Genomic DNA, 71,624 nt, shown 5'->3' on the forward strand with positions numbered 1-71,624 from the left:
TGTCACAAACTGGTCATGGATGTAGAATTCCAATTAGTGTTGAACGTAAAAAGAAAAAATGATTTGTATGTCTGTGTGCATCCATAATATTCACTGATCATTTATCACTTCTTCCATTTTGATATTGAACCTTGTGTTTGCATGTCTCTCCGTTTGCACGTGTACCTGGCAGTGTTGAAGCTGGAGGGGAAGAATCAGAGACTAGAGAGGCAGATAACAGCTCCAACAGAAAGGGTACAGTGAGTAAACCTTCAGCACACATGCACCTGCTCGTAGGTCACCACACCTTATGTCTTTCTCAGTTCCTGGGTAATTAGTATAGAATATTTGTTAATATCAAAACTGCTTTTATCAAGAAAAGTGTGCCATTGGCAAAATAACCTACCAAACGAGAATAGGTAACCAAGATCTTGGTTCTCCAAGTCTTATTCCTCATTTATTGTTGATTCTTTTATCTGATCTCTTGTTCAATCATACCAATATCCCGCCATTTTTTTTACTTTTTACTTTTTCTGTTTTAGTCCTCTAGCAGAAATAGCCACAAATAATGTATCACCACCAAACTGAAAGGTTTTTAATAATGGAGAAATTCATTGTAAGTGTTCTAGCTCATGAATATGTGTAGAGTTACATTTCAATATGCATGTGGGTGATTAGAAAGCTACTGTAACTCTCAGGCTTCAGCAAAAGACCTTTTCCAAAATGGATTCTTAGCATTCTTGGACTTTTTGTTAAAAGTACCCTATTGAGTTTTCTTGTAAACGTTATGTTTACATTCAAACACATTATGTGTATCCTTGAGGCCTGACAGAAATGTTAAATGCATTTCCTTGAACCCGTCCGCAAACAAGTGTTGTGGTTGTGTAAGTAACCAGCAGACATACGGTAGAGCACCATTAGCAGTCACGTGGAGTTGTCTTTCTTGCCACCTGATGAAAATAATACCAACATTCACTCTCTTTTTAGCTAAGGTTTGGTCTCCGCTATCTCCTATCTGGCTCTTTACCTGCTAAATATTGATATATTGAAAGCATAATAAAACGTAATCAAGTGACATATATAACACACTACATAATATATTCTAAGTCACACTTTGAATGAAAAGTATGAATAGTATGTTAGTATGCGATTTCGAACACAGCCTTAGGTCGTGGTTGAGGTTACCTTGACTGACTAAAGACTCACGTGCCGAGCGAGTTTTTACTAAGCCGCTAATAAGTGACAAAATAAGTCAAGGTTGACTTTTGATGTCACACAGCACACAAACGGCAGTCTCCTTGGTGAAAGTCCTGTCTTTATTTGACCGATTAATATGTTCAGGGTTATATTTCCTCACCACACACTTTGTAGCTTTGACTGCCACAGGGTTGTCTCCCACGTCACTTTCTCGTTTTAAATCAATTTTGTGTCCGAGGGAACGTTAGCTAGCTAAAAGTGGCAACACACGTTGATGTGACTTCTTTTTTTTTTTTATCGTTATTCTTGAGCAAATTTAGATATAAAAATAACTAGCTTTGTATATTACCAAAATAAATAATTGTATTATTAATAAAACCGTTTGGCAGTACCTGCACAGCCCACTATATGGCGCTCTTAGGCCCACTGCTTGAGAATAGCTGCTTTCTGGGTTTTCACATACATGTAGTCATATGATCTATTGTTACAGATTTAAAAAAACTCATTCCCAGAGACCAAAAGGTGAGCAAGTCTACCGTCTGGCCAGGACAACATTTACCGTGTGCCCTCAGTCTAATGAATTCTATTCAAGATGCGACAGAAGTGAGGCTCATGAGGGTGGTCAGGCGTGTCACGCTCTCTTCTTCAAGGTGTCAACAAACAGCGCACAGCCAAGGAATGACAATTTGTATCATTTAATTATAGCACGCGTCTCTTGGCGCGGTTCATTTATTGTAATCTTGTTTATGCACCTTCACAATATAGTTTTTTTTAATTAGCTCAGATTGATTAAATTGCATTGATTCTGTATCCTTATTAAAACAAACCCCCCAGCGCTCTCCTTCCTTATTTTTCATAATTAATGGTACTGTGTGCCGCTTTGGAGGAGGCACCAGTGACAGTGTTACATATTTTGTAATCAATGGTTAGAATAATTTATTGCGGTGGTTGTCAAAGAGTAGCACATTGACAGGCATTTTATGAGTTTGTGGCGGTGTTGTGCCATGTGTGGCGAAAGATTCAGATATGTGAAAGTGCTGCTGACTTAAAACACCAGAAAATGAGAAATGAAGCTGAGCTCACATGTTTTGTTTTGTCCCAGTGTTCAGATCAAACTCACAGACGCCACCTCACCCGTCCACCCAGCACTGACCTTGGCTGTTCGGTCCGCAGCATCTGGGCACATATGCAGGCGTGCACGCATGCGTGCATACGTGTGCCTGCTAGTACAGAATCTCATTCCAAACCTATTGCTCGTTTTAATTTTGATTGATGACTCCGTTTATCTTTGGAATAACAATCCTCTGATACCACCCACCACCTCGTCGACACCCTCCGTTTCTCCACATCGTAGCCCCTGATTCCTCTCCCCATCACTCCCCCAGTACCAAAATGATATTAGAAACAAAATGAGATTTGAAATTTTGTGTTTGACAAGCAGCTTGATGAAAGGGATTCATAGCTGGGCTTGATCCATGAACATTTTATGCTAATCATACTGCTGGCCAAGCAATCTAGTTGGAAATTAATCAGGGGGCTGGATGGATAGAAGGAGAGAGGAGAGGAAGGTAGGTTGCTCCATAAACACCCTTCCCCCTCCTCACCCTCATTCCCTCTCTCCAGCTCTGAATCTCATCAGAAATAGCCATGGGGTGTTGTCTGTGTGATGGGGTAGGGAGAGAAATAGGGAGTTAGAAAATTACACTGCAGCTTAGCACTGATTGATGCAGTAATGTATGCAGCCATGCAGCGAGCTGCCGTATTATGGATTAGACCTCTCCCCTTCTCAAGCAGTCCCCTTCCGCATTGGAGAGGACACACACCACACACACATTTAGAATCAGATACACACACACCTCTTTAGCCATGTCTGTTCTCCTGTTATTATCATATTTATCCTGTGCAGCCTTTGGTAGTGCCTTTTCTGTATGTGTCATTTTCTTTATTTTGTGTGTGGTTAGGTGTGTATCTAAGTAGTGATTCACCAGACAGCCCCAGAGCGTGTGTTCTTTCCTCTGTCTCGTTACACCGTCTTCACACACACATATGCACTCTTCGTCTCTCTGTAGTTATTCTCTTTCCCTCTAAACCCTGGGAGTCATCATTATACTGACTCGCTAATGAAGCCATTATCAGATTTCACTCGTTTAAAACAACACAATTAGTACTGAGGCCTTAATGATGTTTGCAAGTTAAATGCAAAAGAATCGCTTTTTCTTCCCCATTTCTCCGTCTCATTTCCTCTCTCCTGGCTTGCTGCTCAGTTGGAATAAAGAGAGTAAATGAATCACTAAAGTGTTTCGTGGATGTGGGTGTGTTTGTGGGTGCATATTTCTCAGCCATGTTACAAGTCTGTGTGATTTATTATTTTTACCCCGAGAGACATCTGTTACACCATTCCTTATTTTTGTAATGCATCATCAGCCAGAGGAAAAACAATATTATCCAGTCTGGGATATTGTACTCTGGAGTCTAATAATCTAATATACACTAGAGCGGGTGTCATTAAAGTGCCAGTGGAGCTGTAGGGAGATGGTAGGTACACATCTGTCTGAATCCCCACCGGTGATCGCGCTCCATCCCACCACCTACCCCAACGTAAATACACACATACCAGAGAAAAACACAAATTTGCACACTCAGTCACAGAGCTAGTTCTGTTGCTGTTGGAGTGGTCTAGCCAGCCTGAGGCAGAGAGGAGAAAGGGACCAGGTGCTGAGCTCCAGGCATCAGAGGACAGTCCATGATAGGACACAGAGACAGGCTGAGGGCTAAGTGGACGATACATAAACCCATACAGACAACTGTGTGTGACTTTAACAAAAGTGTGTATCATGATATACCTTATTCAATCCATCTACTAATTAGAGAAGACCTCTGTGTGCTCCTCATATATGCAGGTTCTGGAGGCAGACAGGGACACATCAACATCCCACCAGGCTGGCCCAGCAGGACAGCGCTCCACCGACTCCACACAAAGACATGAATGATCGCAGGTCACAGGTCACTCCCACAGCAAGTTTCCTGAAAGTGCATGCACGCAAGTATGCTTTTTGTCCTCAAAGTATTAGAGTGTGTGAGGATCCACTGATGCGCCTGAATGCCCAGGTGGTGTTTCTGCAAGGCGAAAGGCAATTTACAATGCCAGCGATGAAGCTTTTTTTGCACACCTCACTAAAAGCATATTCTCCATTTGTTATCAAAATGACATACATCTCCTACTATCTATATGCTGTAAAATTGTATCTATGATGATCAATAATTTAACTTTTAGCTTTCCACTGTCAGTATGAGCATATTGAGAGAGAAAGATACATTAAATGAAACAGTAAAATGATCTAGTGCCATGTTCTTCCTGTATGCATGAAGCCTACTTAACAGAATGTGTTCTTTATGAGTTGTGCTGTTAAATGGACAGGTGGTTGGCTTGGGTGTGGTTTGAATGTTGTTAAAAAAATAAGCGTTGGGTGTTCTAAGAGCCAGTGTAGTGAAATGCAGACAGAGCTGAATAGCAGCTTTGTGTAATAGGTATAATGTTATTGTTGGAGTTTTTTGCGATGTTCCCTGTGTTGGTCCACACACTATTATTCTTGTCTGTCATTTTCAAAAAAACACTCTTTTACAGACGTTTATCGGAAAGACAACCTCAATAAATGCTTCTTCTGATTCTCATTAATCGAAGTCATAGCTGCCATACAGTGGGTAACATAGTGAGAAAGTGCTTGACAGTGAAAAGAGCAGAGGCCATCATGTCTGGCAATAGAGAATCCTTCAGAGTGAGAGAAATTCAGGGCGGAGATTTGGTGTTATAGAAAGGCCTTGGACTGCACGGTTTACTCAGAGAAAAGATGAATTGATATTTTGATCAGTGGCAAGCTGTATTGATGTATGCTCTTGGGTGTAAAGGTGTATGCGAGAGAGCGTGTGCATGTGTGTGTGTGCATGTGCGTGCATGCTTGAATGTGCACCTGCAGGATTTGCTGCGCATGCATATGCATGCATCTGAATGTCTCCACTGCGAGAGAGTGTGTGCATATACAAGAGCCTGTGGAGAGACAAAGAGGACAGATCATCTCAAAGCACTGATGGACTAAAGTGGAAAGTCCTGCTGAGCAAGAGATGTGTGCGTGTGATAAATAATGGGTGTTGGTGCCCAGTGGAGACCAGCAGCGGAGGTGGCTCAAGGTCTGATGGGGAGCTCCCCTCGTCTGTGATTGAAGTGTGGAGGTGCTGCTCCCTACACACTTACTTTCACAGTCATTTTCTACTCGGTCATAAGCACAGTAAACAGACACAACAAATCCCCAAGAGCTCAAGCCTGCTCATCCCACCCCAGCCTCCATTCCTGTAAGAATCCAAAGCATGTGAATGTCTGGATGTCACCCTCTTATGCCAGACCTCGATTAGCAATACAAAACCTCTTAATCACACGCACACATCTGCATGTCTCACACACACAGTCCTCCAGAGGGTTACACCACAGCACAGACAGTTAAGCAGTTGTGTCTTATATGAGTTACACACAATGGCCTATAAGTCCTTGATACATATTTATGTTCTTTGCTGCATTGTGTTCAACTATGTTATGAGCATCAAGAGTGCAGAAGGTCCAGTGTTTGGAGAGAGAGAGAGAGAGAGAGAGAGAGAGAGAGAGAGAGAGAGAGAATATAATCCTTTTGGTCAATAAGACAGTCCTGTACCCTTGCTACAGAATTTAATATAAAGTATCAGTACTTTTTTTTAAAGTTATGAAAATGATTGACGTTTTTCCATTTCTGGGTCAAGAGCCAAAAGTGTTTTTCTTTATAACTTAAAACCAGCCTCTACTTTAAATTCCGTTGGTACTACTAGCAAGAAGAAGGATAAGTTGTCAGAAGATTAGAGCATATTCTGAGAACAGGACCAAATGTGTTGATTAAGTTGCATCAAACTAATTGTGTCCGAGCGAAGGTTGAACATCACCAATTCAGAGCATGTGCTCCTAATGGTAATCAATGATATTAACTGAAAATATACCTGTTTCTACCAGAAAGAGGAGCAGAGGGAGGGTAAAGTGAAGATGCCGGGCAATTTGTGTAGATCCTGCTTCATCCACCAACTACTGAGTATGTGTCCAAGCAGTCAGGAGTTCCAACTGCTACAGTTTACAACCTGTTATTGAGTTCAGTCATTGTACTAGCCAATATAAAGAACAAAGAATGCATATACTTCATAACAAAACTATAAAAAATGATAATTATTTTTGATTACTTGAAAGCTGCATTATTATCCATGTTGGCTTCTTCTTCACTGCTTTTGTTGCGGCATTGAGATAGAATAGTGAGAGCAAAACAAATGTGATGAACTGAAAAAGGAAACATTGGCGTTTGAACAAGTAATCGCGCTGAGTAATAAAACGCAGGCGTCATTTCTTTTATTTTGATATTTTTTGCATTCTGATGTGTTATCTGATGAAAATCTTCAGATTTTTCCATCTGATGAAAATCTTCAGATTTTTCCTTCATGTCACTTTGAAGGAATTATTAGTTGTAAATTCACGTTATTAGTAAATCCCACTCTTCTTGACCCCTCCACCCCAAATTGGGGACAGAAAGTTAAAACAGAAAACGACTGACACTGGTACGTAGACTTTTATCATCATAAAATAACCAGGGACCTAAAATACCTCAGTGCCCAAGGAAGGAGGTGAATGCCCATCAGCTGGCAGGCCCTCGGCATGTAAAGTCCATACCCACAGCAGTGACTAATTGTTTGTTATGTCAGTGCTTGTCGTGCCCGTTTGCCTTTAATGGAGTGTAGTGTGGTGATCCATCAGGCTGTCGAGCAGGCCCCATGTCAGTTGAAGTGCTGTGTGTCGGTGGGGCGAGCGTGCCGTGCAAATGTGATTTACTGCCCTGCTTGTTGCACCGCGCTGTGCCTTGCCTCTTACCCACGCAATGCAGCCCCGCTCCTCCACCCGTCTCCCCTTTCCTCTTCTCTCTCCCCAGATTGATTACCAGCGCAACTGGCTCACGACACTCGCCATCTTCTGGCAACCTTTTAGTGCCGTTTTATAGATGGTTAGCGCACCTCATTTGGCTATTTATACATCTGTAAGTGGCCATGAAATATAGATTTGTCTTGATGGGTGTCAACATCGGCGCTGCGGAAGCAGAGTTCAGTGACACCTTGTTATTTTAATGGTGTGAGGTAGAGAGGCCCCACAGCAGGAGTCCTTTTCAAACATGGCTAAATTATACTGTTTTTATTTAAATTGAATGTTTACCCTCATATTATACTCAAAGCTAAACACCTTTTTCTTGCCGTGTTTGGTTTGTCCCGAGAGATGGAAATAAGGAAAGGAGTGATTGAGGATGGAACGGAACACCTTAACCCCTCTCAGACACAGGCACACATGCACAAACTCTAAACCACATATTCTATATGTGAATGTCGAGGGGGTTCAAAGTGAGAAGGATCCTTAACAGTAACATGATGTGTCATCAACACGCACGCACATATTTCACTCCGTTCACAGGCAAGGTCTCAGAGGTAATTAGGAGCTGGCACCCACTCAGTGCAATATGCTGGTTAATTGAATAGTTAACATATCAGAGGCAGGCATGTGCAGATTGAAGGTGACACCTGTCAGGAAGCCGTTCTCTCCCGACCCAGGACATTTCCCGCTCCGCCTGATACATACAGTATGTCATCTCTGTGAAAATACCAAATTAGAGGCCAGGCAGCCGAGTGCGTGCAGCGCAGCAGGTGTGGAGATAGCTTGGGGGTGGAGGAAGGCTGGCACTCCTCTGCTCTGTCCTTCAAGAGGATTTGTTAAGCTCCGGGCACCTATCCTTACTTCACCTCAGGCCATTTCCATGGGTATGTGACAGGACAGTGACAGGTGTGTGTGTGTGTGTGCAGGCTTCGGCGGGCTCTCCCTCAGTGTGCCCAAAGGCATCCAGAAGTTGAGTATGCATTGTGAAGAGGTGTGTCAACGCAGTAAAGGTGTCCAGACTCAACCAGCTCAAAGGCGGCTTTCTGACTGGTAGACTGGCATTTGCCAAAAAAATAAAAATTAAAAACGTTTTTCAAATGATACTTTTTATCTCCACAACTTGACTGACTGAGTGCTTGCATTCTTGTCTTTAGATGTCGCACCTTCAGGAGGGAGGGGATCGGCTGCAGGCGGAGGTCCTGTCAGGAGCCGCTGCAGTCAGCACGAGATAACAGCTCGAGACCAGAGGGTTACCAAACTGGAGCAAGACCAGAAGGCTGCTCAGAGCCAAACCACTGAAAGGAAGCAGGTACCAGCTGGGACATGCACCCATGTTACAGGTAGAAGCCGTACCCTATACATTCAACTCGAGAAACTCTCATACATACAATCACACACGATATACTCAGTATGTCTTCTCATATTCTCTTCAGCAGGGCAGAACAGTGATGGACTGCTGCAATGGGCAGAGATCGATCTGTAGGAAACCCAGGAAGCTCTGTGGAGAGAGGCTGTGAAGGAAGACTAAGACCACTGCAAAGACTTGGGTATGAGAAAGCAGTGCAGTTGGTCTCTCTACCTGACTGAGAAAGTACTGTCATACAGTTCTCAGCGGTTTGTGTGACAATTGCTGTAGTTTAAGACATAGTTCAAGACAGTGTATCTGTGGGTCCAGCGTATCACTTGTGGGGCACATCACACTCATCCCTTAGATACACCTCCACAGTCATTCTTCATGGTCAGATGGGGCTAAAATGTCTTGAGTCTTTAATAAAGTCTTTTAGAGGGAAGGTTCTCAGACAACTGCTCTACTGTCAGCTTCTTATCAGTCTCTCTGTTTTGTCTTTAAGAAGATGTCATTGAAATTACAAAATGAAGAAATGAAAAAGACATTGAAATGCAGACAGAATGATTGAAAGGGAATAAGTCTGGGAGAGAGGGATAAAGGAGGGGGAGTGACAGTGACAGGTCAGCTAGCCTGCAGTGCTGGCTTTAATATATTGCGTGAGACAGTCACCTGAGTACGTGATGTGGCAGCTGCCTCAGCCACTCACCTGCCCACTTACAAAACCCCACTCACACTAAACAGTCCACCATGCATATCAAGATAATATGTACATATCGATGCACATAGACACATGATCTGCAGAAAAGTAAATACAAAGAAAGTGAAGTTTCAGTTAGAGAAAAAAATGTGTAAAAAAAAAAAAAAAAAAAAAAAGGTACTTCAAAAAGTAACTGTACCTGGCAGGAGACTTTATAAAATATTTGCACACTTTAAAGTGTCACCCAGCAAAGTGGCACTGCAGAGACAAATGTGTCTTTAGGATGTATGTTTGTGTGAGAGTGCACATACATTTGTGTTTGTATACGTATGTTTCATTTTAGATGCCCAGGAAGAGGACTTTGTTGTCAGCAGGTGGGCACCAGCTGAGGTGGTGAAGACAGAGCATCTCCAGAGCAGTAACCACAAAACTACAGGTATGCTATATTCCCTTTAGTGAAATATTTGCATCTCTCAGAGCTGTTACCATATGAATTATCATGAGGAAATCATTTGACTGTTAGGGCTTTAAAAACATTGTTGTGCCCACAGACGCAACTACAGTGTGACTCTGTGTCCTGTTTCCGCTATCCCCTCACATCCCATTCCTCCCATTCCGCACCATCCATCTGGGCTGTGTGTGGGCCGGGCGCTCAATAAGCAGATCATTACAGGTCGGGGCCCTTGTGTGAAATCAGATGTTTAACTGGCCATCTGAAGTGGGACAGGAGCATCTTAACCAGCACCTTGCCAAAGGTCTCATGTTCACTCAGCCACTGGGGCTGCTGTGAGTACACCCGCCACCTGCCAATAGGCATTAGGGAGGATTTAGTAATTAAGTGATAGGCTGAGGACTAAATTGGGTGTTTGTGGGCTGGCGAGCCACCCCAAGGTCCCTACAGCCATGCAGATAGAGGATTCTAATTGCCAAGAATATTGATCAGCCTGGCGAGGGGGTGCACAGGGAATTCACTAGCCATCGATTAGCTGTTACTGCACCTCACTTGTCAATGGAAGAGGGAGGTGAGCATTGAAAAAGCTCCGGGCTTTTCCCACATTATCCCTCACCACCACCAGCTCCTGACACGCATGCACAGTCGGTATCAGTGACACAGCATGTTGTGATGAAAGCACTCTCTAACCTACCCTGTACCTCCTCCATATCTGTAAACCGACTCTATTCTCTTTTAGGCGGTCCAGAGGTGAAACTGGGAGCAGAAGAAGGGCTTTTCAGATGACTCACTACTACTGATAAAGTGCCACCTTCCACCCAGCCCCATCTTTCTCACCACTATGTGCTTTTTTTCTTTTCGCCTCCCTGAGTTTGTAAGCTCTAACCCGTGGCTGTGGTCCTAGAGCTTGCCTGCCATCTGATATTTAATTAGTGGCTTCACATGGCAGTTTGATCTCTCTCTCGCTCTCTCGCTCTCATTCCAACACTTATGGTCACCATCACAACAGCCTGCCGAACAATACAACACAATGTTGCATATTGCTTGCATCTGAAGTAGCTTCCAATCAGTGAGCAGGACTGTGTTTGACGTCTTGCTCAAAGGACACTTGTGAAGGAGAAATGTGGAAACAAACTACTAAGTAAGGCTACTTGCATGTCTGTTATTTGGATAAACAAAACATGGATTTCAAATGTTTTCTAGTTATGTTTTCTAGTTGACTCAGTTTACTTTGTCCCTGCCATCTTAGCTGGTGTTTCATATTCGGGCTGAAATTAATTGCACAAGCAGAAAAAAGGTTTGCTGCACAGCAGTCTCTATCCTGAGTCATTTAGAGCCTATTACGAAACATCAATATATAGATTGAAGCAAGTGTCTCAGTGTACTGCTCTGTAAACACATGGTCGTTCAGTTGTGCATGTTTTATCTGCTTGAATCTTATCAGGTTTAAATCTTTTCATCTTCAATTCACTTAATCCTGGCACTATCGGCTTTTGAGCCAAAGATTCCACTCCCTCTACCCTGATTTGTTCGGTTAATTCTTGACAACCTAACGAAAAATAACAAGGTAAATGACATAATGTTAATAATATATTTTTTGTTTTCCATTTAATACACATGTTTAAAGGTTCTGCATGCAAAGGTTAGATATGTTTGATTTGGTGGCTCCGAGCCATCCTTGTAATGTAAATGCTCACGGTTCTGCAAGCACAAATGGTGAAGCTTTTGGTCTGTGTGCCTTTAAGAGCTTTAAAAGCAAACTGAAGACTGCCTCGTGGACCATAAAACAATCCAGGCAGCAGAAACAACAAGAACATTTAATTGGAAGCAGATAGAGAGTGACTGGTAAGTTTTGACTCCGGTCACAGCCATGTCCACAGATAGTTCCAAAAATAATCTTAAACTTTAGCCTGTACCTCCAACTTTGCTGTTTTACTGGAATTATCAAGCTTGTGTTGACGCACCTTACTATGACAAAAAGTCATAATATGGTGCGTCATATAAAAGAGTCAGAGTATAGTATGACTGCTCTAAGGTTATGTTTTGTTTGTTTCATGTTATGAATTCACGTTTAGTGTTTTAGTTTGTTACTCACCTCTGCTCTCATTTCAGATCACTTCACTTCTGTTGTGTTTTCCCATCAGTTTTGAATGTCTGCCCCTCCAGATGAGTTTGAGTTGTACCTCGTTAGCCCTGCACTAACCAGACCTCCTTCTTACCCCTTCTCGCTTTCCCGGTCAGTCATTCACTACATATTTCAGCCCAGTTCCTTTTTTCTTTATTTTGTTTTAATTTCTTCGCTGCCACATGGAGTTTTGTTTGCTTGTAATCTGCCAGCTGTAGCTGCCTGCCTTTTTGGGAATTTGTAAGATTTTTTTTAAATTAAAGTATCTTCACTGAATCTGTCAGTCTTTGACTCTGCAGTTGGGTCCTACCTACTTGTGCTGTTTTCATCAGCTGTTACAATATTATACAAAGTCATAGATATGCGTATGCCATAAAAAAAATGTATAGTATTGTAAATCATCAAAAGTTGTAGTATAGTATGTCATAAAAAGTCATGATATGGTAAGTCGAAAAAGTGACAGTATGTCAAAAGAGTTATAGTAATGCATGCCAAAAGAAGTCATTGTATAGTGTGTCAAGAAAGTCTAGAAAGTCAAAGTATAGCATCTCAAGCAATCATGAAAAATTCAGAATTTAATATGTTGAAAGAAGTCATTAGAAAGTAATAGTGTAGTATGTTGAAAAAGGTACCCCAAAATAATCATGTAAAATGTAGAAAAAAAACACAAGATATGTTGTAAAATGTCATAGTATAATAAGTGGGGAAATTTCATTTAATATCGTTTAGTAGTCATATTAGTGGTTCCTTCTATATTTTTGGCGGGGCTAATCAATTAACCCATTGGCTAAGGTGTGCTAAGGTTTCTGGGTAACAGTGACCGGGGAGGATTGGCTCTGCTCAACCCGTGAGAGTGAGAGACACCGTAGACAGTCTTGGCTTTTTCTCTGAAAATCCATCGCCTATCATCTCCAGCCCTGTAATGTTTTCACTAACCCACCAATAACAGCAAAACGTGAAGAAGAATCATCTACTGATGCCGTCTAGGCTGGCCACTCGTGGGTAGTTCTCAGTCGGAGCTATCCGCTGTTGCTAACCGGAGGTATAACCGGAGGTATAGCCACACTGCCAGCCAGCCTTCTCTTTCAATAGCCCACTTTATGTTAGGTAATTAACTTGCCATAGACACGTCAGAAACCAAACTAAAAGCCAATCTGGCAAACTCTATTTTTGAGATTTGGCTGTGAATTACCTGCATTAACGTTAGCTAGTGGCATACGGGCATATTATTTGTAAACGGCGACACTTGGAGTTGTTTTCAGCTCATTAAAGAACCACATGTTATTAGTTTAGACCAGGGGTATTGAATCCAAATTCAGCGAGGTCCAGTTCGAGATAATTATTAGTGACCCCTGGTTTAGACTAACGTGTATTCAGTGTGTAATAGCATGTTAAAAAAAAGCCATAGAATAGCATGTCAAGAAAAGTCATAATATAGCATGTCGGAAAAAAGACATAATAGGATTTAAAAAATAGTAATTTAATGGAATGTCCAAAATAGTTTTATAATGGAATTTCCACAAAAACAGTCATATATTGGAATGTCAAATAAAAGTCATATAATAGCATGTCATAGATAATTATATTTAAAAAATTATACAATAATGAAAATGATATAATTGTGTAGCATGTCGCAAAAAGTCATTGTATAGTCTGTCGGAAGCAGTCTTAAAAATAAGTCACAGTCTGTCGGAAGGTGTTTTAAAAAAGAGAAGGTATAGAATATTAAAAAGTCAGTAAAAAAAATCATGACATAGCATGTTGAAAAAAGCCATAAAATAGCATGTCAAGAAAAGTCACAATATAGCATATCAAAAAGGTCATAACATTGCGCGCCATAAATAGTCATAATGTAGCGTGCCATAGATAATTATATGTCGAAAAAAATTGAAAAGATCAGTTTAGTATGTTAAAAAAAGTAATTGTAATGTCTCTCAAAAAAAGTCCTAGTATATTATGATGAAAGAATGACCTAAAAGTCATAACATAGTCATACTGTCACAGTCTCAGCCGTGACTCTGTTTCCCTGTGCTTACCTCCCCATGTCTATCTGTGACTTTGTGCAGTTGGCATCACACTCTTCTCTTGGCTCACTCCTGGCTTCCAGTCCTGATTACCCACATCTGCCTTCCATCAAGTTCATCACCATTCAGTTCATCAACTCCAGTTCTTCAGTCAGTCATCGCCAGATCGGTGTTGCAACCACAGTGGTAGATAGTCGCTCTTTAATGCTTTGTTTTCTGTAAAAAGAGCAAGTTTTTACAATAAATCCTTATTTAATTTCCACTTAGAGTCTGTGTCTGCTTTTGGGTCCACCTACACTTCTCATAACACATACTGTAGCATAGTATGTGGTAAAAAGTCATAGTGTTATAGTATAATATGTCGAATAAAGTCATATTGTAGTATGTTGCGAGAAGTCACAGTATAATGTGTTAAAAAAAGTAATTGTATATATAATATGTTGCAAAATTATTACAGTATGTAGAAAAACATTCATGGTACAGTAAGTTGTAAAAAGTCATAACAATATTAAAAGTCATGGTACATTAAGTCGAAAAGAGTCAGAAAAATGTAATTAAGTCATAGCATATATGTTGAAAAAGGGACATAGTATAGTATTTTGAAAAAAGTTGCATTATGGTGTTTGGCAAAAAGTCATAGTATAGTATGTCGAACAAAGTCATGAAAAAGTTAGAGTATAATGTGTCAAGAAAAAGTCGCAAAAAGTGAGTATTTTGTTTGTCATGTTTTTGGGACATTATGTCAAAATCATTACACTCTAAACCTTTTGCGAACAGTCGCGTTCACAAAGCCTTGCCTTATGAGGTTGATGGCAATGCTTTATTTACAATTCACCGACCTGTATGAAGCAGGTAAAGACAGAAACATTAAGGACACCGAGTGTCGGTGCGTATCGTTTGCGTGGCTGAGCGATCAACGGAAGCGGACGTTCAAACTATCTCAGGTGCGCCACATATTGGCGCCGTGTCATATGTTGACCATGTCATAAAGAAGTAATTCATAGAATTCATAGTTTAGTCTCATAAAAAGTCATAGCATAGTTTTTCATATAAAAAGTCATAGTATAGTAAGGAAACTATGTACACGTCAATACACATGTATGTTTTGTATTACTGAGGAGACAGCATTCTGGTTAGTGCTCATCTGTTGATATTTACGACATCCAGAGAAGCACCAGACTGTAAGATGAGCATCATGATTTGAATTCATGTTCCCATATGAGAGTCTCAACTGTGTGATGTCCAAGGTCATTTTGTCGTCTCTGAAGGGGGATTGTTTCCCCATGCTTGTCTTCTGATTGAAGCCGTGTTTATACGCCACTCAGAGTCACCCTCCAGCCATGCTCACAAATTGAATTAGTTTCAGTTTGAATTTGTGTTTCAAAACTAGTAATTATTTTTTAACCCCAGAGGACGCCAAGAGAAATGAGTCAGATCTTCACAAGTCATGAAATTTGACGATATATGAATTTACACCAACCAAAGGGATGCAAGCCTGAAGCACAGCAATTTACCAACCATTCATCTGTTAGCAAATTAAATCACACCACATATGACATCTTTTAGAAAGTTTGATAAATCTGATGAAAAAGTTTCTCTCTCAATTACCATCTGAAATTAATCTCCTTAATCCCAATTTGATCTCTTTCATGCATATAAGGGGTATCTTTCATCTGCCCACCTATGTGCTTTAAATCTCCTCCACAGAATTAGGATGGAACGTGACTGTAAAACTTAGTCCTACGTGAAACTCCAACACCCATGCAGCTCCATGAGATGGGGGAGCTGATTAGGGGAGATGAGGACAGAGGGGCGTAACTGACAGCCGCCCATTATCTCTCTCTCTGTAGCTGGTGGAGGACGGTAAGCAGTCTCCAGGAGTGTGTGACGGAGCTGCAGAGCAGAGGCATGTATGGTTCAGCTGCAGCGTTGCAAAGCAGAGCTGGAAAACAGAGTCAAGAGCCAAAAATGGAGCTTATTTCCACTACAAATGTTTATTGAAGTGGATTTTTTTTTTTGTTTCTTTTTTGATCTTTGATATCAAATTATACAACTACTTACCATTCTGCATTAAAGATGCCTGTGATGATGTGCAAGCACGCAGTGGTTCATTTTAAGGGGTCAACAGCCAGGACAGTTCAAAACTATTCCATCGGCTATTATCCGTTTCATATGCACTTTATTTTGCTCTGTACATTTTATATGACATGTAGGTGCATAGGCTCTGTAGTGTAGGACTACCAACTGTTACTCAACTCAACTTTAATTGTGTAGCACCTTTCATACAATTATGTAGCCGGAAGTACTCCTAAAAGCAACAATAACAATGAAATGTAAAAAAATAAATGAAAGTCTAAACAGAATAGATAAACACATGGCAAAATAAATAATGTAACAAACAAAGATCAATTTTCCAGGTGACAGAGGGAACAGCAGGAGAGGACTAAGCACCAAAACAAAGAGATGATCAGTCTAAAGGCCACTAGCAGAAAGTCACATGGTGAGTTACAGATTCAGAATATGCACTTTTTGTTGTCCAAATCTGCTCCCAGTATTCGAGCAGGTAGGACCATAGTTGATACAGATCAGGCCTAGTTACACACAAGCTCCCCCCTATTTAAGGAGCACTTTCACCAGCCAATGACCTTAAAGCTCTGAGCACCGCTATGATGTGAGAGCTCTATAGCTCTATATTCTGTTTGCTGCTGCCTTTAATTGAACCAGATTCAAGGATATTAATCAATTTCCTGTATTTCTGCATTTTATTACTGTATTTTATTTCTTTCACTGCTTTTTTTGTGTTTTAATGACTGTTTTTAATGTTTCAATTAATGTTCTTAATTGTTTTAAAATCTCCTTTACTTTTGCCTTATGTTTTGATGCTTTTAATGGTTTTATGTGAAGCAATTTAAATTGCCTTGTTGTTGAAATGTGCCATACAAATAAACTTGCCTCTCCTGGCCTCACCTGGCCTGGCCTGGCCTGGCCTCGCCTTGCCTATAGTAGGAAGGAAAATCAGTCTCATCTCCTTTCTTAACAGTTGGTATCAGTTTAAGATAGCCAGAGCAAAGAATGGGGCTCAATGCTGGCTCCTTCACCCCCCATTCTGGTCATTAGCGCCGACCTCACAGCCTTTTTCTCAGGGAGAGTCACAACCTCCGGAGGTCACAGTGTTTACTAATTCTACGCTACAGGCAAGATCAGATTATGTTGTCAAGAAAAGGGAAGACTTTTCTTTGCCCTCTCTCTGTATTACTAACGATGATTAGGTATATTTCCGCACTATTATGTTCTGATAATACCAGCTGGATAGTTTTTTTATTCTATTTTAGCCACTCACAGACCTCAATACTATAACCTCATGTATTAGTATTTTCTTGGTTATATATTTGTTTTGGTCTGGAGCTCCAGGTGTACACATTGTTACTTGCTCTTTGCTCTACTGTGCCATTCCTCTAATTGATGTGTGTGACTGTGCATGCATGATTGCACGCGTGTATTTCTCCGTATGTATGTATGTGTGTGTGTGTTTGTGTGTGTGTATGTATGTAAGTGTGTCTGTGTTTGTTTGTGTGTGTGTGGGTGTGTTTGTGCTAACTCTTAAGCCAAAAGCACATCTCTGGCTCATCTCTAAGGCCTGGCGTCAGCCTCCTTAAGTGCTGTCAATGTCACATGGTAACAGCAGTGCTGCAGTCTCTTAATTGGTTTAGAAAAAGCATCCTTGTCATTTTGCGGTCAGTAAACTCCGCTAGAGAAAATGAAGTCCAAGCTGCTGCCATCTCCTCAACCCCCACACAGACAGCCTAACAAAAAAAATAATGATTATGTGCCGTGTATATTTGTGCGTTCGCTGTCTGTTTTCACTTTTTGCTTTTAGAAATAATTGCTGTTGGTTGTGTGGCTGCATCAGAGGTAGGGCATTAATGATTCTCACTGGCGGCGAGAAAACACTGCTCTGCAATGCGGGAGGAGAGCAACTCATTTTCTAGAACTAAACGTGTGTGTATTTGTGCCTGAATGTGTTTGTGTTTGGTCCTTTATTTTTAGTAGTGTCCTCATTTTGTCGTGCAGTACATATGCAGCCTATAACAATTACGCTAGCAGTGAGTGCAGAAATGTGTGTATCTCTGAATGTCCTTAATACATGTGTGAGTGTGTGCTTGTGTGTGTGTGCAATGTATGAGCATGGCTGTCCTTTTGCACGGATTAGCTGGTGAATGCTGCGAGAGGATGATCAGACTGGGAGCACACCAGGGTTGCTCTGCGATCACACAGGGATTATGGGGGATGTGGAGCTGTAGTGCATTCCAGGGCCGCCTCCAGTTAGGCTCATCTCCGCCACGCTCCCCTCACACACACCACTTTAATTGCCTTTGCTTCTTTCATTACTTTTATTGCCTCTCCTCTGCATTGCGTGCTCCCTGGGCTTGTGGAAAGGTCACTGTGATGGTGTTGGTGTGCTCATAGCCTCCGTCTCCCTGACTAGCAGGAAATGGCTGTGGGGCTGACGCTGGTGGAATGAGGCACACAACAAGGTAGGAACTGACAGGCTGTTCTATCACAAAGTCTATTATTCATTTTTTCAAAACAAGTCGGTGAAGTAAGACTACACCAGAATTATATTTCAGAACGCCACCCAACGTGTCATAAGGTGGCCGCCTCAGTGGGAGAGATACAGATAATAGATCTTTACTAGCTATATGCAAACTATGATATTGAGTGGAATGCTAAGTTAGGCAAATGCATAATCCTTATTAAAAAATGGCTTTATCACCTGACAAAGTGTGGTGCTGGGCAGGCAGTGTTAATGGAATTGGCAATATCTTGGCACGGAAGCAGTGAAGAGGCGACGGCCTTTGGATGAGGGACATGTTTCTGCCTTATTGCATCCCCTGTGCACAAGAGGACTTAGTCGTGGTGGCAGCATCAGGTGACAGTTTGAATTGTGGTAAAATAAAGTTTCTCGTCCCTGCTAAATTAAAGTTACTCCTCCCAAAACATCTTCAAGATGTGCAACTTCCTATTAAAAAGAGATCCCAGTATGTTTAGTATATGTAGTACACAAGTGTTGGTGGTATTTAATCATATTCTCATCAAGAATTACATTCATTTTTAAAAGGCTCAGATTTTATTGTCCTAATATAAATACAGGTAGTGGTAGTATCTCTCCGGGATAGCTATGTTTTTAAGGTAGTCCAGGAGAAACAAAAACACATAGGCTACATAGGCCCCATCAGTCTAACATCGTAATTAGTCTTGTAAATGTCCTCTTGCTCCTTTTAGGCTTTATATTCCAAGCTTGAGTCTGTAAAAACAAAAGTACATTAGAGCAGCAGCTGTATGTTGTAGATATGGGATTTTTTATATATATAAATATTTTTTATATCTGTTCTTTACTCCCTATTTCTCTCTTCCTCCCACTCTGTCCCAGTCCAAGGTGGAGGTTTTGTGTTCGGTCATACGGCTCTTGTGTCCACAAGATGCTCTCCACTGTCAACCAGTTGCTCCTGAAACCTAAGTAAGGCCTTAATACACACCACATTACTGCTGATGTCTCTCGGCACTTGCACAATAATTGGTTTCTATCCCAACAAAAGCTAATACACATTTTATCATATCCCTACATTGCTGCAGGCAAGCAAATGAAAAACTGGCACTGAAAATAAAAGAGCAAAGCACGAATATCATCCATCTCTGCCAAAAAAGAGAAAGTGGACAGAGGAGAGTTATATTTATGTGCTTTACTCTCAAATACAACAGTAAGGTGAAATACGGTGCACTTTTTGTTTGCGTGTAGGTGCGTGTCTTTGTGTGTGTGTGTGTGTGTGTGTGTGTGTGTGTGTGTCTATGTAAAGGCACACATGAATCCATGTGCAGGAGGGTGAGAAGCTCAGCAAATTGAGGTCAGGAGACTTAAAGCTGAGCTTGATGAGAGGAGGATGGAAGAGGAGTAGATCCAGGTATGTAATAAAGTGATGAAGGCAAATCTAGAAAATATTGTTGTGCTTTGTCAAATCTTTACATTTGCCTTTATTTTAAATAAGCCATCACACAAACAGAAGCCTCAATGAAGCCTTGAGCATAAAATCAATATTTTGGCATTATTAACAAATCATTTGCAGTTGCTCTCCATCACTGATCAAATATTTCATGAACTATCTATTTTGACTATAATACTAATTGTTCTATGATAATGGCATTTTAATGTCTGTTCAAGATACCTTTCTGTTCTAGAAAACATGATCTTATATATTTCTTTGTAGGCTTTATGTGAAGTTTTCCATAAATTAATTGTCTGGAAAACAGCACCCACTATCCACCACTATTCATGCATTGTTATGGGTCTCTCCCATGTGTTTGTGGTGTTAATTACAGACAGAAAATATTTCAGTTAGCTTACATAAAACTGATTTACCGTATTAAAACAGAGTACTACACCTTTATATTTGTAAACTGTCCATTTACAGATACAATTTTAAAAAAAACATCCGTATTGGTGGTGTGGCTCCCTCCCTCTGCATCCTTTGACCAAGTTATCGAGTGCAACATGGTAGACTCTGACCTGAGCCAGTACATGGTTTAGTGACTTTGTCTTTGATCATTCTACTCTGTTAAACTATCATAGTCCTGGAAAAGACTCCACTTCTCCTCCAAAGGAGGCTGCAAATCTATACAAGTTCTGTGACTAGATGTTCTCTGCTTTTGCTCTGGCCGACTCCAGAGACCGTGTCACTGACAAAGCAGTGAGCTTTCAGACAGAACGGGAGTGTTTCTGGAGTGGCTCATCTGAAACACGGGTCAATACAAACACTCGCCAGCACATCACAGACAGTATCACTGAAAAGCAAAGCTGCTGCATAACTCCCAGGATTTTATCGGCTGTCATGTTGATTTAGCTTGTTCTGGGATTAGCGTAGGCCTCAGTGTGTTTGTGTGACTAATGGTCTGTGTTTTCTGGCTGTGAAATCAGCAGCCTGAGAGCCCCGAACAGCCTGCACATCAGTGTTTGAAGTCTGCCGCACCCCCCTGGGTTGTGCCTCTGGGTCCTGCTGTTAATGCAGCCGCAGCACATTTTGTCTCTCTATCTCACAGAGCAGAAGCTCTCCTTTACATACAACCATGTTTAGCACTCCTCTCCTCCAGCACCCAGGATGACCTCCACTGCAATCTGCTCCACTCTGGCTGGCTTGGGTCATCCCCACCTGTGTGGCCCAGCCCCGACTGATGGCAAAAGCTTGTTAACACATTTGTGCGATTAGCCGGGAAATGTTGAGGGTGGCAAAGGGAGTTGCCGATCAGTACATGGTACCGCAGAGGAACCTCCCTAGCAAACGTTTCACCCAACTGACCTGAGAATGTTCTCTCCTCTGACCAGGCAGACAGAAGTGTAAGCTGTCAATGTTCACCAAGACCACACAAGACACTTAACATGTCACTCAAGCATCACCATGGAAACTTCTAAAGTTTTTGTTTAATAAAATGTCTTTTTCTTGTGTGTTGCTTGAGAAAGGGTTATTTGTTGATGGAATAGTGTCCCACAGCGAAAGCCATCTCATTTTTCTCAGCAAATACCACCGTGCCTCAAAGTAAGCCAGATTTGTGTTACCTGGCATCTGCCTGCAACACATTCCTCTCTGATATCCTCTCAGATTGAAAGCAGGGAAAATAGGGCTGATTGAATGGATAAGTTTTGGTGGTGGAAGGACAGAGGCAGCGCGAGAGCAAGGGGGGAAAAGATGTGAACCCAATCTGCCATGTGTTGACTGTACTGATTAGGGGCTTGTGCTAGGAAGAGCCTCTCTATCCCCTCATTCCTTCTGTTTACTTTGAGCCCCACCACCCTTCTCAACACAGGCATCACTGCAACCAGAGGGCCCTCCTCACTCTTCTCTTCTTAGCTTAGCCATATCACCTGCATAACCGGAGGAACAAGTGCTCCTTTGTATGCCAAACTACTCCAACTGAAAAGATGACAGCTTAACAAGGGCTAGAAGACGTTTTGTGGAGTTTGTTAATCCATTAGGGAAAGTGGAATAAGCAGTGTGATTGCTAATAACAGGATATATGTGACATGTCTGAATATTTGCTGGATTTACGGTGTTCTGACAGCTCTTAGAGTGTGTATATTTGTAGAGACCAGTGGTTAGCTAATGCAAACTCAGCCCATTAAGGGCAGCAGGGTGACTGGAGCAACATCCAGCTAATGTTTTGGGACGTTGAAATGCCTGCAGGGAGCCAGAAGTACCGCGATGGGCTGAAAGCAAACCAGAGATCCAGGGAATAATAATAAATAGATAAATAAGAGGATGGAATGGCATGAGAGAAGCTAGGGAAATAGCACATCTATTCTCACGCAGCACGTTTGTTTATTTATGGCGTCTGAAGGCCTGGTCTGGATGCCGAGTGGGAGCTGGGGGACTACAAGTGCAGGCTTTCCCTCTCAGAGCTCAGCTCCCTAGCTTTCATTAAGTGTCATTACCAGTACTTTCAGAAAGCTGGCCAGGCTGAGACCTGACATCCCCTCTACAGATAGTTGGCCATGCATATGGATGGATTTCTGATCCCTCTTATCCACCACTGAGGAGGGGGAATTAGGCCAGTGAGAAGGAGAGCGGGGGGCTTAAAGGGTGCATCCATATCTGACTTAAATGCCAAACATGGAGCTATTACTTCAATTGAGGGACAGTGTTCATGCTTGGTTTGTTGTTGTTATATTTCACTCAGGTTATCAACATTGTGAGTGTTTCACTTGCAGATTTGCCTTTTTATGAACGGGTCATGCACACCCATGTCTATAAGATCAAATACATTTTACGCTCTTGTGAAGAATTGTGTTTTCATTTGGGCCACTTTTAAAACATATCCACAATGCCATTTTAACATGTGCATTTTTTTAGCGGCATGGTGTTCATTAGCAATTTGGTCTTCCTGTTGTGCTGTGGGAATGAAATATTCATTTTGTATGCTTTTCTGAGCAGAAGTTATCTAGATTCAGTGTAAATGGTACTTGGGATTAGATTTTCACAGCAGATTGCTGTTATTAAGGGGAAAAAGCCGACCCATTTGAGCAGTCATCTTCCTGGGAGGCAATCTATTTCTCTTTGACGCAGCAAGAGTGCTGGACGAGGCTCTTAATGCACTGAAGCAAAAGTGCTTCAGTCCGCAACCTTTCACGCCTTCAGCTCTCCTTTATGTGATTGAATAGTTAATAACTATGAGTCGCCTTTGAAAGCTCTGTGCCGTTGGTCCTTCTGAGGCACTTCTCTTCTTTTTGTCTGTTTGGCTGATGTACCTGCCCATTGTCCTGTCTGCCTGCACGTCTTGCTCCAGATGCCAAGTCGACTGATAGCCCACCTCTTCTCCACCAATCCCCTCTTACTTTTGTCTTTGTTTCTTGCCTGACTTGCCGCTTGTGTGTATCTGGCTGTATTAGTCTGTATATCAGAATTTTGAGGGCTTAGAGATCAGCTTTTTCATCTCTTACTTCCTCTTTCTCTTCCTATACACATTCACAAACAGACACACACACACACACACACACACACACACACACACACACACACACACACACACACACACACACACACACTCGCTCACACAGCTCATTAGCCCATCCCACGCTCACAGCTCTGGCAGAATGTGACCCTGTCTAATTGTGTACCATGCTCATTTGTTCTCCCTGCATGATGTGACGATTGCTTATTTATTCTCCTCAGGGCTCCCATCTCACATTAAAATAATTGACTCATTTCATTCACTGCACATTTTCAAGCTTTATTTGATAAGCTCATTTCCCTTGGCATTCATATACCTCCCTTTCCCATGCTTAAAAGTTATAATGTTGCAGAGGTGCATTATTATTCATCCTCTTGATTGTTTCTTTCGGCTAATTATCTGTGTTTGAAAATAATTTTGCATGTGTGATTCTGTTTATTCCGGTGGAATTGAGCAGCACAAAAGGGCAGACATTAACGATGCTGTTGGAATTGCTGAGGAGCCAATTGTGTACACAAAGCTGGCAGACGCGGTCAACGAGAAGCTTAAGAGGGATTGGGACACTGTGGAAGCTCGGCCAGAATAAACTGAGCAAATTTGCATTCTGTTATAATTTACATCTGGTTAGAGACCTGTTTTACAAATAAATAAGCCATCGATCATGTAATAAGGGGTGTTTTGACACAGAAAAGAGCATAACAAGTAATTGCCGATGGGGGATTTGGGTAGCATTGTTACGGCTGGATTTTAGCCCTTGTGATTTTGCCAGCTGACAGTAGATGTTTTCTCCCCCCAGCTACTGTATATATCGACCAGGCCTCAGTGACACAGCAGCTGCTCAGTGCACTGGTAGGTCAATTCAGACTGAGACTTGAGATAGTGACAGGCACAAAAAGTGTGTGTCAATGGCTAAAGTCACTAACGTCATACATATGAGGCGTCATCGGGCTGGGTACTGAAATACTGAAATAAGTATTAAATGTTGCTGGTTGACAACATTTAGTATTTGATAACTTTGTATTCTTTTGATTAGGGGAGCTCCAGAAATTTAGTATTGCACTTCCATAAAGTTGGAGGACTCAGCTGAGGCAAAGATATCCTCTGTCTTTTAGTCCCTAAGCTCCAAAAACACAAATTTGGGTGTGCCTTTGATAAGGTGGCCCCCACCTTTCCAATCCCAGGGACGGACATTTATCTATTAATGATAAGCACTTAGAAAGGAGGATAAACCTCAACAAGTTTTCAAAAATGTGTTTTACTGTACTTTTCACTCAAGTACTTGTGTGTAGTTGAGTGTATAGTACACTTTTTGTTATTTCGTTTCTTTGTTGAGCATGGAGTTTTGATTTAAAAGATATGTTTTTGTTATAAGTGCTTTGATGGCCAGATGTGGCTGTAATTATACTGTCAGATCGTGTACAATAAAGGTTAAAAAACTAAACTTGAACTAGTTGTAATTGAAAAGGTTTCTGCATCGTACATAATTAGAAACCTTATCTATGTAGGTGAAAACTGCTTTCGGAAATAATTAAATTACATTTTGTACCCAGATATCTTTCTGTTCATATGCCGTAAATCACATCAGAGCTTTGATTTCATTAGTTTTTAGCACATGTAAGTTGAATACAAGATGAGTTCAAATGAATTTTGATCTATTTTTTATGACTAAAGTTTCTGATTTCAACAAAAGAAAAGTAAAGCGCTTGATGTGTTTTGAGTCGCATACAGTAACTATTCCTAGAGCCACAGACCCCACAAGCCAGTGTAGCCAAATCTTAATGAACAGATAGACTAGAAATTGCGGTCAAATAAAAAAATAATAAAGGCATCTAAACCCTAACAAGTCCGCCTTTGTTCTTCCACTCCACCCACCACAAGTTGGCTGTGTGAAAGCAGGCATTGTTGCAGCTTTGAGGGCAGCTCTGAGAGTTCCATGCCCATCGGCCTTCAATCACATGGGATGTCTGAGTTTGACAGTATAAAGTCTTTCTTCTAGAACAAAATAAGACCCCTAAGCAATAGTGGATGAGCTGTTAGTAACCGTACAGTCCACAGGGAGGTAGACCAAGCATGGTAGTACAGTATACACAAAGTGTTGGTTAGGGATAAGACAATGGACCAGTAAAAACATTACTGCATGCTGCAAAAAATTTCTTGCATTTACCAACAGAAGTAAACTGTGGCTGTTTTGTTTGGTAAAATTCCATTTGACTTTATCCAGACCAAAAACAAAGTTCATGAAAACGGCAGTTTATGTTTAAAAAAATACTATTATCGATTTAAAGAAACAATATTTAAAGTATTCATTCTTCTCTCGCAGGCGTTATAGTAAATGATAAATGTTAGAGCAGTTAGAGCTCTCGTTGTTTTACTTTTTCTTGCAGCATCCTATCATTCCAAGCGTTTGGTTGTGCCCATTTCTTGTTTGGTTTGACTTTTCAGAAGGCGTCAGTGAGGATATTACGTGTGCTCACACAAAAAGTGGCTCTCCAGTCGCAGGGTCATAGTAGGTACGTTATTTACTCAGTGGCAGCATGTAAGGATTAATTCAAGCCTCACAGGAAGAAGACACCATCGGTTTCTGCCTTGGCCGGATCAATAGGCAACATTCTTTCCAGTATAGCAGTCAATACGCCACACTTAAGGTGTCTGAGGAAACTAAAGAACACCAATAATTGTTATTAATGCGTTGGATGTCCCCAAGCATTGCATTTAGAGGCAGTCCCTATCTAAAAGACACTCAGCCATCACATATCCTTCCAGGCTCTAGTGAACTGTGAATACTCAAGAATGCTAACACAAAAAATGATGACCAATATAAGATAATCATTTGTTTTCCAAGATGCCTGATATGCCTGTAGAGTTGACATTCGGGGGGATTCTTAGCTACGCTAATGGTGTGGCGATAGGTGTGGCATTGTCCGCTACAGGTCAAGAGTAAATTATCTTGGATGGATTAGCGTGACATTTTATACAGACATTCTTGATGACTGCTATTTAGACATTGGAGTAAATTGTGTTGATTGTGACTTATTATTTGCATTAAATGTGATTTAAAATGGTGGCACGTGTTTTTGTGTCCTTGACACACTGACATTTCCACAGCAAATAGAAATGTAATGAAAAGGTAAAAATGTTAATGATTGAGTTTGCTTTTGATTAAACAAAACAATGATTGTTTAATGACTCAGCATAATCTACAATACTAACTTGAATAGATTTTTAAAAGCTTTCCCATCAGTGTTTATTCAGTTTTAAAAGACCACAACTAACTGATTCTAATCTCTTTTCACAATTCTTCACAAGAATGTGAAGTCTGTTGCAGGGACACAACACACAAACAGGCTTTAGTGCACCAATTCATGCCATGCATTACACATTGTATACAAAGCCACTCTATCAACACACGCTGTTATCAAGTGAAGGACAGCCAACAACAAGCACACATGGCCTCCTGCTTCCATAATAAACCACATGTGGGTTCAGAACTGGTGAAGGAAAGGGACTACAGAAGGGTGTGTGTGTGTGTGTGTGTGTGTGTGTGTGTGTGTGTGTGTGTGTGTGTGTGTGTATGTGTGTGGGGGTGTAACATTCAAAATTCAATCAAGTGAAGGCCATCTCAAGCAGGGTAACAGGGAGTGGAGGGGAGGAAGGGGGGATGAGGGGAAACTCAGCTGAAGTTTCCACTGGGCCTGCTGTGCTCCTAATGCAGCCTTGGATGTAATTGGGTCCCAGAAGGCTGTTCATTATCGGGGGTGAGCGAGGCAACAAAACAGAAAGGGATGGAAAGAGAAAGAAAATGTCTCATTCTTTGCTCAGTGCCTCCGTCCGAGCACCATTATGGGACGAGAGTTAATTAAAAGAGCAGTTGATGCCTCTGTTTTTCTCATCAATCTCACTTCTGCTCTTATTAAGTTTGTAATGACAGCAGAGCTTGTCCCTGTCTGCCACCAGACGCACAACAAGGGGGAAGAATCAGAGGAAGGCAAGGGCGGGGCAGTTAATGTGAGGGACAGCTCATCTCAACAAATCTCACAGTGGTCAACAATGAACATCCCCACTAATCCCTCCATCAAATTACAGGGTGATGAAATGTAGTCGTCGCAGGAGAGCTGTACTGTATTTGGGGTGTAGTTGAAGTGCTAATTTAAGAGGCGTGGCTTTGCGCCCTAATCCCGTGGCTCCCATCTCCACCGCCTTGGAGGCCATTTTAATTCTCTCCATCATTACAGGGACAATCCCTGGAAAGCTTTGGTAAAGGTGACTGCTGACACTGTCATTCACAAGGACTATTTCAAAATGTCAGCCCGTAGCTGAGATTTGTCTCATTAAAGTTGGTGGAGTCCATTATATCCATTCCCTCCTCCGCCTGCCACACTCAATCAAGATGACTTGGAGAATTGAGGGAGTCGAGGGAACGCTCATAATCATGCTTATTTGCATGAGGGTTACAGTGAGACGGACTATCATTGACCAACAAGAAAGGAGAGAAACACTGCGAGTTGTTGCACACCACATTTGAAGAAATCATAGGCAGGCCAGCTTATTTTTTTTTTGTCTTTTCCCTCCAAATGCCAGCTAGTGAGAGCGGCTTCAGCTAAGAGACATCAAGAAATGTCAACCTTACCGTGATGAAGACACTGGAACACCATCCAAGCTTTTGTTCAACAGTCTTGTGACCTGGAGATTTACATACAGCTTCAATAAAGCCAAACACAAGATCCACCCACATATAGCCTGGCTCTTCATATAAAGCACATCAACGTCTTTACAGCTGAGGGGTTTCAAAGCCCAGGGATCACTCATATAGATGTGTGACATCTGTGGGTGCGCGTGTCTGAGTGAGGGAGGGACAGACCCGGGCTTTTTGTTTCTCTCTGATCAGTTTCCCTCGCCTCAGCTGGCAAATGGGAGCTGACAATGAAAACACCCATTCTGGGAATTTCATTAAGACCATTCCAGTCACGTTGCTCACAGGACTTTGCTGCGTTTTGAGTTGCTCCATATATATATATTTACATTTTGGGCTACGAAGGCCCATGACCTCACTGACCTCAAGCTAGCTGTAAGAATAAGTTCATCTAATGCACGACAGTCTGTTTCCCAACCAAGTGTTCAATGTCTTTGTCTATTCTTATGTGGATGTGCAAGTTTTGTTGCTGATTGACAGAAAAGTTAACTATTACTATTTTTATATTTTAATAACCAATTCATTGTTTCAGTCAAGAAAAAAGTCAAACATTACCTGGTTCCAGCTTCCATAATGTCATGATTTGCTGCTTTTCTTTGTCATACGATAGCATACAGAATACCTTCGGATATTGGTTGAACAAAAATAGCAATTTGAAGTAGAGCTAAATTAGTCGATCAACACTAATTCAATCTGCCATGATTTTGATAATCATTTCAGTTGTTTAGCAAAAATGTTTTGTGGTTTAAGCTTCTTCAGTGTGAAGAGCTGGGGGTGGGGCTGTTTATCTAACAAAACAAGCCAGTTTAAGATGTTACTTCCGGCTATTTAATGATTGACAGAAGATTAATCAATACTAAAAATATTCATTAGCATCCGCAAATTAAAAACATCCATTTGGGCTCTGAGAAATTACAGTAGACATTTCACTAGTTTCTGAAATGTTATGGAAAGAAATATTAAACCAGGACATAGGCAGATAATATTAATAATCTTTTGTTGAAACTCTAAAGTTTTGTTTCATTTTCAGTGCCGTATAAATCTCTTGGTGTAGAAAATGATTGAAATGTAAACATATTGTATGTGCACAGCTGAGAACTTCTAAATTAACCATTCACCACTGTTTCATGTTATAGGAAGACCAATGCCCACATATTGAGAAATTATAGCCTAAACTAATATGCATAATTTCTCCTTATTGAGCAATAAATCACTGCCTCTGCAAAACTTACTTAAAAATGTGCATCAAAATGACATAATTATGTTAAGCACTTGCAGTGCAGACACATAATGTGACATTAGAGACTACAATATCAAATTAAATCACCTTGGATAAAAAAAAAAAAACAAAAAAAAAAAAACACGAACATTCATTTCATTCATTTGTTTCATTTACAAAAGATGTTGAGAGAGAGAAAATAATCCTTCTGCCGTCTCAGATCGATGTAAAAAAGACAAAACAGATCCACTGTCACTATCCAAACACGGCCTTCACTAAACTGTTTTGTTACAGATAGACCGGTCTGTCTGAAGCTGCACGATATTCTGATCAGCTGAGAGGGCAGGAGAGGGCGCACATCAACAAACAGGATTCACCTGTTTAAAAGACACATTTGCAAACATTTCCTTGGGAAAAAGCACAAAGGAAGCAGTGTGTGCTATTTTGAACACAAGGACCATGAAAATAAAACAGTTGATATGTTTAATCCAGCGTGATGATGTTTTGTATGAAGCAAAGCTGTGGTACATTACATTGGTGGAACAAGGTTAACAGAAAGTAGAAAAGGGTCAATTGCCTAAGCCAGCATGAGTGTGTGTGTGTGTGTGTATTGGGGGTCATTACAATACAACTCTAGGGTCTGAAGACACTCGTGCCACAAGTACAGTTTGAATAGCGCTTCAGTCTGTAGAGGAGCGCTTCATGGCAGCACACACGCTGTTCAAGCCATGACAGTACAAGAACTAGTAAATGCATGGACACAAAGACAAGAAACACTGAAATTAGATCACTATTCACCAGTTCCCCTCCGATAACACACTCAGGATTAAAGAAGCAAAAGAACAAAGAAAAATGTAATGTTTCTAGCTCAGGTAAAAACATTACTCTATAGAGACATCTGTAAAAACACTTCAGTAATGACAACATATAAATACTAAACATACAAAAAACAATCCTTTATCCCTTAAAATGCATCATGGTAACAGCCATCGGCTGGTAAAGGTGGAGGGAGGCATTTCGGATGGACCTGGCTCATCTTGGAGTCTTGTGCCTTATACAAGTTCTCACTCTAGTGGTCTGTACATGAACTGCAGTTGATTCTGGCCATGCTGGGAGGGACAAATGGCAGTTGGAATTACACTGTTTGCTTGTGCTGGCGTGGTCCAGGTCGGGATGATAATGAGTCTAGGGGAGCCAACGCGGTAGGTTGATGGGCTTTAACCTCCAAGGGGGTGTTCTACAGTCCAAAGCGGGCAGGGGTGCGTCTGGGCGTCATGGGGGCCTCATCTTTTCTCCCTGGTGTGCAGATTTTCGGAGCCCTGAATCAGAAAAGAAGTGTGTTTTAAGCCTCATTTTTTCTTTGCTCTGTTCAGTCTAGGCTAAACATCCCTTACATTAGGCAAGCAGCTGTGGTTGAAGAAGACTGGCCTGAATGTGAGCATGAAAGGAGCAGGCCTGCAGGAGATTGAAAAGGCAAGCTGAAGATGGTTGGGACGTAGAGCGCCCGACGCCTCCGACAGCACAATCTATCATCTTTAATTACAGCAGTGCGACACCCTGACACTGCCCACACTGCCCTCATCTCTCTCGCTCACGCTCACACTCACACACACACACACACACACACACACACACACAGCAATTACAACCATCAGGCCATAACCCCCTTCTGTCACGGTCTTCAGAAGAAAGAAAAAAAAAAAATGTGCGGTTCCCTCAATACACGAGCTGCCAGTAGTTTCCCATCAGCAACGCACACAAATGCAGACAGGATACTGTACATACAAGAAGGTGGACAATGCACATGTGGAGTGTTTCTTAAATTTAAACACAGAATTTCCCCTGCAGGGTCTTAAATGGACCATACCATTAGTTTTGCTTGTTTTAGAGCATTCCCTACAAAGTCTGTGTATTTTACATTACATCAAACAATACAGCAAATCAATGTTGTTGTTGTGCTACAAATAGGCCACGTAGGGTCACACAGCAACATGTTCGCTCTCCATTAGTGTACTCTGGCTCAAATAAAAACGGGCGGCCATCGAAATCGAGTACCTCATCCACATGGTCGAAATTATCTAAATATTCAGCCACGACAATGAAAATCTTTTAGATAACACCAAGCTACGCTTTCTGTACTCAAAAAAAAAGAAGCAAAAAACAGCCTGGTCGGCACTTCCATCACTGTCTTCCGGCAACTCGTCGCCTCACGAAATGTTCGAGCTCTTTCCATAAAGTTGTCAGACACTTACAGCAACAATCAGAACCAGAGTCAGTGGCAAAAACAAGCACGTTTAGTGGACGTAAATTGACGGTGGCAAATTGTCTTAATAGGATTAGAATGCAGCCTGTGAGAGGCTGCTGTCTGCGGAGCTCTCGCTCAATATTGGAACAATTTCAGAAATTGTTGTCCCCATTAGCCGTTAGACACAAAAAATAGGACCCAGGTAGAAAAATACAGAAGTTAACTTTTAACATGTCTTGTTTTCTCCTGTCCAAAACACAACGATATTCAAATTACAGTAATGTATGACAACAGAGAAGTCGAAAATCTTCACAACTGAGAAGCTGGAACCAAAGAAAGTTTGGCAGTTTGCTACTCATCCACTTGAGAGCTTTCGACAACAGTATTGAGTTTGATACCCAGCCTTAAGTATACATGATTGTACTTAGGAAGCTGGAACTTGTTGCATTGTCCTTTAAATGGTTCATAAGGAAATAAACAAGCACTTCTAGCTTTTACCACCGATGTAAAAACACTCTCTCACACCTCCACTTTTAAACACAAAACAACCAACTGGGTCATTTACTAATTCACACCACTGATCTGTGCTGGTGAGCAGGGAGACAGGTGATACGCCGCCGGCACACGAAGGCGTACCCAGAGAAATATTTCATCTCGGTCACACTGAACTCAGAGAGGAGACATGTGTGAGGCCTGCCGGAGGACAAAGGCAGCCGAGAGCCCAGGAGAGCACACGACATTCATTATCACACATCCAGCTTCCTCTGCCTGGATCTAATTCTTAATCCTATACCTCCAAGTGTGATTATATTCAACAGATCTGTTACAGACGTGGTCACGCAAACTCAGATAAACCAGCTGATTAATTAACAATAAAAGTTAGTTTTTTAATGTGTCTTTATAACCTTATTTCCCTCTGTAAAGCGTACGGATGGGTGTGAAATTCATTTTTTGGTCTAATTTGAAATTGAACATTCCCCCCTTCTTTCTCTGCTCTGCTATGGCACAATTTAAATTGCTGCAGTAATGGGGGTCAGCCAGGAGTCAATATTATTTCTTTTTGTTTCGTCTGCAGGGACCAGAGGTGAGAAAAGCTCATCATGAAGAGTGAGAGAGGTGGAGTAGAGAGAGTGGGAGAGGAGGAGAGGTGAAGATATGGATTGGCAGCGAGGAAGGTAAATTAAATGTTTCTATCTCGACTGTGTATGGAAAATGAGGGCCACGGGGAACTATTGTTAGATGAGGACCAATGTGTGATGAGGAGAAATGAGGCGAGATGGTCCCCCACTTACTTAACAATACCAGTGCTGGTCTTCTTCTCCTGCTCATCTCGACGCGCTCGCAGCTGCTCCTCAGCCATGGACATCTCCTCCTCCATGTTGGTGAGCTCCTCCTTGGCCCGGCGACGGTTCTCCTAGAAAAGCAACACAAAAAGATGAGACAGGTATACAGGATTCAACTTTAAACTGAACACGCAACAGCCAGCAGACCAGGGACAAGAGGTCAAAAGTCAGAAAGGTTGGGAACCACTGGTCTTAGTAACAAAGCCAAAAAATTATGAATTCACCCCCAGACCAAAAGTAAACGGACATATGAGGACATTTCTGTGGATATACTTTTGGCTGTGCTGTGAATGAAACTAATGTGCATTAAGCAGGTACCGGCATTGTCTTACCTGTCTGCTTTTTCCTGCCTGTTTGACGCTGTAAAACATTGGTCCGAGTTCTGCTAGCCACTCTCCATCCACTGAAGTCACACACTGCATGTACTCCTACAACACAAAAGGGGCAGGTTACACACGAACAACACATATAGAATTAATTGTTTTAATGCTTGCCGGGCTCTGCAGCAGGCAGTCTTTTTACCTTGGTGGTCATGACGAGCTCGTGGTAGATGATGTAGTCGGGGGTGTAGCCCATACCAAACAGGGAGCTGGTGGGATGGAGGTGACATGGCATGCCTGTCCTCACGTTCACATATTCACCAATGCCCTGGGAGCGAACACAGGCATGAATAACTAATTAAATGTGACACTCAGACTTTCTGGATAGGAAAATGGGACCCTGGTGCAGTGTGCTGCAGTTTAACTCTGGTCTAAATGTGTGTGTTCGTGCCTGCAAAACAGGTCATATAAGCTAATTTGCTTCTCCACCTGGCTTAGACAGCAAGAAAATAAATGTGAAGTATATCCAACACTGCTACAATTGCGTGGGTTAGCTGGATTGTCATAAGTCAGACGGAGAACCTTGATTATACAGTCATGATTTCAAATTCCCTTTCAGATTTTAGCGCCGTATTAATGTGAGGCCAGAAGGGATATTTCACCACTCTGTAATTATGTTGCTATAAATCTGCCACAACCAGTTGCCACAAGGCGGAACATACCTTGAGCTTGGCAGCCTGGTGGAAGTATGCAGCACAGATGCACTTTCTGATGATGTCCCAGTCTGACCCGCAGGAAATCAGGTTCATCCTCTGCTGCACCATGATGTCCTTTAACTGGGAGCGCACCTCACGCACCTGCACAAAAACAATATGTATTGGAAGTGGAACCTCATAGAAAACACGCCCGCTCTGTTTGCTCGCAATCAATTGTTTTAGTGGAACATTTCCATTAGACGAACTACTACATTTAAAATAATTCAGCAGGAAAGTAAATGGGCCTCAAAGGACTTGAATCATATGCGATACATATTAAAACACCAAATTAAAAGCAAGAATGCACAATTTAAACTTGATGTGCTGAATGACAGGTTTCCATCCAGGGCCAGAGGGTGTTGACAGAGAGAACAGGTGAGGCAGTGGGAGGCTGACCTTGCGCATGGCCTTGGTGTGGATGAAGTGGTCGTTGCACCAGATGCTGGAGTAATTGTTGTTCTTCCACTGCATGTAGACGTTAAGGTAGGTGAGGTGGTCGCTCTCTGGGACTGAGAACTTCTCCCTCACCTGGTCACTCTCCTCCTCACGGCCCTGCAGAGACACATTAAATCAAGTTTTACATCCGCCTATTAGTGACCCCTGTGCTAAACAGTACATGTTTCAACTGTATCAAATGAGACGTACCTTGGGTCTGTAGAAGATGGCCGGCACAGACAGCATGGAGACGATGATAAGGATGTCAGCACTGCAGCTCATGTCGCAGGACACAATAAGCATCTTGGAGAGGGCGGGGTCGAGGGGAAACTCCACCATCAGACGCCCCGTCGGTGTCAAAGCACCTGAGAGGACAGAATAGAACACAACTACGAGGTTAGTCGTGAAGATTATAAAAGTGGATGCAATGAATTAAGGAGGAACAACATAAGACGAGTGATAAGCTCCTTTTCCATCAAAAGCCTGCTGGCGTGAGGGAGAAGCCAGCATAATGTGACACTTATTTGTCTATCACTGTGAGTGAGGATGAACTGCTGACAGTTGAGAAAAAGAGAGTGAGATCAAAAACTTTGCCAGTTCTGATTTAAATGATTAGACGGCAGAGTCTAAGAAGCTTACGAGGAGCAAAAGCAGAGAAGCAGAGCAGCCAGTTTGGGGCAGGTAAGCCTTAATCAGAGATAATCTGCTGTTAACACACCATACAGGGAATCATCAAAAGTCCCTCCTCATCCCCAAATCCCTAAATCCCCTGGAATCTGGCTAAGGATGAGACAGAAATGAGACCCGACCAGTCAAATCAAAACACAGGATCAGTTACTAGGCAATTACTCCACCGGCTAAACTTCACAACTACTTCCTCAAGGCCTGTTTGCTGTGTCTGCATCATCACTGCAGCATAGCCTCCTGCCTGCGTTTGTGGTGTCAGCTTCCCTATGTAGGAGCTCAAAGCAACGCTGAGGGGGAAATACGACCCTGAAATACCCAATATTCTCTGTCACAGCGTCATCTTCATCTCAACGGGAGGATTATTGATGTTCTTTGGCCCCTCTGTATACAGGACTAGTCTAGGTGGGCCTACGGCTCGAGGCAGGGAAAAGAAAACTGATGTGAAATATAATTAGGATACGTGGCATGATGTTATTTATACATAGTATTCATCTTTTTTCTTTAAATATGTTCCAATTAGCTCTGCAACAACTTATTGACTCAATTAGTCAACACACAAATACAAATCTAAAAATTTTGAATCTTTTTTTTTGACAAAAAATGGCAAAACTTTTGAGGGTCAAGCTTCTCAAACATGAATATTTGACAGTAAACTGAATTTCTTTGACGCTTTGGAAACTTGTGATGGAATGTTTTCTCAATTTGCTGATATTTTACAGACCAAAACAATCAATGGAGAAAAAAACCATTAGATGAAAATACAGTGAAAACCTCTTATAGTGAAGGGTGATGAACATTATAAATGGATGATTAAAATAACCCTTCTTTTCCTCTTTTTCTTTATTCCTCATGCAGAACATCCTCTTATTGACATTTGCAATATTATTACATGAATATAAAGAAACAAAACGGAAAGCTTTGCTATTTACTGAATTTGACTGTTTTTCCTTCACGAGTCCACTCAAGGGGGAATTAAGTGGTCCGGCATTATCAATGCAATTGAGGACGGCTTCAACCACAAGTGTTTTACCCGCGCACATTGAGTTTCTGCCTCCATTACTAGCAGCCATGGATGTATCTCGTTGTTTGAGTAGACTACACAAAGTAGCTTGAGGAACAACAACTTTCGCTGCTGCATCTCGTTGGCTGTCATAAGCTGTCATTAAGATAAAATTACTTTCTTTTCCCCGTCATGATTTTGTTATTCCAACTCCTGTTCACTACACACACCTGTGTTGTCCAGAGCTCCCAAGATCCACAGCTGGTACATGGAGTTGAGCATGTTGTCTTCAGGTGGGGGATCCATGAAGTGGAAGAGGAGCAAATCCTGAACACCTAGAGACTTCAACAGCAGGACTACGTTGGCCAGGTTGGTCCTCTGGATCTCTGGGATGGTGGTCGTCAGCATCTCATTCTTATAGGCGCTCTGAGTGTAGAGCCTGGACGGAGAGGAGGGCACCAAGACAGACGTGGACAGAGACAGACACAAGAATTGGACATTTATTATTTCTGGGACAGAGAACAAAGTCATTGGGAATGAAATTGTTATGTTCTCTAATATGTGCAGACATGTCTGTGGGATTCTAAATAAGCAGTAAGCACCAGACGTAATTCAGCTGCAGAGGAAAATTCAGGAAGCTACAATTTATTAAAGGGGGGGATATCCAGAGTTAAAGTAAAGGACCCGACTTAACAAAGCTCTCGCAACAATTACAGCTGCGGTATGCGCTTATAATTACAGAATGATTTGAATGTATATGGAGGTTTTGAGCTTGTGAGCGAGTGCCTGCAGTCGCAGCTAAAAGGGTCATTGAGTGGGGAATTCTCCACGCAAGCGGAGCAAACCAGCGTGACTCACTCTATCTGCTCTCGAACACACACACACACACACACACACACACACACACACACACACACACACATCCGCACACACACACACACACCTTAACTGTACTAAGTGCAAAGCTCCTCCAAAACCGATTCTTCATAGATCTGTGTGAGCTTGTGTATAAGAGCAGGTGGGCAGGATTAATCCAGAAATATGTGGGGTTTCATAAGCATGCTAGCTCATTAGCAATGCATAATGGATCGCCCTGTGCGTGTCGCCGTCACTCAATCTTTACTTAAGTGAATATGGCAAAGCGGGGAGAGGTCAAGTGAAACCTCTGGCGAGGTCTTTTGTGGCACATTTCCACGCCATAAACAGAGTTAAACTGCATGAAATCCTTTGGAGATTAGAGTTCTGGCCCTCTTCCTGCCTCTGACTGTCTTGAAAGCATGGTCATGTCACACATCCAGAGCCCTGAGCAAATCATCCGAGGACAGCACTGATATCAAACAACTGAAGGAGGAACACACTTTAACAGTTACGCTAAAAAGATGCAACACTCTCAGGGAAACGGGAAAGGAACAGAAATATCATATTCAGGTGGTTTATTTCTGAATGTGAACTAAGATAGCTGGGAAATAATGTACGTTTCTGCCCTCAGGAGAATGTAAAACGAATGACAAAATGAAAAATAGCCTCCCTTTTGTAGAATCAGGAGAAGCCTTATTGCCCGCTAAAAGCTAAGTTTAGGAGCAGCATTGCAGGAATCTGAATATGGCACTTTCAAGATGCATCGGATCCAGCTCAACATTGATTGTGGCTGTGAGCATGCGTTTGTGAACACAAGGGCCATTACCTGTAACACTGTCCAGGTCCTGTGCGCCCTGCTCTGCCAGAACGCTGGTTGGCATTGGCCTGGCTGATGGGATAAACCTGTAGAGCATCCATTCCAATGCGAGGATTGAAAACCTGTTGACAGAAGAAACGAGTTAGTAATATAACAATTATGTCAGATTGGTTTAATAGGAAAAGGAACTTTCTAAAACTGCAGCTTGAAAAATAAAATAGACATACATACATACATACATATATACATACATACACACACACACATTCCTACCTTAAGTTTGCAGTATCCTGCATCCACGACAAACATGATTCCGTCCACAGTGAGGGAGGTCTCAGCGATGTTTGTAGCAACAATGCATTTCCTCACACCATCTGGAGCCTAGCAGAGGACAAATGAAAGCAGTCAGCTTTGTTTTCTCACTTTTGTTCATAACAATGACTCATAGATGTAAAGTGTACAGATACAAACCTTCTGGAAGATCTTGGCCTGGAGGTCAGAAGGCAGCTGGGAGTAGATGGGCAGCACGGTCAGAGCAGGAGCGTTCTCCAAGTCCTCCAACCGCTCCACGATCTGATCCGACGTCACCTGCGAGAACAAAGATATACCTTACTTAGATTTGGGATCACCAAAATGGGAAGAACCTATTTAAAATATATTTACACTATATATAAAAAGAGAGAAAACTACAGACGGAATCGAATCTGTGAATCGCTGTCCACTTCCATGCTTTTTAAAAAGGCAAAAACTACTTTACTTCTACAGCACATTTATACATGAAATTTAGATCAGTCCTTTATGCCAAAATTGTATGCAACAACCATTTGAGTGAGAACAGCAGCCATGTCCCCTCACCTCAATATCCTCCTGCCCGGGCATGAAGATGAGGATGTCTCCTATCAACCCGCTGAGGTGGATCTGCAGGGCCTGCTTCACTGCTGCCTCCACGTAGTCCTCCTGAGGAGTCTACACAGCACAAACCACAACAAATCACTCCAAAACAAAACCACTGACGTGACCTCACAACAACCAAAATAAAATGATTTGTGTTTTTATATGCCAAAAGATAGTTGATGTCAATTAACACAGTGTATTACAAAATATAAGTGAATGTGATACATCGCTTTACTGGGCTTATGTCTGTTGTGTAAACTTTTCTTATGAATGCATTTTATAGATTTCATCACAATCTCATGCAATTGTGCTTTGAGAATATATAAATTGGTCTTTGAAACATTACAAATCAGCAGTAATTCCTGAAATATGGCATAATAATAATGATGATCTGAAGCTACTAAAAAGGATGTAATGACAATGATTTAATGTATTTAGGATAAAGTGAATGTGTCTCTAAATGAACATGGAACAGAAACATACCTTGCTAAACAAGATGTCCACGGGAAACGTTCTTCCTGGAATGTGGAAAATGGGTACGTTGCCAAAAAATGCAGCAAACTTGTCTGAGTCCATAGTTGCAGAGGTAACTATGAGTTTCAAATCAGTACGTCGAGATACAACCTGATGGGAAACAGAGGACAGTTGAGTGGAATATTCAAGTTGAGTGTATTTACACTGAAATAAGTAAAGGAAACATCAACCTCACACGGTAATGTATCATGTAGACACACAGCAGAAGCAGCTGTGTGTATATCTATCTTTATCGGGTGTTAGGTAGTTGTACTGACCTCACGTAGCAGGCCGAACAGCACGTCAGTATTCAGGGAGCGTTCGTGAGCCTCATCCATGATAACAGCACTGTAGTGGTCCAGGTCCGACTCCCTCAATGACTCCCTGAGCAGGATACCGTCTGTCATGTACTTTATCAAGGTCTTCTCCGATGTGCAGTCCTCAAAACGGATTGCATAGCCCACCTGCAGGCAACAATATAAGACATACAGCAAATACTATTATATGACATGTGTAGGGATTATAAAAAATACACACACACACAAAAAAAAAAATTATACCTCATTAAAATACAACCACAGTAATTTTTGCTGATCTCCATACATTAGGCAGCTCCAGTATATATTGTTTGTTGCTCCTCAGTTCAAACCCCAGGCAGCAGCAGACATGATATTTTCCTTTAAACCACTAGATGGCATTGTTACACAGCACATGACTTGCTATCGAGTTTGTTCAAGAGAGCATTCAGACCCTCAACACAGACATTACTGTAGTTTAGGAACCATTCACCTTCATAGCTGAGGTACAAGGACACAGTAGCTCTTTCTGTCTCTACTCAGAGGTCACGGGGCAACTTAACTACTTGAGTGACCAGACAGGATTCAAACAAGTCCACAGTTTTACCATATTAGTTAAACTACTTATTCGATATTGACAACAAACGTTAAGAGTCAAGGTTCCGAACATAAACTTGGAGGGTAAATTAAAAAGAGTGCTATAATGATCTTCACGCATAAAAAATAAAACCTTGTCAGATCATCTTTGTCTTGAATATATTTCCTGTGTTTAGTTCTTAGGCGTAACCACTGATGATCAGCTTAACTGGAAAACAAGTGTCAAGTATCAAACAAAGCTATTAATGGTATGTTACGGAGAGTAAGACAAATCTTGTCAAGAAAAAGAACTTTCTGGATTTCTATATTACTCTATGATTTAGCCTTTCATATGTTTCGGCAATATATATGGGCAAGCAGTCGCTCATGTCTGATTTAAAAAAAAAAAAAAAAAAAAAAAAAAAAAAAGATCTTAAGCAACTTCTCTTGACGGAGTAGAGAACAGTACTATGTAAACTACTCATGATACAGTGTGGGACAGCAGTGCAAGTACTCGTTATAGTGATCCTTTTTCTTCCCTGGTCTTTCTTGTTTGGAAATTGTATTCTGTTCTTTCTTTTTGATACACATTTTCTTATGTCAACGTATATTTATTTTCTTTTGTTTCATTTTACCAAACACACACACACACACACACACAAAAGAACTAAACTAAATAAATACCTAATAATAATAATAGGACATCAAAAGCAGATTATTCACATTTGATGTTCACAAGGGTTCCACAATCACAAATAAAACTGCACACAGAGTATTAAATGTAGTGACTGTTTGCTTGAGCAGCTGTCTCACCTCCTCTCCAAGGTTAGTGCCGATCTCCTCGCTGACTCTCTTGGCCACACTCATGGCTGCCACTCTTCGGGGCTGAGTACAACCCACCATGCCATAGCTGGTGTAGCCATCCTCATGCAGGTACTGGGTCAGCTGCGTAGTCTTCCCACTGCCCGTTTCCCCAACAACAATCACAATGCTGTTGTCCCTGCGGATGCCAGTCAACGCATTAAAAAACAGTCAAAGAAATTTTGATGTAAAACACTTTTTAGGAGAAAATTGGGAATAAAACTGTATCTGAGGACAGCAATGCACTCTGAAAATACCTTATGATGTTGAGGAGTTGCTGTCTGACAGCAAAGATAGGCAGATACTGTCTCTGCTCCAGAAGGGTCTTCTTCTTAGCAAACTCACTGCTGGCCTCGTTCTTTTCCTTCATGTGGTCTGCAAATTTCTGCTCTGTTCTGTAATGCAGAGAGAGAGAGGAATCACCAACACATTAATATGGCAGGTCAGACATTACAGTTCAACTAGTTAGGCCGGTGAATTATCAAAAAGAAAAAGTGAAATGTCATCTAGCTCTTTGCATGGACAGTCTGGTCACCTGTAGTCTACTTTGCCGTCCTCTCCCACCGGTTTGCCCCCAGAGGAGTCTTGCTCTTCAGTCTTCTTGATGCCCATGATATCTCCCAACTTGGTGCCTGCCAATTCCCAGTGTTTGTGCTGTGCCTGAAAACAATGAATTATTCCAATTAAATCATATGAATATGAAGATTTAAGCTCCAGTCAGTAACTTCACTCACTCACTCACTCACTCACTCACACACACTCACACACTCACACTCACACTCACACTCACACACACACACACGGAAGAGATGACGGAGCATCTGGTGTTTCACCTGGTTTGCAGTTAGAATGTCATCAGCTGACCAGCTAATGTGATTATGAATAAATTATTTACGAAAGTGATGAAGTTAGACAGCGATGGCATTATCAACCAGACAGGTGCACAGCAACAAACCCCTTTGACATTTATCAACAGCAGAGTATGAAGATCATATCTGCGCTTCTCCACATTTCTCCGTTCAGATGAATAAACCAACGACATATTCATTTAAAGTCCTCACTGGTTTTAGCTATAAACATATCTACTGTACATCAACAACATTCTTAGTTGTTAATCCAGCCGACCTTCTTGCGTTCTTTCTGCTCACGATGTTTACGGACAAGCTGGCTGCCTTTACGAGCAATGATGGCCATGTCAGAGGTAGCATCTTTCACAGGGATGACAGGCTCCGGCTGCAGCAGGAAAAGAAATACACAAACATTCAGATACAAACTCTTCAAGTTTAGTTCTAGCAAAATCTGAGTCATTATTCAACTCCAACCATAAACCTAGTGACTAGAGGCAGGGTTCATCGTTTTTTACTTGCCCTGATACAGATCGTATTTGTTAGCGGTTATCAAATATAATTGAATTGTCATGTTCAGTCTTTATTTAAGTAAATGAAATGTGGCAAACTGTACAATGCATAGTTGGCGTTTCGGCCACATTCTCTAAGGCCACCAAACTAAACTCCCGTTTCCAGGATAATTTAAAATTCTTGCTTGTGCTTCAGCACATAAACTTTGTCTTCCCAGTCCGCCATGTTCTCGCGGGCGCCTGTTTGGTACTGCGCATGTGCTCCTCTACATAGAGATGAGAAGGAAGCGACACTCCTCACTCCTCAGCTAGGTCTGCCATTAACAGCTACAGAAAAAGCAACGTGTTTGAGTCATTTTTTACTACTTGTCCAATCGGGCTAACTGCTAGATTTACTAGCCCGACATGATATTTTACTTGACCGAGCAAGCGGACGATCCTTATTGTTGAGCCCTGTAGAGGCCTTTGATGTCATGAACTGTTTAGACCTTGTTTACCTGCTTAGTAAAGACTATTCTTCCATCCAGAAAGGGAGGAACCAGGTTATGAATCAGCAGATGAACCTTAGCAGCATTGTCCTCCTCAAAGTCTTCATCCACCTCTAACCTCTGCACCACACCACTGGTCAGCATACGGTTGGTCTCCCACCGTTCATTATCCTGAGAGAACAAACACAGCCGGTTACAAAGACAGTCCAACAAACAAGTATAGTACACACACACACACAGAGTAGATGTCTGTGCTTGCAGACACGCAGTTGTGATAAGGCCGACATGAAGCACTGTGGTTGTACCTCATTGATCTGTCGCTTATGGGCAGATATCCTTTTTTGAGTCTGCTTCTGAAGGATCTGCTCCCTCTTCTTTACATATTCTTCAGAGGTGGTAGTGAAAGGGTTGTGGAACTCATCATAGCCTTCGTCCATCATGTACCAATCTCTGTCAGCTTGCTGCAAAACCGTGAGACAATAAGAGATGTCAAAAAGTGGACACAGAAAACCGTTACAGCTTCTATGAGGCATAAATGAGAAATAACTCACCTTCTGGTCCTCCTCCCACTGGTCTTTCTCATCCTCGTTATCAAACATAAAGCCATCTTCTTTCCTACCTGAAGAAGAGACAGATTAAGAAATGTTCTGGGACATACAGTATTTAAATCCTGCATGGGAGCACAAAACGGCCTGATTTTAGAATAGTACCTTTTCCTTGTGATAAACGAGGTGTAGAACCCAAATGCTTTCTGTCATTGGCCCACTCGTTGTACTTGTATGATGGGGTAGGCAGGGGTGTGTCGTCAGGGTAGCGGCCTCTGACTGACCTAAGCACACAGCAGACAGACGTTATGTGAGGATCACGTGGCATCGGCATTCCATGTCAAATATGAAGAGCAGAACTAACAGTGAGGATTTATAAAAGCCTCTTACATGTCTCAGTGACAGTACATGAAAGGGTGTTAATATCACATACAAATATCAATGTTGTAAAATGCAAATAACCAGTAGCTTTCATTACCATTGTGTTGGAGAAATAAGGTGTTTGGAGAATGTTAGCCCAACCATGTTCAAATATTTGGTCTTTAACTTTATGAGGACAATCTCATCTAAGTTTTTTTTCTTTCTTAAACTTTTATGTAGATAAGTGTCTGCTTGCAAAAATAAGGGATATATTCATTCAATAGAAACTATTATTTGCATTTTGCCAAAAATCCAAAGTACAATTAAAACATTGCTATTATAAATTGCATGCCTGAGGAATACATTTCTGTTTCTGTCTGTTTTCAGTCTCAACTATTTTAAGTGCATTTAACAATCACTTTACTTTCTACTTTAACTTTTCAACTAAGGCTTTGGGTCAGGAGGATGAAATGTGAGGTAAAATAATTGACAGCTGTCTACCTGTCTCTCCTCTCACTCTCTCGGCCAGAGCGATGGCTTCGCTCGGAGCGATCCATCTCTTTGTGGGACAGGGCAGGGGACGGAGATTCCCACTGGGAATGCCGTGAACTGGAATAACCACTGTCATCCTCCTCCCAGTTGGAGCGTGAGGGTGTGAAAGAATCTATGTAGAAAACAAAATAGGTTCAGTCAACCAATTATGTACCATTATAAAGAACACATTGAAATAAAATCAGATGAATAAAACAAACTACCTCTGGGGCGTTGCTGTGGCGTCGGGGGTTCTTCTCTCTTCGTCCCTCTGCTGATGCGATCGGAGAAGCCATCTCTCTGTGAGCGCTCGCTCCTCTCACTGCGCTCCGACCGGCTGCTGCTGCTGCTGCCACGACTGCCCTCTCGCTCATCTGACACACGGAGAAAGTTAATCTCAACAGCCCTGACAGATCCAACATTTTGCTTTCATTATTAAATGATCTACCAATGTTGTTCATCCACTTTATAACAAATAAATAACGAATAACAAATAATGAACCACCGGTCATCACATGTTGTCCTACTCCAAAATAAAATTGCTTATTTTTCTCACAACAGTCAAAAAACTAAATGCATTGAATTTACCATAATATGATGTAGAAAAAAAATTCCATTTCCATTTGAGAGGCTATTACGAGCCAAGGTGTGCAATTTTTACTTTATGATTCTGGACTACAACCAGAAGTCTACTTGCATTAGAATGCAAACAACACAAGCTACATGTCACATGAGTGATCTTTAGAATCACCTCTTCGGTCTCTTCCCTTATCTCGGCTCCTTTCCTTGTCCCTTTCTCTGTTCTTGTCCTCTTTGGAGGAGGCGTAGACTCCATGCTCCCGCCTCTCTTTCTCTCTCTGCTGGTGTCGGCGTCGGAACTCTTCGCTGACCCCTCCGGGGCTTGAGGGTGTCTCGGAGCCAGTCACACGATACTTCCTGCTAGAAAAATGTAAATAAAACATGACACATTAGTCATACTATATGATTTAAAACGTCCCAAACAGTGCGGTCCAGGAGTGTAAAGATCCAAAGTTTTCAATATCAAATGAATTAGAAATAATGATAATCTGAATAAACATGAGGGATGGGTGTTGCCCGTCTATTTATGCATTATCTATAACTTTCAATCAAAGTATTATCATCATGGGTGAAGCACCAACACTTACCTCTCCTTCTTAGCATCCTTGTCCTTATCGTCGTCTTCTTCATCAGACCCAGAGTCACTTTTACCTTCCTCCCAGTCCTTGTAGGAGGAAACCTTTGACTTCTTTCTATTGATGTCATCGGCCTCTGCCTGTTCCTTGCTCTCGCGCTCCTTCCTTTTCTGGGCTGCCAGCAGATCCAAGCCCAGCAGCGAGGTGCGAGGAGATGGTGCTCGAAAAACATGGGGCTCTGCAGCAGCACTCTTCTTCTTCACCATCAGTCCACCCACTTGAGAATCTGGATCAGTCCCTTCCAGCCTATGCATGGACACATCGTCATCCATTATCTGTGGGGAAACAATTTGTGCAAAAGGTGTTAAGCTACTAAACTGTTGCTCATGGCATCCGTTAGACAAAATTACACATTTGTTGTTTTTAACTTTTTGTGCATCATGAATCGTATGATCTATAACATGCAATAATTAACCAATGACAAGATCCTAGAGTCAAAGGTGACCTCGCAGTATTGTCTGACCAGCAGCAGAAAAACCCAAGCAGCAAATCCTTACAGTACAGAAGCTGTGACAACAAAAGGTTTCCCATTGTTTAATAATAAAACACTTGGTTACAACAATTAATGTGTTGTCAAATTAGTCGAACTATCAATTTAGCTCCAAAACAACATTTGTGTCAGTTTCTGACCCTTGATACAATGGGGGTGTAAAATTATTTAATCTTCATCTTCCATAAGAACAGATATTTGTTCAATCAAACTTTACTTCCAGCTCAAAGGAAAAACGTCTGCTAACATATTTACTTACTCAGAAACAACCCATCGAGACACAGACAACTTTAGTTTCCCCCATTTGTTACCTTAAAAGGTACCTAAAGTCACAAACAGGGTCAGATTCATACTGGCTAGCTCTCCTGTTTGCTTTGAGTGAACTGTTGTGTTGTTTACCAATTTAACCTTAACGTTACAAATGACATGCAGCCACTAAGTCAACACTGATCGGCTTCAGAGGAGGAAACGCGTTGTAAATCTAAACTACGTTGACGCAGTAACTGTATTGCATTGGTGTATTTGTAAGTAAAATGAGTATATGTCCCCTTGATTAATAACAGATTAGATTAAGTGGAACTATTGCTTACCTGACAAAGAGCTGCTAGCGTCAGCAAGCCTGCGAGCTATCAGGTCCTGTCCCGACAAGGCCGGGCGGCAAACTGCGGGAATATGCCGCGTGTTTCTGTGTCTAAAATGCAGAAACTCTCACATCAAGTTAACGATTTGAGGTCAACTAATGCACGGGTAAGTACTCCAGAGAATGGAGGATATATAGCTGTCACTGGAAATGATCTAAACTGCGACTTTCTTAAACACAACGCATATGTTTACAGACAAGAGAGCAGCCATTGCAATCCCACAATTCTTCTTCTTCTTTTCAGTTTATTGGCGGACTACAAGCCAACGTTTAAGGTGCATGCCGCCACCTACTGTCCGGAGTGTGTAACACAACGACTTTATGACAATTGTCATTTAAACACAATAATGTTATTATTATGAATAAAATAAATAAAAAAATCCAAATAAAAAAAGACTTCATAGAGAAGTTATAATCTGGATATTAAACCCCAATCCCGCAATTCTTCTTTTTTTTGTGTATATTGGGAGTTGACCAACTAATGTAGAGGCGCATTACCGCCACCGCCTGGACTGGACTGTTACTGTTCTTCTTGTACTTAATTGGCGGTTTGTAACCGTTGCATACGAGGTGCACACCGCTATCCACTGTACCTAAGTATGTCGTATGTGACATTGTCCCTGGATAACTTTATATAATTATGTAATTAAAGTAATAATTAGTATAGTAAAATGTTGATCATTTTAAAAATATATTCTTTGATGTTTTATTTAATCCTGTGTGGTCTCCTGTTTCCTCTAAACACAACCAACTGGACTGTAGTGTGGACCAAGAGATTATGCAGGATAATAGATAAAGAAATAAATAAAAAGGAAAAAGTTAAATTATTATAGCTAAATTAGTTTCTTATAAAAAAGTAATGATATCAGTACATCGCCTGCTGTCTTCCAAAGAGACTTGACAATTAAAGGTCATGCTGTTTTTTCCTCCCTATTGACTGAAGAATGTCATTTCTCTTGATGTTATATTTTCTACATCCACCATTGCATCATCATTTTGTAGCTCGTAAGTGCAGTCGGATTCTCTTTTTCTAAGTTCTTGTGGGCAGCTACAGTGTGAAAGTAAAAAGAAAAAGTTTGCAATTCCGAACGCAGCTCATGTGAAATGTAGTATTCTAAAAATACCAGTATGTCCTACTGCATCCAGTCACATTTTGCAGTGTGCAAACCAACATGCTTTTCTGGCTATTCTGACCCATAATCCTTTGCGCAGCAGATATATGAGCAAGTAGGTCAAAGTTCAAGGTGCATTGTTGTAATGAAGTAGTGTGTCACAACTGAATGCATACTGCATGCAACAGTACATACTTTCTAAGGGCAGCTGCAGTATGTGCAAAATGTAAAAAGAAAAAATATTTGATTTGGAATGCAGCTAACTGCTGTAATGGTAAATGTCTACTTAGTATATTGTGTAAATGCTTAAGTGCTTGTACTTTTGCTGTGAACTCAGTAGACCTTCACCCTTTGTGTTAGCGTACGTGCTTAAATGTATCTTGCTGTTGTTGCAAATGAGAATTCACCCTTGCCTTCACAAAGATAACTGTAACTATGTTGTATGAGAATGTTTCAGCGCCAAGGCCATCTGGCCACTAGTTTTGCTTGCTGGCCGTTTGTTTTTCATTGTTGTTTTTAGCAGTCTGAGACCAAAATGTCTGTAACATTGGCCCCCACACTTTGTGCTCTTTCTGTATAAAGAAAGCGCGTTCACTTTACACTGAGACTGTACACATTCTGTTGTGATGATTGAACCTTCTCTGCACAGAGAATAAATACTCAAAAGACAACCCCTGGTTTTTGGTATTCTTTATTTCAGCATTAAAAGACTCATGCAAAGCGGGTATAGGATTTTTGTGCCAAGTTCTTGTTAACTTTCACAAGGGATCAACAGAAACCATCCTAACTGGAAACATTACAAACTGGCATGGGATGTGCACAGCCCAGAACAGGGGTACTCACCGGTACCCGTCTACTAAGCATCAATGATATTGGTAACAAGAGGTGTCTGAGAAGACTGGAAATTGTATTAAAAGACAACACCAACCATGGCTGCTATCTGGCAAGAGATACAGAAGTATCAGTTTGTGTTTTTCTTATGACGCAAAATGGGACTAAAAACTGCATTTTGTTGCACAGGCCTGTTGTACAATGATATTAAATAACCGTGTAACCTTGTGTACAGAGGTATACAGGTGACAGGTGACAGGGTTTGAGCATTATACAACCAACAAGTGTTTTTGCTGCTGTTGCATGAGATATGTTTTTATCAGATGGGCTTGTCAGACCAAAGTTTATGCTGCTTACTGAAAATATTGTCTTTTTTTCAGTGTCTCCTGAGACAATTAGACTTAAGTCTCCTGAAAGCATTATATACACCTAAATGTGATGAAATCCAGACTTTACATGTGAAATATATGATGAACAATTGGCAAAGTATATTTCTGTTCATCACTATTGTATGCTTCACAGGCTTTCAATGAACACAGTAAGACGCACATCAATACATAAAGTTCCCATTATTAAAAATATGTAATTACCAAAGTTTAATTTTTTTGCCTAGGGCTGTAGGCCTACAAACAAGGACATTTTCTGTATTACTGATTATTCACGTTTGAGTTCACAAATAATATGAATAGTTGAACACTGAAGAAACTAATTTTAGTTAATTGTAATTAATTTTCTGAATGAAAACATTAATGGAGCATGTCTACATGCAACATTAGACATGCTCCATTAATGTTGCATCAGAAAATGAAAAAACATAATATCTTTATGTCATTTAATTTAAATGACATAAAGATATGCTGTTTTTTCTGGCTTTCTAAATTGTGTTATACTATTTTCCATACTCGTTTTTTGGTCTAGAGTTACAAGAGGAATATTATTTCAATTATAACACATCTTATATTAATCATTATATCCCACATTGTGCCAAAACAAAGATTGTCAAACAAAAAGATATAAAAAAGAAACGTTATGTCATACAAAGATTCGTATGCGCAACCACAACGCACAGTTGACAACCTTTGCAAATTTCCAAGTCTCATGATCATCACGTGGTACATTTTGATTCGTCACCGGAGTGGAGGCGAATCAAAATGTCACAACTTCATTGGTCAGTCCACGTGTTTGCGACTCATAGTTAAGCGACATGCATGTCATTGGTCGGTTTCACATGTCTACTGATGTGCCGGTTTACGGACTTTTTCTATCCCGCAATTCACCATTAGTGTGGTAATACTGACGTTTAAGTCATCTCGCCTCTACGGTGTCAATAGCAGCTTTATTTGAGCAGAACTAACCTCATTCGAACGGGGTGCAAACTGACTTTAGACGTAACGTTTGCTAGCTAGCGTTACACGCACACCCGGAACTCAGAAGCTAACGTTAGCTTTGTCGGTTAAAAGTGACATAAGGGTTATTTACACTATTTAGAATGGGTGAGGAAATTAGTGAAGACCCCACTCACACGGGTAGTGGATCCGCTAATAACACCAATACAGAGGAAAACGGCGAAACAGAAGGTGGTGTAAAATATTACACGTTAGAAGAAATAAGACTGCATAGCATGAGCAGTGACTCTTGGCTCATCGTACACGACAAAGTCTATGACATCACAAGTTTCCTCGAAGAGGTAAGAAATAAGAAACACTTTCTGCAAACCGGTAGCAACTATTTCGGTCATATTTTAAGTGTGCGCTTTGGCGAAGTCTTTGGTTAACCTAACGTTAGCTATTTCGGCTAAAATGACTTCCTGGAATTCTGGAACGTTGCATAAACGAGTAGCTAACGTTACCTAACTGATGTTGATGCCAAAGCTTGTCATAAGTTAATGTTATTGTTGCTTCTAAGTACAGATGCATGATATACCTGCATACTATTTGATCCTTAAGGAGTAACTACACACGTTCACGTGCTTTTTAAGTTGTAAACTCAATAATATGACTATAACTTAACGTTACCTGTATCATGATTCATATGGAAGTTACTCGATATGCAAACTTTGCTTTTCAGAGTTTTAACATCATATGTTAATTCTATAATAAAAAGTCATTAATAATTTAATACTGGAGCTGCTTGCAGTGGAGCTAATTTTTAGTTATTCAACTTGTGATGTTAACTTAAAGTAATTCATAGTTTTTAGAAGGTGGACGTATGTACAGTATTTCACAATCTGTAAGGTAACTGGCAGCTTTAGCTGTCTATTGTAGAGGCATGTAAATCTTTAGTACAGTTATACATCTCAAAATGCGCAAGTACAGACTTGAACTTGAACGTACTTAGTTACTTTCCATAACTGATTGATCATATTGGTGCATTTCATAAATTTGCCTGTGATTTCAAGTGTTTTTTTCATTTCTTTAGGCTAATGAAGCATTATAAAACCCCTGTATGATATTCAGAGTGTGTTGAATATAAGTAAATTGACAAGTTCAACACTTGTATTTGTATTTCAGCATCCGGGAGGCGAGGAGGTTTTGCTAGAGCAGGCGGGTGCTGACGCCACAGAGAGCTTTGAGGACGTGGGACATTCCACAGATGCCAGGGAGCTGCTCCTGCAGTACTATCTTGGGGAGCTCCACATGGTAAGATCAGGTCTCTGTTGGCTCTGAAGGACCCGATTCCCTGCCTCTAGTATCTTTTCATGGTGTCCATATCCCTCGGTCAAATACTGACGTTAAACAAGCAGAGTAATCAGCGTCACCAAATCGCTTCGAGGAAAAAAAGAAGCCATTTGTTTCACAAAAGTTGCTCGGAGTCACAAGTTGGTGCCGTGAAAACAATTTGGGGATCACATGCTTATTAGCAAATTGAGGGCGATGACATTCAATCAAATGCAAATGTTGGGAACTGTGCAGCATAGTAGGATGAGACAAAAACAGAGTGTTGAACATTCAAAGATAGTTTTAAATTTCAAACTTTACTTTAGCTAAATTGTGTTTTATCAAGGCTTTGTAGAAAGTATACCATGTCTGATTCTTTCAGTAATTTTTTTAATAATATTGTATAGTTGGATAGTAATACTGAAGATAACTACTGTGTAATTGTGATAGCAGCACATTTCTTCTCATTTAGTAGGTTTTTTTTTGCATGGCCCCCAATAGTGTTTTAGTTAAGTTTCATGTTGCTATATCACTGGTTTTGCTATGTTTTTTTCCAACACACAGCTTTGCAACGATCAGCGTATACAGATTAATAACATATAAATTACAAGATTCATGACTGCTGAGTGGAAACATTCCTGGCGGTCTGATTATTGCTCTGGCTCTCCAGGGACTGATTTCTGCAGTGAGAACTGATATTATTCCGGCTGACTACTTTATTTTTAGATTTTGTCAACAGTTGTAAATATTAAACTAGTAATTAATATGAATACATCTGATTTTTGACCAACTACGGACTAATAAATTGACTTTGATTTTAATTGTTGGCTTGGTTATGAGTGTAATTTGTCTGTCATCAAATTAAGATTTATTGATTTTCTTTGCAGGATGACAGAAAAAAGGAAAATGCGACGGTAAGCAGCAAAGTCATTGAAACAGAATTAACAAAGACAATACAAAGATCTTGGTTTGTGGCTAAATTATATAGATCTCTAATTTGAGTCCTATTTGTCTGCTACAGGATGAAAATATCTCGAACTCAGGAGAGTCCAGGTGAGTCGTCATGATGAACATCGTGTGTCAGACTCATTGTTTACTGCTAATTATTCTGCTCACTTGCATGAATCCTTGTAAATATGGAGATCAAACAAACTATAAAGTGTTTTTTTAATTTCTGCAAATGGTTAAATGTGATTGATTTAAATGATCAATATCAACACTGATAGTTGCAAATTAAAAAGACGCGATGGGCAATAATAATATATAATTTATATATAAAAAAATACATTATTTCTTTCCAGCAGCTCCTGGACGACATGGTTGATACTTGCTATTGCAGCAACTGTCGTTGGTATCTTGTATCGCTACTACCTGTCTGAACACAAGTCTTCCTGAGCTGGCATGCTGTTTTCATCTCACTCTTTTCATCTGAAGGCCTTGAAATGTTTGACCAAAAACCTCCTCACACTGACGCGCACAATTAGGAGTGTCTGCATCCTCTGCAACAGGAACAGAAGGTGAGCAATTTGATAAAGTGCTTTTGTCCTTGTCCATCTTCATAGAGTGCACCAGACAGACAAGGTTGGGCAAGAACTTTATTAAATTGTCTGCCTTCAGTTTCTTTGCATTTCTTTGTTACTGCCTGTTGTCATTAATGCCGTTCTTAACTTAAAGTTGCATATGCATTTGACCCAATTGTCAATACTTTGATTACCCATTTGCCTGCTCAGAAAAACGGTTATTTTACCTGCCTGTATACATGCACCATCATTTCACTGATTCATTTAATGTTGACGTTAGTATGCAGAATGGTGATAGTTGACCGGTACCATTCTACTTTTTACACTGTATAATAATTCCCAATGCATTATTTTTGTTGTAATAAAGTGAAAAATGTTACTGCTACCTTACAATATGAATCAGGAGTTAGTCCAGTCACTCTTTACAGCAGTTTTCTGGTTTAAAATTGCTTGATTGCATTTATTACTTGGTTATTAATGCATTATGTAATTGCAGTGTCATATTCTTTTTCTTTTAAGTTAGTTATATGGTGTCAGTGTTTAAGTTAGAATCTGTTCTGATTTGTCACATTTTTCTACAGTTCTGTCATCGAGAATTTGTGTAAAAGTTCAAACTGCCTGAACCATATCAATATAAATCAATGTATGTAATACAGTAATATTGTATTACCTACATAGAATAGCTGACAATGAATGATGAGTGAATACCCTTGAAAGAAGAACCATTTATTTGTTTTTAACTGGTGCTTTTTCATAACCATGTTTCATTTGAATGCGTCTTAATTGTATGTTTTGGGTGAGAGGTACTGCAGCTGTCAGAGGGTTTGAATTGTATTCAGTGAAGTCTGGTGTGTGTGTTTCAGGCCACAGAGCATATCTATTTAATCTACTTTAGTTACTCAACATCTTTAATTCTCGAGGTTGCTGTTGGTAATGTTAAATATGCAATGATAAATAAATCTTTGCAAAGCATTTCTAAAATCACTCCTTTGATTTTATTTCCCATGACTATTGAAACAAGCATTTTCAAACTACAAAGACATAACAATTGTAAGTCCACTTACCACCGACCTATTAACATTCAACACTGAATATAACTTGCTATTTTTACATGTCACTACAAAATAACTTGCAGATTTCAATTTTGTTGGTTGGCTTTAATAGATATTTGCCATCTCTTTGCATTTCAATTGTCATTTCCTGTCATTCAAAGTCTCTTTGAATAAAATGAATCTTTCAAAAGATGTATAAATGGTGTGCTACTTATTTGTTATCACTCTTGACAATATCTGTTTAGTTAACTGTCCTTTCTAAAATGCCCTCTCTGCTTGTGTCAATTGTCATACAAATACAACATACAAAAAAACAAAACTAAAATGGCAATCTAGAAAACAATGATAGGTGTGCTAGCCAGAGAGGACAGACAAACTAACTTCTGATCTTAACATACATTTAATTGCTGGTAGTCAGCTTCTGAACTGTGCAGCAGGCTCTCAAAAGACAAAAGTCTGTCTATTATTGTTGAGGCCATTTAGAAAACAAGTTAAGAAATGATGCTGGGAACAAGGAATAAGCCCAAACACAAATACAGAGTAGTTGGGGCAACAGCTGCACATGTTCTTTCTATATTTGTACTATCATGGTAACAAATCTATAATAGCGAAAAATTAAAGTCGGTCTACTTGTCATGCTTTACAGGGAAGTGAGCGACAAAGCGCAATGACTGAATAATCCAAATTAAAATGTAACCACTGTAACAATGGCATTAATGTAGCCTAGCTGATAATGTGGTTATGCACTTGTGCACTGATTTGAGTCGGTATATGCCTGCTCCCTTCATCTACTTGTTTTGTGGAGGGGAGCAGGAAGCAGCGATTGAAATTAAAGACTTCCCATCTGCATCGTCCACAAGAGCCCTCACAGTGCAGAGTGCCCATGAACAGCAAACAGCAAACTGCAGAAAGCACAAATCAACACCCATTGATGCATTCTAATATAATCAGACGGGATGTATCAAGAGCTGGATGTCCTCTCGTTACAAAAATTGATTCATTGTTTAAATAGAATAAAGCATTTCAGTTAATCTAAAAAATAAAATAAGACTAATATTACATTTATTACTTATCTTGAATGTGCATCAACTCCTCAATTTTAGCAACTAAAAAACGTGGAAAAATCTTAAATAATATACTCATGCAATAAAATAAAATGAGCATTTCCTCCGAGCACCACCACAACCAGTCAGAAATAATTATACATTTATTGATGTATTGGATTTTGTCATGCCTTACTTAATATTAACACAGGGTGGCACTACAACCTCAAGATGTTGCATGTCAGTTGTGTCATTTGGCCTTTACCGGAAACAGCGAAAATATATATTAAAATTATATATTAAAATGGTTAATCCAACTTGTGCACAAACTAATAAATTCTTCGCAGAATACTGCCATGTTTATCTCCAGGTTTTCATGGGCATGGACCAGCAGTAAACTCAATAAACAATGCTGTCACACATGGTGGCAAATACATTATGCAATGATGAAAAAAAACACCTGAAACATTATTACTGTGACAGTGTGGTGCTGATAAAGACAATCAGATTATTTGAAATAATGTCTGGAGACAAAATACTGAAAAAACATATCTGGACTGTTTTTGCACCCCTGCCTATGTTTTGTATAGTAAGCCAAAGTAAGGAATGTTTTAGAAATGTGTTGGATCTAAATGGCAGAAGTTCTCTCAGTTTGTGTCCTAAAACTCATTAAAGACATTTTCGCCTGTCATTTCTATCAGCAGTCATCCTCAAGGAGAGCTGAGGCTGCTAATGGACAACACTCCAGTGTCCCGGGAGACCTGTTCAGCAAAAATCACCAATGGCTGGAAAAACACTTACGGATGCTGTAGGAACAAACAATATGCCCGATTGGTGGATTGACTTAGTCCAAAAAGTCACCTATATGTGGATTACTTAGTCTCATTTGTTTTACTTGAAATGTTGTTCAAATTGAATTCCTTCTTTGTTTTCCTGCGTACAGAAATACCATGGTAGCAGAGACAGCGGCACACAGAAACAACCAATGTCAGTGTCAAATCTTCTGTCTGCAGAGGAAATCCTGAGAGAGTTTTTGCAGCGTTGACAACTGCCTAAAAGGTTTACTAAAACGCTAACGCTAACCTTTCACAATAAAAACATCCCCACCTTTTTCTAAAGGATTTAGACCCGTGAAAGGAGTACATTCACTTTGGAAAAAATGTCAACATTTCTGCCGAGTCACGTTGCTGAGCCTGGGGCTCTGCTCACACAATGAGTTAATGAAAAATATATCCTGAATATCAGTACAAATAATGTCAAAATGTAAAGCTTTAAAATGTATACACCTGAGCAAATTAAACTTGGCCCATGTATTTACACCTGCCTTATATGAATATTTCATTACTAATTAGCAGACCATATAGTCACACGTATTAAGGAAGTGTCTGTCATGATTCGTTTCTTTCTAACCATTCTTTGCAAAACTAGTTTTGTGATAGATAGATATATATATATATATAGACCTGTTATTCATGAGGCATACTTTAAATTCATACCAATCCATTATTCTGATGTCGAAGCATTATATTCTCATCTTCTGATTAATTTCAATGTTACTTAGCTCTGTACCCCTGGCTCAACCTTTCATCCAACATGGCACTGGTAGGCGGTAATTTGCATAATCCAATTCAAGCGATTCATCATAAAACACTTCATCAGATGTAAAACTGAAGAAAGTGAACACTGACAGCAAACATTACCAAAATCCAACAACATGTCAAATGTATGTGCATGGTATAGCAAACCCAGATTGTTTAGTAATGTAAATGAACATTCCGCTGTTCCAATAGTTTATTGGTCATCTAATCTCTGTAGTGTATGATGTTGGAAATGTGCTCTTTTCAGATGTATAATACCGAATGTAACAACGGTAGACTAGGCACTACATTCAAATCAAATTATTCTGTCTACTCCAAAAAAACACATGCTACGGCCTACTACTACACACCATGTGGTCTACTATAAAACAGCCTGGGCATGTGAAACAAACCAAACTTCCATTTCTATATTAGAATTGCATTACTGTATTAAATTGCTCAAGCATGAACTGCTAGGAATTTTGCTTTCCAATTCAATCTTCAGAAAAACAAATCAACAACAGCATCTACAAGCGTTGCAGACCACAACACACCTGCCCCCAGATATACCAGAGCACACTAAAGCTGAGATGTTGACTGGAAGCAAACCACGCTTTGTCTGACAAGGCAGAGCAGCATGCTGTCATGCTGCAGAAGAACAACTCAGGTACTATGAGTAAGTTACACTGCTCTCCACGGTTCCTTTGACAGGTCTGTTTTGTTATTTAGTAATGTGGAGAACAGCAGAACAAACGGCAGAGCATTTTCATACAGCTGATAGTGAAGACTTTTCACTTTAATTTCATTTATTCTTTTCAAATTATGTATTTGTAAATTCTGAACTGACTAAGTGAAGACACACTTCAAAGGCATAATGCTTTATTTCATAGATCATCCATAAACCAATACATTATTAATTGTCATTTGTTCATTCTTTATAAAATTAGGAATTTAGAAACACAACAAAATGTATACATACAAAGGTCATTATTAAGTTGGGTATCTTATTGCATGATTTAGTGACAGACCTTCTGATGCTTAACACATTTGCATATGTACAAACATGAATGATGGGGACAACCAAAGGCTAAAATAAGTTGCATAAAATGTTTCTGAATTTCAGTTTCTTTGAATGTTTTTGGAAAGACTCTTACTCCTGATCAACTTTAAATCTAAATCAATCTTCACCATGACAGCTAACTCTATTCAGTGAAGAACATGTCATTGGCATTGCCAAGTTGAGTCCATACTGCGTTAGAAGATACTGAGAGGATGATCTTGGACTTAATATCTTAAAATAAACAACCGCAGCCTCAGAAGTTACCCAAGTTCTCTCTTTCCGGCACAAATGTGGTGACCTTTCTCCAGTGTAGCTGCATAATTAGTTTTCTCCTTGCATACACTGAAATGCCGTGACTTAAAGGTTAACTTCTCCCAGCTGTTGTATGCCAAGGTCTTCGACGCACTGTTTAAATTGAAGGAGAGTTTGATGGCTTTAATCTTTCTAAGCTTTTGTAATTGGATAGTGATGTTAGTTCACAAATTTGTCATATGAATAAGAGTCTAAATTTCAGTTTCTTGTGACAATCCAATTGACTAACCTCAAATGTCTGAGGTGAAATATGTTGACCTAAGCAACAAGTCTAAATACACAACAGCTGACACGAATAAAAGATTAGTTATATATCTGTATGCAAAATAATGGTAGGCAATTCTGGGGCACAGACAAGGCTGACAACTAAAACAACTAAAAGGTGGTTTAAGATGCCGTCTCTGACAATGAATCAAATCTTGGTATGTCAAATCTGTGTGCATGGGTAAAACAAAACAAAAATCCAAATAAGTTATAAATTGAGCCCATGTTCCACTCAACTGAACATTGTTTAAAAAAAAAAAGAAAAATATACAATCATCAATAACTCAAATCACAATGATGTAGACTGTGCAGTGGTTATTTCAAGTACTTGTCATGATAGCCTGTTTTAGTGCCAATCTGTCTGCATTGCAACCCATGTGACCCACATCTTACCAATGATACCTTACTTAGAGATATGTCAATAATTTGACGTCAGTTGACCTGCTCAGGCGGACAATACAAGACAGCACAGAGGTCACCGACGATGTCTCTTACCATGCCAGTGGTGCTCTTCTGGTGCGGACATCCTAAGCCAAACTCAACAGGGTGCAGGTGGAGGATACACTGGAAGAACGCTCATAGACACTGTTGTTATCATCCAGAATTCCGGACACAAAATGTGTCTTTGAAGTGCTGCGGCATCCGAGGGTGTCGGCCAGTTTTGGGCAGAAGGCCAGAGCCAGCCTTTGGAGGACGAGGTGGAATTTCCTGCGGAAGCTTCGGTTTACCCAGAAGTAGAAGATGCAGTTGAGGAAACCATTGGAGGTCGGCAGCCATACCACCACGAACTCAATCCACTCTGGTGCGCTGCTGCCCGAGACTGCTGTGGGGCAGAAAACATGGCGATTGAAGTGGAGCAAGTATTCACAGCAACCGTTAACACAAGACAGCAGCTTCTGACTGAGAACAGTTGTTAACCTTTTGTTGACCTTTTTTATGAAAGGGTCACAAATAAAACAAACAGCCTCGCTTTCGCTGGTTTATGATGATGTCTAGAAAATGAATACATCTATTTTTCAGAGATGCGAGTCTTTCCACTGACAGCAATGATATGAAGCCATCAACATTTATAGTCTAGATACAACAGTACAAAATGAACTGGTAGATTTGGTGGCGTAGAGGCAACCGCTTTACATTGAGGCTCACTAGCATTTGGACAGCAGAGCACTTTGAAGTTTAAGTTAAGTCTGTCAGCTTCATTTTGCAGGGATTTTCATCCATATCAGATGAATTACAGCCCTCTTTGGAGAAGGTCTTCACTTCTAAAAATATTCACCGACTCCATTTCCAGTCTCAATTACTACAAGACAGCACGGGGTTGGGGTAAATGAGAAAAAGTAAAAAAAAAAGGCCCGAGTCATAAAACTGGCCACGGGTCAGTATATTCATGCCCATAATTACATAAATAACTTTGACAGCTATTTCTATCAGCACAGTCACAGCTGAAATCGATGGAGAAATGAGCAGAGGGGAAATAGCCATTAAATATGTTTAATTGTGAATTAATCTTCCAGTAGATCTTCAAATACTTACTTCTCTATTTTCTTGCTACCTTTGAAACTCTAAGGTTGACTTAAGCATAAATACTGCAATATCAACAAACACATTGACTCTGAACGTTGTCACTTAGATTCAAAAACATTTGACCCAGAACAGCTAAAAAACACCTCATATCCTGTATGTGCCCAAGTAGCCATTGCAGAGTTATTTTACACGTCTTCAGTCATTGTGCAATCAGCTGGGTTGATCTCAGGAGCTTTAGTTCTAAAACTCTAAGCTGCCCTGTATTATTACAGAATCTGGCTTCACAAAAAAAATGGTTGCAAGAGCAGTTTCATGTATTTCAAAACAGTTAATGTCTCCAGATATACACCAAAGGGATACAACTATTCTAGAGTTTTCTTCAACATACGACTTCCTCAGATGATTCTGGACAACTTTGTGTTCATTTTGGCTAAATTCGCTTATTTAATGAAATGTGTGAAAATTAGCTCAAAAGTGGTAAATGTGCAGACTGGAGCCAAACAAGATGTTCTCACTATGACCACAGGTAAATGTAAACTGTAAATTTAAACCATGATTGCGAGGGAGTTTTGGTCTGTACAGCCTCCTTCATTCATTATTTATATTCCACCAATATCCAATGAGAAAAAAGGATGCTGTATGTTAAAAGCGATTTTCAATAAGAGTGCCATCAACAGAATTAGGGAAGAAAAAGGAAGTAATCTCTATATTGCATGGCAGGCCCTTTCATTTCTTTTTCAAGATCCCCCCGCACCTCCTGAAAAATGTTTATTTCAGCTTATTTATTGCTTACCATTGTAGATCATAGCTGCCATGCAGGGTGTCCAACAGGTGTAGTAGGCTGCCATCACAGGCACAAGCACTCTGGATGCCACATTGTGTCTCCTGCGACGCGCACAGTCGTATTTGCGCAGTTTCAGCCTCTGCCTCTTTGCCGCGCACCACACTCTCAGATTTGCGTATGTCATGATGATGGAGCAGGGGAAAAATATAAAGCATGTCAAGCTTAGGGAGTATCCAACATTTGTGGAGTAGGACGGATTGCAGACCAGGGATGCATTTGAAAAATGAACCTCGATAATACCATCTGGAAATGATATTGGCGACAGTAGAAAGGGAGGGAAGCACCAGGCGAACGCGATCAGGAGCAGTGTCCTTTTTCTTGTCATCAGAGATGAATATTGCAGCGGGTAAAACACCGCGACGTACCTCTCCAGGCTTATCGTGGCCAGTGAATACATGCAGGTGGAGTAGACGGTGGCATTGCAAAAGGCCACGACGTGACAAAGCGCATCTGGCCCTTCGGTGTAGTCCTTTAGCAGACTCACCCAGAGATTCAAGGGCATGACCAGCAGTCCAAACGCAGAGTCTGCAGCAGTGAGAGAGAGGAGAAAGTACCGAGAGTTTCTTGACCAGCCAGCCACGGAGGAAGTAATAACCAGGAGAACTGCAATATTTCCCAAAGTGATCATCACGCCCAAAACGATAATAATGCTTACTTTGACGGACCGGTGAGTCAGCTCCTGCAGTCTCTGAGGGTCAACACCTGACAGGGTGGAGTCGGCTGAAGTTGAGAAGTTAAGCGTTGAATACATCTTTTTTTTTTTCTCACAGTGGCATGGTCGCGACCAAAACATAAAGCACATGAGGCAAACAAATCCGTTGGAAGACGCAAAGGTTTGGGGTTACGCTCGAAAGCAGCACTGCAGCTGCTTGTAGCCGTTTACCTCGACAATCAGAGGCACACCTGGTGCAATTAGGGCTGGGTGGCGACAGTCTCCTCCAAACATTCACTGCAACAGCGTCAACATTTCTTTAACTGCTGTCAGAATAATTGCTTTGTAATTTCAACTAATTTTAGAAATTGTATAATTTATTTATATAATAGGTATCTTAGTGGCAGATAATTGTGTGTGTTGTTTCTACAACTTTAAGGTACTCTTGCTGTCGTAGATTATATTGACTCAGCACAATATAATAAAAATACTTTTAAAAAGGCAATTGAAGGATATTATATTTTATGAAAAGTTACATGCTATGAGGAAGACTGAGTTGAAATGCATAGTTCATTTATTGAAAGCAACATTTTTGCAAAGCAGTGTGCATTTGTATTTTTTTTTGATTATGACTTATTGATCACAAAGCTGAGTACTAAGTCTAACCTCTCTCTTTTTTGGTCTCATGTTATGTCCTTTGATCCAAAGAGCACCTGTTTTGCATTTGTGAAGTGGCACTCATCAGCTAATGTATTGGTATGTATTGATATACTAATATGCTTATATGTGCATGTGTTTGTGTATGTGCACAGTAAGTTTGATATGCAACCAATACGAGATTTGTCTGTAGAAACTTTATGGCAAATAGGTTCAAACAAGTACAAAACAAGTGGGGCTAATCTCTCAGAGAGGGGCAGGAAGGAATATTGTGATAGATGGGTGTAAATGATTGGTTTGTATTATTTCAGGTACATCTTAATACAAATTCACTAACCATAAGTCCATTAGTACGTTGAGAGTTATTGGTCACTGTAATCATTCTTGTTCTTCTTTCTAGTGCGACTTCTCTCTGGGAGATGGGAAACAAAGTTCACAGTTTTGTGTAAAAGCTCAAGTTAATCTTATGAGAGTTAGCCAAATCAAGCAACCAGTAACTTCCACAATCTACTCATAGCATGTGACTGATGTATGGAAATAGAAAAAAAATGAATAGAACAAATCTGAACCTATCCTTTATGGTGGTATTTAGGCACACAATCACACTGTTCTTCTGTTTCTGGGACATGTTATTGATGTATATGATGGGTATCAGGATTTTCTAATGTTATCTATGGAGTGTGGTTTTTTTTTTTCTCCAATTAGCATAATATACATGGTGTTGGGTTATCCACACTTAATATGTAGAAGCTGACCTGAAAGCTCTCTCTGTGTGACTTTATTAGATACAATTAGCAAGACAGTTTCAGCGCTGCAGGACTTTCATTGCATCCAGTAGGGTTGTCTGATTAATTGTAATTAATAAAGGTGAGATGTGAGTGTAGTGTGTGAACTCTAATGTAAATACTACTAAGAACTATGTATCATATGTCTCATGAATAATTGATACGACAGAAACATTGTAGTACAACTTACCTTGTAAAACAGATCTAATTTAATGTTTTTACAGTCAGCATTGCTGTTTAAATGATTGTTTATTGCAAGTTGTGCAGTGGAAGCAAATACAAATGCCACTGTTGACTGTATCCACAGCCACCCCTTCCATCATGCTTCAAGTTTGCAGGGCAGCCCACCTTGGCAGGTTTCATCACCCACAATAACAATGAGTTAGTCAACAATTCATCACTATTAAGGTGCCACAGAAGATGTATATGCTCTGTCACAGCCGAGGTAGCCTGACATCTTACAACCAATCATGGTCCAATTTTCCCGATCACACACCATCAGTGTCAGGCTTTCCTTCACCTCCTGTTTGAAGAGTTTTTGTTTGCACTGCTGAGTGGTAGCTGCCATCTTCTCTCCTTCAAAAACAAACAAACAACTTGATGCAAGGTCAAAGAAAAGGGCAGGGAAGATTGTCACTGACATTTCCCACTCGGGTAACAATCTGTTTCAGAGGTATTATTCTGTGTGACAGTCAGTCCATTAAACAACACACTCTGCAGGCTCAGTCACCTACTCTCCTGCATCCAGGAACAGTAATACCACCTGTGATGTATTATTACCCCAAAAGTCAATCAAACAAAGTTACAAGTCTAGTAGCTCCCATTTAAATGAATTTAAATTTTAAACCTTGATATCACAGTAAATACAGTTGTGTGAAAAAGTGTTTTTCCTGATTTCTTATTTTTTTGCATGTTTGTCACTTAAATGTTTCAGATCATCAAACAAATTTAAATATGAGACAAAGATAACACAAGTAAACACACAGTTTTTAAATGAAGGTTTTTATTATTAAGGGGGAAAACAAATCCAAACCTACATGGCCCTGTGTGAAAAAGTGATTGCCCCCTAAACCTAATAACTGGTTGGGCCACCCTTAGCAGCAACAACTGCAATCAAGCGTTTGCGATAACTGGCAATGAGTCTTTTACAGCGCTGTAGAGGAATTTTGGCCCACTCATCTTTGCAGAATTGTTGTAAATCAGCCACATTGGAGGGTTTTCGAGCATGAACCGCCTTTTTAAGGTCATGCCACAGCATCTCAATCGGATTCAGGTCGGGACTTTGACTAGGCCACTCCAAAGTCTTCATTTTGTTTTACTTAAGCCATTCAGAGGTGGACTTGCTGGTGTGTTTTGGATCATTGTCCTGCTGCAGAACCCAAGTGCGCTTCAGCTTGAGGTCACGAACAGATGGCCGGACATTCTCCTTCAGGATTTTTTGGTAGACAGCAGAATTCATTGTTCTATTTACCACAGCAAGTCTTCCAGGTCCTGAAGCAGCAAAACAGCCCCAGACCATCACACTACCACCACCATATTTTACTGTTGGTATGATGTTCCTTTTCTGAAATGCCGTGTTACTTTTACGCCAGATGTAATGGGACATACACCTTCCAAAAAGTTCAACTTTTGTCTCGTCAGTCCACAGAGTATTTTCCCAAAAGTCTTGGGGATCATCAAGATGTTTTCTGGCAAAACTGAGACGAGCCTTTATGTTCCTTTTGCTCAGCAGTGGTTTTCTTCTTGGAACTCTGCCATGCAGGCCATTTTTGCCCAGTCTCTTTCTTATGGTGGAGTCATGAACACTGGCCTTAATTGAGGCAAGTGAGGCCTGCAGTTCTTTGGATGTTGTTCTGGGGTCTTTTGTGACCTCTTGGATGAGTCGTCGCAGCGCTCTTGGGGTAATTTTGGTCGGCCGGCCACTCCTGGGAAGGTTTACCACTGTTCCATGTTTTTGCCATTTGTGGATAATGGCTCTCACTGTGGTTCGCTGGAGTCCCAAAGCTTTAGAAATGGCTTTGTAACCTTTTCCAGACTGATAGATCTCAATTACTTTGTTTCTCATTTGTTCCTGAATTTCATTACATTACATTACAGTCATTTAGCAGACTCTTTTATCCAAAGTGACTTACAATTCAGAGTCTATCACATTTCTACACCGTAGGCACAGCTACGGGAGCAATTTTGGGGTTAAGTGTCTTGCTCAAGGACACATCGACATGCGACTAGCGGAGCCGGAGTTCGAACCGCGGACCCTCTGATTGAAAGACGGCCCTGCTATCCACTTAGCCACAATCACAATCACAATATTTAATCGCAGCATGATGTCTAGCTTTTGAGGATCTTTTGGTCTACCTCACTTTGTCAGGCAGGTCCTATTTAAGTGATTTCTTGATTGAGAACAGGTGTGGCAGTAATCAGGCCTGGGTGTGGCTAGAGAAATTGAACTCAGCTTTCCAAAGATGTGATAAACCACAGTTAATTTATGTTTTAACAGGGGGGGGCAATCACTTTTTCACACAGGGCCATGTAGGTTTGGATTTTTTTTCCCCCTTAATAATAAAAACCTTCATTTAAAAACTGCATTTTGTGTTTACTTGTGTTATCTTTGTCTAATATTTAAATTTGTTTGATGATCTAAAACATTTAAGTGTGACAAACATGCAAAAAAATAAGAAATCAGGAAGGGGGCAAACACTTTTTCACACAACTGTACATCATATGACCTTGAAAAATAGCCTTTGTGGGACATTACTTAATGTATACATCACCAGAATGAACAAACACAGTTGTACATTATGCAGAAAACATTTACAATCAATGACAAAATGTTATATTTGTATCGTAGAATTCAGGTAATGAAAAAATATTTTCAACTCCATGAAGATGTTTCTCTGCAGAGTCCCACAGTGTGTGACAGAATGTAACAGCAGAGTAGCAGCTGCTACAGTGTGCCATGGGAGGAACTTCTCCAACAAAAAGTATACAGAACACACCCACACACACATTGACCGTAAATATACACTGTATACAGTATATGGATCTAAGACACAGCTTTACTGTTCTGCTACCACGGTTGGATGCCCCAGAGGAGAACTGACAGGTATCTTCATTTAATAAATGTGTTTCTCGCCGTCCTAATGAGCAGATTTTTTATCTCGGTGATGTCTAACACGAGGCCTGGGGGAGGGGGTGGACTCAGGCTCTCAGGTTAATATGCTCAGTCCCCCTCCCCCATTTGTACTCCTTCATGTTCTTTGAACAGTCCATTGCGTGCTCCTTACCTCAGCTCTTACCTTATCTCATTTTGAGAGGATGTGGAAGCACCAGACAGTCACAGATACAGCACAAGATGCTACATATATTACCAAAGTGCAAAGAGTGAATGGTAACCTACTATTTTGCAAGAAGCTAATACCAGATTCATTTATTTATTTGTGTAATATTTATCTAATTAGTTGTACAGTATTCACTGCTTGTCCTCATGACGCTACATAATTAATTCACAACCATTAAGGTGGTTTGTCAGCCAATTTAAATCCAGTGTTTGTTTTTAAAAGAGTAGCCTCATGCATATTTTGGAGGAAAAAGAAGGAAGTGCACTCTGAGCCATTTTCTTATCCTCTCAGTTCATTCATAAATACAGCTGCCCTTTGAGTATTTTTGTGTGGCTCAAATCATGAGATGTTTTCATGTGACAGAGAGGGAGTGTGTGTGGGTGTTTTGGGTCTACATGTGTGGGTGTGCACACAAAGCAGTACTTGCCCAAAGGTTTATGAGAGGATGAATTTGTACATGCTTGCAAATGACTATCCTGTCAGTGGGTTGACTCCTCCATTGGACAGCTACTGTACAGTACTTCCTGATGTGGAGGAAGGTAGCCATTGATTGTATCTGTCTATGCATGTGTGCTTGTGTGAGTGTTTGTGTGGGCAGCAACACTATCTAATTCTACCAGTGAGGGTTGTTGCATGATGTTTAAGAGAGATAGTATAGGTTTGATGGGCGATTGTGTGAAAACTTGATGTTTGTCTTGACAGTCTGTCTAACTTATAGCGGGGAGCTATCAGCGCAGACAAAACCAACCTGGCAGGTTGGAAGTTATTAAAGTGGTGTCTACATCCTTTTTGTGCCCGCACACCAATGCGTCCTCCCTGTGGACTCAAATAAGGAAGAGAATCACATGCATTGTGCAGAAGCTGAATGGTGAGGGTATTTTACATGGACTGCTTATGCATAATTCTGCAATACACATCAAATATATACAGAAGAAATATAGATGAATCATATTCAGATTTGACTCATATGCCAATATTCATATGGCTCTGCTGCTGTATAATCCTCCCATTCTTGGACTAGATGCTTGAATCTAAAAGAAGTGACTCCAACACAATTTTTAATGGGGACAACATGTGTGAGGTTCCTTTTGTGTTTAGAAGAATGTATACCAGAGGTGAGAGAGACGCAACAAGACACCTTGTAGTGATTAAGTACAGTCAATGAAAACAAACTTAGGTTTTGGGTTTGCAGAGAAACATGCTATATTCCTAAATGCTGTGTGTGGACTGAAAGATATCAATCTGGTGCTCTAAATTCCTAAAAAAAACCTCCTGGATAATTTAAGCAGCACACATTGACCCTGTTACACAATGTTTGTATGTCATAGTGCCTCTGCTTCTCTCCCTTGTACAGAAATACCTACACCAAGGCTAGGATTTAAGCCTTGCATAACAGCTATTCACCTGTCATTTAAAAGCACTGGGTATTGAATACCACTGAAAATATGTTTTTCAGAGAATCACCATTGAAGTGAGATTTTAAAGAAAAAGGTTTGTCTGACATTGGAAAAGTGACCCACCAGCCAGGGGAAATCCTGCTTTGGTACTGTCGTGCATTTAGCATTATAATACAAATTTGAATGTGAGTCAGAGGGTCTCTTCATTAAATGTTCTACACATTTAATACTGGGATTTTAGTGATCTGTGTGTGTGTGGTAATGTGTTTTAATTCTTAAAAGTTTCTAAATTGGAAAATTGTAAGCTGTTTAACGGATGAAATTAATGGATCCAGAAAAGCTGGAACCATTGATTTGATCTTTAATGTTTTGCCAATGGTTGCAACTTACATACAACCACACAATCCTTTGCTTCCCTTGCTGGTCAGCAGCATGCAGCTTTATTTCGAAGCTCCCAACTGAGCTGAAATGAATGCAATCTGTCATGAACAGATTTTAAGATATTTCAAGTAGATATTTGTACTGCCACTTTTACTGAAAGTGCATTATGTGTACTGTTCTTATAGTCTCACGGCCAGTGTACACAGTATAATAGTAGGTAAAAGAGACATTGCAAAACATTTTAACATGTTTAACATATACAGTATGACCAAAATCTGATATTTCACCCTGCAGTTTATCTCAACTGCCATTTGCCATTTCTCAGCTTAAACAAGATAAGACAACAAATTAGATCGCTGAAAAAACACCATTTCACCACTTCAAGCAAATGAGCAAGTCAAACTCAGTACTTTGTTCAAACAAAGAATTGTGCGTGTGTTTGTGTGTGTTTATATGATCTGCTGCTCATTGAATTTGTTGTCTTTGATTGGATATAACATTTGAAGGTGCTCTCAGTAAAATTTTAAATAAGATATACGTAGCTGCAGCTGTAGGGATAGTCTACAACATTGGCAAAACTTCCTCAAAACATCTTGTTTTTTAACAATTTTGTGTGAAAAGGCAATAAAATATGTTCCCTTTTAATAATAGAGCAGTGATAGATCAGTGAAGAATATGCCCATATATATTTAATATTCATTTTTTAGTCACTGAAATTAAAACGTGTACATTTGGCCCCAGCAGGACATAACTTGAGATGACCATTTTCTCTGTGCTTGCGGAGGTCCCCATTGCTCTACAGTCCAGTTCTGTACCTTCTCTAAAACCCGACCTTGCCTGGTTCATTCCACTCCAGAGGAAATTGTGATAAATATAACATACTGTTGTGTAACTGCAATATTAAGACCTTGTGTCAATTCATAGCTTAAGTGAAAGTCTCGTTTGTGATTGACTTCTCTGCAAAGCTGATGCATTTTTCTTTTACAAGTTGGTTCCTGTTGATTGTGCAGAGAAATGTTTATTATTTGACGTCATTCATGTGTGCGTCAAAGCTCTGATGCTGAGTAACATGCAGTGAATGACAATGAGCTGCTGAGTGGCTGAAAGGACTGCAGCTTACAGTTATGGCATTCAGCTTTACACACCTTCAAAAAATGCAGTTTATTAACAGCCTAATAATATCACAATAAAAGGTTTTTAACAAAATATGATGATAACACCAAACATTTGTGTTTTCAAAATGACTGTGTTGAATTTGGTATATAATTTAGATTACTTCTGAGTCCCAGCCGATATGTAAAAATCAAACACGTTTATTATGTTCACAACCTTAGTTTTACGTGTTAGCATGCTAACAATTGCACATTAGAAACAAATGCAGCTGGAGCTGATGGGGATGTCATTTGTTTTGTAGGTATTAGCAGCCCGTTATCATGCAAGTTTGGGAAATGGTCACGAAATGTAATTTATTGTTTTCATGTTCAGAGACACAAATTGTCCATTTTGTTTGTCTCCCGTCATGAAAACAATGCCAATTTAAAAGTAAATTTGAATCCTTTTTCGCGATGGACACATGAATTAAATACATCCCAGCGACTATGCAACGGTCAGAGCTGGTGATGTAGAATTAAATATCGACAAAGACCACTTATGGTTGGCGGGTAGTGAGGTGGATGGTCCTTCAAACATAAGGTCAGAAGATCACCAAAGTCCTTAGATTCATCCGGAGGAGAACATAAATATCGGTGCAAAACAATCTAAAAGTCTTTCTTTGTCTGAAAGACGTTTCAGTCTGGACCAAAGTGGTGGAACAACACTGACATTAAATTAACAATTTTTGTTTTTCGGTAAATAGTATGCAATAAGCCCATTATATATTATACTGTATACACACACACACACACACACACACACACATACTAGTTCACAGGCAGCTCTGCACATACAGGATGTTGGAGGGGCAAGTGCAGAATGGTTTATTTCACAGTTTGAAGACCTCAATAAAAGATCAAAAGCAAAATAATGTAATGCACACGCCGTCAACTTTTTATCTCAAGCCTCAGGACAGTTGTCAAGCTTAATAATGAGCCTTGTTTAGATCCGTCTGTTGGGTACAATTAGTTTATTTACCATGCTAACAGAAAATCAGATTATAGCTGCCACAGATGAAATCTTGCTGGAGAAAACAAAAGCACGTCTAAACGACTACTGACTGAACAGAAGAATGCTCTTCTGCCGCCTGTGTCTTTAGCACCAGGCTGTGATAAGAGTTATAATCATGATTCATCTGCAGGCTGGAAAGGAGAAACGTTATTTTCTTTATTAGGTGATAGTATGGTACCAGTCGTTGTCAAGACTCAATAATGGTGTTGTCAGACAACAGAGGTTTTATTGCACATAACAGCATCTGAAAGACTTTTCCAGGCGGTGCCATCAGAGTTGATATATTCTCTGTGGTGGCAGCATAATGGTAAAGACGTCACTTATTTCTACACCCAGAGTATTTTGCAAATTTTTATATGCATTAAATTAAAGTTTGAAGAGTTGTAAAACATCAAAATGAAATAACATTAGAAAATGAAGGCTTTCTTAATCTAATTAAAACTTCTCTATATGTGACTGAAAAAACTATAATAACTAGAGGCATAATAGGTGCAGTTCATTCTATGAAAATATAAAAGATTTCTCGGTAGCTAACTGATCTACTGAAGTCAGCGAGGTTGTTGTAGGTCAATAGGGAGAGGCCCGAGGATCCAAGCACTGAATAATCGATGTCTCTCATTTCTGCAGAGGCTCAGAGGCTTCAACATCTGCAACAAGATGCTGCAGATGATCTAGCAGTCTGTGGTTGCCAGCGCTATCTTTTATGCTGCCGTGTGCTGGGTCCAGAGAGTGGGGACAAGAGATGCTAACAAGCTCGTCAAGCTAGTTAGAAATCCTGGCCTAAAGATTGGAGGAAGAATTGAGCTGCACTTTCTAGAGGCGATGTCAGAGAAGAGGATGCTGGTTAGCACCTGGTCCACCACATGCTGGTTGAGAAGAGAAGTGTCTTCAGCCAAAGATTTAGGTGTTCCACAGAGCGGCAGTGGACATCCTTCCTGCCAGTGGCCATCAAATTGTAAAACACAACCGAGATCGGATTTTAACTTACAATTCATAATCACGACAATTTTGCAAACGTTTTCTAGCTCTTTTCTAAACCTAAGTGGTTTTGTTGCTATAACCTATCTTCCTATGATGACGTAGGTTTGATTCGAAAAGACACTATGAAGGTATCAAGCGTATATTGACACACCATCACTGACATGTGAAGCTAGAGGGGTAGGTAGAGCATTATAGTTTGAAGCTTAGTAGCACTGACCAAGCTGCGTTATTTGACACAATGGGGAGAGAACGTGTTAATGGTTAGTAACCTTGGTGACCTCGTTTCACGCCATATTTGTTCACATCCGGAGATAACTGAGAAAACAGCCACTTCATTGGCTCCTCACTGCTGGGCAAATTGAAAATATTCTGATGTTGAGCGCTATTCATTTTCCTATCCATTTTACAATAGACATCTTACAAACTGCCATTGTTGAATGATAGAGCACTATACGCATGGCATACGTCTCTATTCTTCTTCCCCTCCCTCTCAATCTACATCCCCTCCTGTTGTGGGTTCACTGCTCTTTATCTAAGTAGGAGCAGGTGCTTGCAGAAGAATCCCCCAGGATTTCATCTCTATATGAAGCTGGTCTACCATTCATGCCCTGCTCACTATCAGTTTGCTGCCTTAGTGTCTAGTAGAGAAATAGGGAAAATGGATTTCTGTTATCCAAACATTACAAAACGCAGCATATTCACTGAATAAAAGCTGAACTGACAGTGGCCCATTATCATGTGGTTGACAGTTACATATGTATTATGGAGTTGTCAGCCCATTACTGAGAGGTAGCTTGTCAGTATGATGCAGTTTTCCATATCTCCCTTGTTACTTGATAAATAAGACTGGGTTTATTGTGTTTTTTTTGTCATTATTTCTCTCCCCACCATTCTTTCAAAACCATTATCTTTCACTTTCAGGTTGCACAAAACCAAAGGTACAGGATGTCTGTGTCTGACCTGTGGAGGGAACAGGCCGTCCTGTGTCTGTTGGGACCATGGTGAGTCATACAACATGGGAGGTATACTATGCAGACGAACCACAGG

At 40.5% G+C, this 71,624-nt stretch overlaps 4 protein-coding genes across 12 annotated transcripts in view; 2 read left to right on the forward strand and 2 right to left on the reverse strand.

Moving 5' to 3' along the window:
- LOC116382895 (uncharacterized) overlaps positions 1–13,928 on the forward strand; it is a 45,244-nt gene extending 31,316 nt beyond the window's left edge. Inside the window, exons 5-10 of one of the 6 annotated variants that reach the window (XM_031846328.1) lie at positions 173–239; positions 4,077–8,203; positions 8,308–8,493; positions 8,587–8,700; positions 9,542–9,634; positions 10,389–13,928. In XM_031846328.1, the coding sequence (XP_031702188.1) occupies positions 173–239; positions 4,077–4,428 (419 nt within the window). In that variant the 3' untranslated portion in view covers positions 4,429–8,203; positions 8,308–8,493; positions 8,587–8,700; positions 9,542–9,634; positions 10,389–13,928. Of the gene's footprint in view, positions 1,472–4,076; positions 8,494–8,586; positions 8,701–9,541; positions 9,635–10,388 lie in introns of those variants that run through there. The other 5 variants (XM_031846329.1, XR_004212744.1, XM_031846326.1 and 2 more) reach the window with 5 other exon arrangements.
- Positions 13,929–29,356: 15,428 nt separating this feature from the next.
- On the reverse strand, positions 29,357–46,653 carry dhx38 (DEAH (Asp-Glu-Ala-His) box polypeptide 38). 2 transcript variants are annotated; one of them, XM_031846517.1, is made up of 27 exons: positions 46,378–46,653; positions 45,250–45,572; positions 44,835–45,019; positions 44,308–44,457; positions 44,054–44,216; positions 43,358–43,476; positions 43,199–43,266; positions 42,953–43,108; positions 42,657–42,818; positions 41,928–42,035; positions 41,338–41,462; positions 41,060–41,197; positions 40,755–40,941; positions 39,348–39,533; positions 39,040–39,180; positions 38,518–38,628; positions 38,134–38,250; positions 37,936–38,043; positions 37,672–37,784; positions 36,218–36,426; positions 34,511–34,665; positions 34,262–34,417; positions 33,833–33,967; positions 33,313–33,438; positions 33,123–33,218; positions 32,740–32,861; positions 29,357–30,521 (listed from the first exon to the last, which is right to left on the reverse strand). In XM_031846517.1, exons 2-27 carry the CDS (start codon positions 45,567–45,569, stop codon positions 30,440–30,442), a joined length of 3,738 nt encoding a protein of 1,245 aa, XP_031702377.1. In that variant the 5' UTR covers positions 45,570–45,572; positions 46,378–46,653; the 3' UTR covers positions 29,357–30,439. The 2 variants fall into 2 exon arrangements, with proteins under 2 accessions (XP_031702377.1, XP_031702376.1); XM_031846516.1 differs by having other exon boundaries at positions 44,835–45,022.
- A 2,931-nt stretch (positions 46,654–49,584) lies between these two features.
- Positions 49,585–53,793, forward strand: cyb5b (cytochrome b5 type B). 2 transcript variants are annotated; one of them, XM_031846493.1, is made up of 5 exons: positions 49,585–50,057; positions 50,881–51,009; positions 51,915–51,941; positions 52,049–52,080; positions 52,329–53,793. In XM_031846493.1, the coding sequence occupies exons 1-5, from the start codon at positions 49,860–49,862 to the stop codon at positions 52,420–52,422; spliced, it is 480 nt and encodes a 159-aa protein (XP_031702353.1). In that variant the 5' UTR covers positions 49,585–49,859; the 3' UTR covers positions 52,423–53,793. The 2 variants fall into 2 exon arrangements, with proteins under 2 accessions (XP_031702353.1, XP_031702354.1); XM_031846494.1 differs by having other exon boundaries at positions 52,332–53,793.
- Positions 53,794–57,120: 3,327 nt separating this feature from the next.
- LOC116383144 (adenosine receptor A2b) lies at positions 57,121–61,154 on the reverse strand. Of its 2 annotated transcripts, XM_031846741.1 has the most exons (3): positions 60,879–61,154; positions 60,173–60,748; positions 57,121–58,678 (listed from the first exon to the last, which is right to left on the reverse strand). In XM_031846741.1, the coding sequence occupies exons 2-3, from the start codon at positions 60,723–60,725 to the stop codon at positions 58,383–58,385; spliced, it is 849 nt and encodes a 282-aa protein (XP_031702601.1). In that variant the 5' UTR covers positions 60,726–60,748; positions 60,879–61,154; the 3' UTR covers positions 57,121–58,382. The 2 variants fall into 2 exon arrangements, with proteins under 2 accessions (XP_031702601.1, XP_031702600.1); XM_031846740.1 differs by having other exon boundaries at positions 60,173–61,154.
- Between the last annotated feature and the right edge of the window lie 10,470 nt (positions 61,155–71,624).

The sequence above is a fragment of the Anarrhichthys ocellatus genome, unplaced genomic scaffold (assembly GCF_004355925.1).
Source record: "Anarrhichthys ocellatus isolate YVR2014 unplaced genomic scaffold, GSC_Weel_1.0 scaffold6, whole genome shotgun sequence".
Lineage (NCBI taxonomy): Eukaryota > Metazoa > Chordata > Actinopteri > Perciformes > Anarhichadidae > Anarrhichthys > Anarrhichthys ocellatus.

Excerpts from the sequence above, each read along its gene's own strand:
- dhx38 (XM_031846516.1), bottom strand. The coding sequence starts at position 45,569 with ATGGATGACGATGTGTCCATGCATAGGCTGGAAGGGACTGATCCAGAT. Across the intron at positions 42,819-42,952 it reads ATAAGCGACAGATCAATGAG|GATAATGAACGGTGGGAGAC; the intron begins GTACAACCACAG and ends TTGTTCTCTCAG. Across the intron at positions 41,463-41,927 it reads AGCAGAAAGAACGCAAGAAG|GCACAGCACAAACACTGGGA; the intron begins GTCGGCTGGATT and ends CATTGTTTTCAG.
- cyb5b (XM_031846493.1), top strand. The coding sequence starts at position 49,860 with ATGGGTGAGGAAATTAGTGAAGACCCCACTCACACGGGTAGTGGATCC. Across the intron at positions 50,058-50,880 it reads TCACAAGTTTCCTCGAAGAG|CATCCGGGAGGCGAGGAGGT; the intron begins GTAAGAAATAAG and ends TTTGTATTTCAG. Across the intron at positions 52,081-52,328 it reads TCGAACTCAGGAGAGTCCAG|CAGCTCCTGGACGACATGGT; the intron begins GTGAGTCGTCAT and ends ATTTCTTTCCAG.
- LOC116383144 (XM_031846740.1), bottom strand. The coding sequence starts at position 61,025 with ATGTGCTTTATGTTTTGGTCGCGACCATGCCACTGTGAGAAAAAAAAA. Across the intron at positions 58,679-60,172 it reads GGCAGCTATGATCTACAATG|CAGTCTCGGGCAGCAGCGCA; the intron begins GTAAGCAATAAA and ends TCTGCCCCACAG.